Source organism: Phacochoerus africanus, chromosome 4, assembly GCF_016906955.1.
Source record: "Phacochoerus africanus isolate WHEZ1 chromosome 4, ROS_Pafr_v1, whole genome shotgun sequence".
NCBI classification, from domain to species: Eukaryota; Metazoa; Chordata; class Mammalia; order Artiodactyla; family Suidae; genus Phacochoerus; species Phacochoerus africanus.
In genome coordinates, this window is record NC_062547.1 from 38,793,163 (window position 1) to 38,865,251 (window position 72,089).

Here is a 72,089-nt window from a genome sequence, read left to right on the forward strand (position 1 = left end):
CCATGGCTCAGCGGAAACGAATCTGACCAGCATCCATGAGGATGCATGTTCAATCCCTGGCCTCGCTCCCTGGGTTAAGGATCCAGCATTGCTGTGAGCTGTGGTGTAGGTCTCAGATGCGGCTCAGGTCTGGCATGGCTGTGGCTGTGGCATAGGCCAGTTGCTATAGCTCCAATTCCATCCCTAGCCTGGGAACTTCCATATGCTGTGGATGTGGCCCTAAAAAGACAAAAACAAAAAACAAGATATTTCTGGTAAACAATGAATTCTCAGCTACTTTGCTAGATTTGGAAGGTCTGGTCATGCTGGTCCTGAGTTTTTATAGGGCTGACACTAGAATGGCAGCCCAGTTAAAATGAGTTACATGCTCTGAACTTTATCATAGCCTCCCGTGGCTCCACTTCTCAAAACTTGTTTAGATCATGTGAAGATTTGATTTTGTCACCCCTGCTTGAGGACTACCTTTGGCTTTGATGGTTGGAATAAGGATGGTGATGATGTTGAGGATATTGGTATAAGATATGAATGTTTATGAAAGGAGCTCATCTTTCTAAATGCTGTCTTTAGATTCTTCTTTCTCTCCTGCTACCATTTATAAGGGGATTTATAATGCTGATCTACTTTTTCAGATGACTCAAGAGAATAGGCAATATCTGCTTAAATCCATACTAATTTTATATGTATTTATCAGAACAGATTTGTATTTTTTAATCTCACTTGATCATAACAAATATTTCATGAAGTATTCCCCCCCTTTTCTAGACGATGACAGAGAATAAAAATTAGACTTGTTCAAGGCAAAATTTCAGCAGATCACCAAAACAGTAGGTCATAGTCCTGTCAGAAGATGTAATAGTTACTGAGAAATTATTTTAAATTTACTTATGAATGTATTTATTCAACATAAATTCACAGGATATTTTAAATGTGCCATGCACTGTGATAATGCTTATAAAACACTTAGGTTCTTAGTATGTGCCAGCAAACATTCTAACTATTATTATTGTATATTATATTTACCTGAGACTACTCAGAAATTAAGACAGTGATAATGGTGGGGGGAAGATGAAAAAAGGAATACAAAATGAGTGATTAAAATATTGAATGAGATAATGTATTTCAAGATTCTAACATTGTTTTGTATTTATAAGACAATTATTTTCAGTCCTGGTTGAGACATTTTCATCCTTTGGCCTATGTAGATATTATGTGGGGGAAATATAGAATCCTGTACTGAGTTGGGAGGCAGTTGGTGAAGGATGAGGAAGAATTATAGACACATTTTTTCATGTGATTGTCAGACTTGTGTTCTTTGAAAATCATAAAAAGTGATGTCAGGGAGTATTGATTTATATTTTTAATACCCATTTGATGGTATCAGACTTGAAATAATTGACTTTTTCAAGATCATATAGCTAATTAGTTGCATAACTGGGAATAGAGTCCAAGACTTGAATCACAAGCCATGGCTTATTCAGTTAATTCACACTTCTTAACAATGAACATATCAAATCCTAAATTCCTTGTCATGCTCTTAAAATTTTTTACCAAAGGAAAATAAGTGAAGGAACATTAAAATCTCTATTGCATATCATCTAGAAAATTCAGTCTTTATAACCTTAATCCTCTAAGGATCTGGCATTTTTTACCATCTGAAATGAGTGTAGCCTGGAATGTTAATCTGAGCACTGACTTTTGTGTTGATTATCAGGATAGTTCATTAATACCACTGTTCATAAAACATATTCTAGGAAAATTGTGAAGGACCACAATCTCTAGTACTTTGTTTTCATGGCTGAAATTAGCAAAGTTGGAAATTTCCAAACTTTTCTTCTATCTATTCTCATCATATGAAAATTTTAAAGAAACATTTAGGGAATAATCGCGTACTGCATTTGTTCTTTAGTGCCTGCCAAAGAAAAAAAGAAGAAAAAATGTTCTTTGACAGGACTATTGAACATAGCAAAAGAATTAGAACTATGCTGCATGTTTTTAGAGGGCAAAACTAGACCTAGTTAATTAAAGTTTCAAAGAGGCAGCTCCATAAGTAAAAACTGTCTTGTGAGCTCTCTATATCTATGCACAGTACTTAGGAGATGTTAGGTGTCAAGTAAATTTGCCGATTTTTGTTTCCAATATGCCTGAGCCTCTCTCTGTCTTGGTGCTTGCATCCCATGTCACCTTTTAACTTTACTGTGCTTCCATAGATACTGTAAGCTATTTGAAGTTAGGGACTTGATCTTGTCCATTATCATATCTGTAGACCTAACACAGAACTTGTCACATTTTTATTTAATAAGTATTGTGGAAAGAAGGAAGGAAAGAAAAAGGAAGGAGAGAGGAAGGAACAAATTACATCATAGTTATCCAGAAATAGAACGAAGTATTTTACAATAGAATTTTGTAATCCTGGTTCAATAACTACTTCCTGGGACTGTTGTAGAGCTGAACTGAAATGTCTTTGGGTGATAAAACCTGCCAGGGAGTATAATCATATATAGTGTTTGAAAAGCTATATATGTCTTTTAATATTTCAATTATTTAGAAATTCCATTCAAAATGTCATATTTACTTCTGTCCTAAATTGTAAAGCTGTTATTTAATTGTCATAACATAGCTAATGAAAGCCTTGGCATTGGATTTAGATGCATCTTTGACAAACATGGCACTTTAATTCTGAAACAGAAATGCTCCATTAGGCTTATAGTTGCATAACTACAGGAGAAAGACATTAAGTTTATCCTTGCTACAAAAAAGAACTCTGAATTGGGGAGAACTACTTTTAACTACGTTAAATTGAAACAAAACTTGATCCTGACAATCTGTAATTATGTCTACATTATATCTGCCATAGAAGACTTTTAGAGAAAGAATATTCTCTAACTTATAACCGTTTAGTACATATCTTAAGCGCCCTTCAAGCTCCTCTCAAGGTAATGCTACATTTTATCATAATTTCACATAAGAACTTCTTTTTCAGAAACTTGTGGAAAAGTAAAGGTGATAGTTGTCATTAGGAAAGGATTTTGATGTTACGATGTCAGCAGGAGTAGAGAAGAGTAAGAGTCTTTCTCAAATGAGCCTTGAGCACTGTCACTCTGTGTGGTTTCTTCCTCTGATCTGCTTACTCTACTCTGGCTTTGCCTAGAGTGACTCAAACTAATCTATAAGCAGAAGATTTTTGTTATTCCTCAACAGGAGATAAAAGTCAAAGTACATGATTCATGCTTGATATTACCTCTGAGAAAGATGAGCAGACACAGTAATTCATTTGTTGCCATTTTATTCAACAACCAGTTGAAAAGTGACCTTGTCACTCCAACTTCTTTGATTTAATGCATGCATCATGATGGTATCAGTTTTATCAAAGCTAACTCTTGTAGTTGTTTATGCAGATTCATGATTTTTTTCTGGTTGGAGGGAAGTGAAGGACTAAGGAAGAGACAGAGGAAGAGAGAGAAAGATAAAAGAAGAGAGAGGGGGAGAGAGAGAGAAAGAAGGAGTTTTCTCTTGTGGTGCAGTAGGTTAGAGATCTGTCTTTGTCCCTGGCCTGCAAACTTCCACATCTGGTGGGTGTGGCCAAAAAAAATAGAAAAAGAGAGGGGGAGAGAAAAGGAGGGATGAAATGAAATAAGCCAAGAAGAGAAGAAAAAAAAGAAAGAGCAAAAGAGACAGGCTAACGAGAGAAAGAAAAGTAAAAAGTGATATGATTTTTAAAAAACTTTTGCAAACAAATATACCAGAACAAAAATAAAGACGTTAAAATGGATAAAAAGTATGACTGATGCCAGGAGGTTCTAGATTAGAATGCTTCTGCTGCATATCCAATTAAAATGCCTAAAACAACAAAGAAAATGCATTATCTCATTAACAATAAACTTAGGGAAGTGGTTCAAAACCAGGGTAGTCTGGGGAACAGTTTTGACACATATTTAACAATGTCTGGGGACATTCTTGATTGTTAATCATTGGGGGAAGTGTGCTAATAATATCTGGTGAGTAGAGGCCAGGGATGTTGCTAACCATCTTATAATTACACAAAGCCCAAGTCAGCTCTCACAACAAAAAATAATCCAGTCCAAAGTGTCCATATTGATGAGATTGAGTAATCCAAGTTTAAAAGTAGGAGGTTTCTAGAGTTAAGTGGCTGCATGACATCATCAATGATGTGATTTCTTTGCATCTTTCTGCCTTTATGACTTGCCCTCTCAAGTTGACTAACCTCATGGTGTCAAGATAGCTGCTGTAGCTCCACGTGTCACTTCCAGATGACAATATTTCAGAGGGATAATGGAGAGTTTTGCTTGGCTTGTACTTTTCAAACAACCCTACTGATAATTAAGTCCATTATGATTTACCCCTAGAGCTTAGGACAGATTTAGTTTTTAAAGCACAAGTTTACCTGATAATAAAATCTACTTATTTTAACAAGAAAAGAGAGCAATGGTTGTTGCATAGGAGAACAGCTTTGTTTTCCTTGAGTTCTGCCATTCTAATGCTCTTGTGTGTACCCCAGGGATAGATAAGTCTTGAATATAAGAGGCTGCTTCAATCCTCTTGACAGGGCACTCTCCCTTGGCTAGTGCTGGAAGGATATGGGGAAATTATATCTTTTTTGGTCTTTTTAGGGCTGCACCTGTGGCATATGGAGGTTCCCAGGCTAGGGGTCTAATCAGAGCTGTTGCCGCCAGCGTATGCCAGGGCCACAGCGTATGCATCTGTGACCTACACCACAGCTCAGGGCAATGCCAGATCCTTAACCCACTGAGCCAGGCCAGGGGTGGAACCCACAACCTCATGGTTCCTAGTAGGATTTGTTTCCACTACGCCATGACGGGAACTCCGGAAATAATATCTTGACTTTTTTTTTCTGTTTTCGTCACTGCTTAATGCCTTTATGCTTGACATTTCTTCAGTTATGTTAATACTTTAAATTGAGTTACACGCTTGTCTTGGTATCATGAAAGCTGTATTTTTCTCTGTATATTGATAATGTGTACTGTTCTTAACCATATAATTATAGTTTTAACTCTCAGAAAGCAACATTATATTTCATTTACTTAAAGAAGGCCCTTCACTATTGCCTTCCTTTCCCATGCATTACCTATAGCTTAAACACTTTGGTTCTTAAGCCTATAGAACAAGATTAAGCTTTTGTTAGATACCCTAATATCAGTGTTTCTCAACCTTAGAGCCATGACACATTTTTTTTTTTAAAGTGGGCTATTATGTTTCAGGTGATAAGGATGAAATCTTGAAACAGACAAGTGAAAAACTTTGTGATCTATTAGCTTATTTCTAGGTAAGTAGGATTATTTCTTTAAAACTTAGAGCATATTTAAATTAACTGAGCATCAATTATGTTTCCATAAAATTGTGACAATGATGATAAGAAAAGATTTATTGCAAAAGAATGACATGCAAAATGACAAGAAAGGTGTCAAAGTTGAATAGCAACATTATTATTTCAATATCTACCTCTCCAGACTTGCTTTCTTAGCTTGACAAAGATAGTAGCCTATCCTTTTGCATGGCCTAGAAATTCTGCTGTTTTGCCATGACTGGATCTGAATATACCAGGCAATTGGAATCCTGAGAGACGTCACATAAAGGACACAAGAATTTCCTTTTCCTCTCTCATATCCAGAGCAGATAGCATATTTGATCATAACACTTGACTTCATTAACTTTGTAAATAATTCTGAATATTTTGACATAAGATTTGCACTGTCCAATGCTGTACCCACTTGCCAATGTGGTTATTTAAAATTAAAATGTTAACTTTTTGATGTTTTTGACATACAATAAACTGCATATATTTTAAGTTTACAATTTGATAAATTGTGAGATGTGTATATACATATAATAAAACAGTACAATGAATAACATATATCTTTCACCAAAGTTTCTTTGAGCTCATTATACTCATTAATTCAAACTAAATCACAAGGCTATAGAGATCAAAACAGTATGGTATTGGCCATTAAAAAATATATGTATCAATGAAACAGAATAGAAAGACCAGAAATAATAAACCCCTTATATGGTCAATTAATTTACAATGAAGGAGCCAAGAATATAAATTGGGTAAAGAATAACTTCTTTAATAAACAGTGCTGGGAAAACTGGACAGCCATATGCAAAAGTACAAAACTTAAACCTTACCTTACATCACACACAAAAACTAAGTCAAAAATGGACTAAAGACTTGAAACCATTAAACTCCTAGAAGAAAATGCAGAGGTAAACTCTTTGACATCAGTCTTAGGGATGATTTTTTTATTTGATTTTTTTGTTGTTGTTGTTGAAAAACAAATGCAACAAAAACAAAAATAAATGTGACTACATCAAACTAAACCTTCTGCACAGCAAAGGAAACTACTAACAAAATGAATAGGCAAGCTACAGAATGGGAGAAAATATTTTTAAGTTAATTTGTCTGACAAGGGAGTAATATCCAAAAATGTCCAAGAATTCCTACCATTGAATAGCCAAAAAACCCAAAAAATTCCCCAAACCCACTTCTCTTCCAAATTACCCAGTTAAAAATTGAGCAGAGGAACTGAATAAATCTTTTTCCAAAGAAAACATACAAATGGCCAACAGGTATATAGAAAGGTTTTCAACATAACTAATCATCAGGGAAATGAAAATCAAAACCATAGTGAGATACACCTCATACCTGTAAGAATGGCTGCCCTCAAAAAAAAAAAAAAAAAGATAACAAGTGCTGGGGAAGATGTGGAGAAAAGGAAACCTTTGTGCACTGTTGGTGGAAATGTAAACTGGCACAGCCACTATAAACAACAGTGAAGGTTCCTCAAAAAATTAAAAATAGAATTACCATATGACCTGGAAATTCCTCTTCTGGGAATATATCTAAAGGAAGCCAAATCATTATCCTGAAGTAATACCTGCACTTTCATTTTTTTGAAATTTATTTTTATTTTTGAAAACTTGATTGGAGTATAGGTGATTTACAATGTTGTCTTAGTTTCAGGTATACCACAAAGTGATTCTGTAATACATATACATATATCCATTCTTTTTCACATTCTTTTCTTGTACTAGTTATTATAGAATACTGAGTAGAATTCCCTGTGCTATACAGTTGGTCCTTGTTGGTTATCTACTTTATATATAATAGTGTGTATGTATTAATCCTAAACTCCTAATTTATCCTTCCCCACCATGTTTCCCCTTTGGTAACCATAAGATTTTTTTTTCCCCCAGATCTGTGAGTCTGTTTCCATTTTGTAAATTAAGTTTATTTACATCATTTTTATTAGCATCCACATATAAGTCATATGATATTTGTTTTTCTATGTCTGACTTCACTTAATATGGTAATCTCTAGGATCATCCATGTTGGTACAAGTGGTATTACTTCATTTTTTCATGGCTGAGTAATAGTCCATTGAATATACCACATCTACTTTATACATTGCTCTGTTGATGAACATTTAGGTTGCTTCCATATCTTGATTATAGTAGAGTGTTGCCATGAACATTGGGGTACATGTATCTTTTCAAATCATGGTATCCTTTGGATATATATCCTCCCAAACCATGGAATCCCAGGTGTGGGATTGCTAGATCATATGGTAGTTCTATATTTAGTATTTTGTTTTCTATTTTTTTAATTTTTTAATTATTATTATTTTGTCTTTTTGCCTTTTCTGGGGCCGCTCCTGCAGCATATGGAGGTTCCCGGGCTAGGGGTCTAATTGGAGCTATAGCCGCTGGCATGTGCCAGAGCCACAGCGATGCAGGATCCAAGCTTCGTCTGTGATCTACACCACAGCTCATGGCAATGACAGATCCTTAACCCAGTGAGTGAGGCCAGAGATTGAACCCACAACCTCATGGTTCCTAGTCGGATTTGTTAACCACTGAGCCACAACAGGAACTCCTATATTTAGTTTTTAAAAGAAACTCCATATTGTTCTCTGTAATGGAGAGCTTACATTCCTACCAGTGTAGGAGGGATCCCTTTTCTCCACACCTTCTCCAGCTGTTATTGTTTGTAGACTTTTCAATGATGGCCATTCTGACTGGTGTGAGATGATACCTCCTTATAGATTTGATTTATATTTCTAATAATTAGTGATGGTGAGGAGCTTTTCATGTGCTTTTTTGATATCTGTCATCTTTGGAGAAATAGCTGTTGAGATGTTCTGCTCATTTTTTGTTTGGGTTATTTTTTTTGATATAAGGCTGCATGAGCTCTTTGTATGTTTTGGAGGTTAATCCCTTGTCAGTTGCTTCATTTGCAAAGATTTTCTCCCATTATTTGAATTTTCTTTTCATTTTGTTTATGGTTTCCTTTGCTGTACAAGGTTTAATTAGGTCCCATTTGTTTATTTTTGTTTTTATTTTCATTACTCTAGGAGATCAAAAAAGATTCTGTTGGAATCTATGTCAAAGAATGTTCTGCTCATGTTTTCCTATAAAAGTTTATAGCATCAGTCTTACATTTAGGTTTTTAATCCATTTAGAAGGTTTTTTTGTTTTTTTGGTATGGGGTTAGAGAATGTTCTAATTTCATTTTTTTCCATATGCCTGTCCAGTTTTCACAGCGCCATTTATTGAAGAGAGTCTTTTCTCCATTGTATATTCTTATCTCCTTTGTCATAGAATAGTTGACGATAGGTTCTTGGGTTTATTTCTGACTTGCTGTCTTATTCCACTGTTCTATATTTCTGTTTTTGTTCTAGTACCATACTGTTTCGATGACTGTAGTTTTTGTAAATACAGTGTTAAGTAACAGAACTTGATTCCTCCAGTTCCATTTTTCAAGATTGCTTCCCTTATGCCTGATCTTAGTGGCAAAGCATCTGTCTTTCACTATTAAGAATGAAATTAACTGTAGACAGTTCATAGATGTCCTTCATCAGGTTGAGGAAGATTCTGTACTTACTTTTCTGAGAATTTATCAGGGGCGAATTTTGAGTTTTTACAAAATTTTTTTTTTTGCAACTATGGTTATAATTGTACACTTTCGGGGCAATTTGTTTGTTAATATGGTGAATTATGTTGATTTTTTTTTTTGGTATTAAACCAATCTTACATTCCTGGCATAAATCTCACTTGGTCATGAGCTATTGTCCCCTCTATACGTTGTTGCATTACATTTGCTGAAAAACGTATTCAGAATTTTTTCATCCATGTTCGTGAGGGATATTGGTATGTGATTTTTTTCTTATAGTATTTTTGCCTGGTTTTATCAGGGTAATGCTGTTTTTATGCAATGAGTTATAAATATTCCCTCCTATTTAATTTCCTGGAAAATTTGTGTGCAACTTTTTTTTTTTCTTAAAGGTTTAATAGACTAGTGAAGCCACTTAAGCTTAGAATTTTCTTTGTGGGAAGGATTTTAACTATAAATTTCATTAATAGATTAATAGGGATACTCCTGTTTTCTGTTTCTTCTTGAATGAGCTTTTGATAGTTTGAGCCTTTCAAGGAATTTGTCAACTTTATTCATGTTGTCAAATTTAGTGGTGTAAAATAAGTAAAGATGAGTACAATTTAATATTTAGTTTCCCAATCTCACCAACAAATACTGAAGACAAATCCTTAATAAGTGCTGTGGCTAGTTGGGACTGTGTTGGTCAGCATAGATACAGGACATTTCTGTCATTGCAGAAAGTTATATTGGAAACACTGGAGATAGCTGTTATCAATTATAAGTTGCACTTATGATGAAACTCTTTCCTATATGTTACTTGTATGTTACTTTTTTCCCATTTTTTTAATGATTTCTACTTTTTTCCATTATAGCTGGTTTACAGTGTTCTCTCAATTTTCTACTACACAGCAAGGTGACCCAGTTGTAATACATGTATGCATTATTTTTTCTCATATTACCATGCTCCATCACAAGTGACCAGACATAGTTCCCAGTGCTGTACAGCAGGATCCCATTGCTTATATGGTGCAAGATTAGGAATAGGCCAGCTCTACATAGGAAGTGAGGAGTCCCCCCAAAACCAACTCACTTCTCAGAACGTTTTTATTTTTAATTATATTTTAAATCTGGAGAATACATATTAAATTTGCTTATTTCTTGGCTTATCCATGTTTGGGGTAGAGTTATTGAAGAACGCAGTATTTTCAGCATTCAAAAGAGCAGTTCTAAAGTAAAACTGGCCTTGCCTAATTGACTTGATAAAGCCTGGGGGAGAGGGGAAAGTAAATTAAAAGCAAGTGAATAAAAGAAAAAGAAAAAAATAAACCATTAAACTTCTAAATCTGTAAATTCTATGCTTTAACAAAACCTCTGGCTCTCTGTGAGTATGTTATATCTCTGTAAAATTCTTTTCACAGAGAATTTTCCTGACAAATTGAAAAGAGTCTGGCATGTATTTGTACTGCGATGTGCTCTAGCTATCCTAAAATCTGCAAATCAGAATTTTCATAGTGGAACCATCCCTTGTTACAGGGATTGATATTTCAGGGGACACTGCTCAGGGCAGAATTTCCTCATTATTTCATGGCATTTCCAAATTTGTTTCAAGTGGCTTGGCCTGTTGATGACTGTGTGTTCTAATTATTCACGGTGAAGCAGAGATTAATCAATTATATTTAATATCCTGACATAAAGAGTAAGTATTTTTTTCAGGACTGGTTTTTTGGAAGGAAAAAACTGTTTATAATTTAAAATTATTAAGGTCCTTTGCTTTTCTTACCTAGAAGAGTAATCAGAGGCTTCTTTTCTCTTTGTTTAATTAACGTTGTTTGGTAGCTTTTTTTTTTAAACATCCATATTTTCAGATCCAAGAAATTTGTTTTTAACAAATATTTATTTCCCTGAAGGTGGGGTAATTTAGAGCTTTAGTGCAAAACGTATCTGGAATTGAATGTCCTTGTCCATGTTCCTTAATGGATCTGACTCTTGAATTTCCAAGCTCTAAAATTACTGATTAAATATAGCTCACAAGGAGATAGTAAGGCATAGTAACTAAATGCATGTATCTTAGATTTGTATATATAATTATAGGTCTACCACCTAGCGATCTGATCTTGAAAATTTATAAATCTAAGTCTACTCATTTGTAAATGGACACCCTAATATATAATAGGATTCCAATTAGGATTTCTATATGGATGAAATGTAATAGCCATTGTAAAGTACCTCGCACAGTGCCTGGCTTAAAAAACTAAGACTCTCCTTATTTTCCTCACTAGCTTATTGTCACATAGATAATACACAATGCCTAGCACTTAGTAGGTGTTCAACAAATTTTATTTTCATTCATTCTACATTTAATTAATGTTTCATATTTTGAAAGACTAAATAGATTCAGCTCTTCATATATTTTTCTTAAATATATTTTTTCCTTCCTTTTCCTCTTTCCAAGTCATACTTGAATAATCATTTCTAAAAATATCCACAAATATTATCTTAGGGGTAACCAGATTTTCAACTTTTGGCTTTGTCTATATATTAAATATTAAATACTAGAAAATACACCAAAATACTAATAGCAGTTTTCATATGTTGGAGGCATTATGGAAAACTGCTATTTTTCCTTTATGAATGCTTAATTTTCTATAAGAAAAATAAATCAATTTAAAATAAACTAGCAAACATTTTTGAAGAAGAGAGGCATCAAGAACAGTTCTAGTGGTCCAAGTGGGCATAACAGGTGTTCAGTGTCTATTTCAGAATACAGTCTTACCTAAGTTGATTTCTGAGTTTTTTATACCTTGCACATGTTTACCTTTGAGGATAAGCAGACATTTAGAGTCTCCCTGAAGTCATGGCTTTTTCTCATCTTCTACCTGGCCAGGTCCTAAAAACTTTGGCTGGTTTAGCAGCCCAACAATATCCTTGGTTAAGTACATCACTTCTGCTGCTCTCAATCTGTTTTTAAATTCAGAGTGCTATGGTAGAGTGCCTGATATTTGAGGCTTTTACCATTCCAGGTCACCTTTACAAAATTCCTTATGTAGGATGTGAAAATTCTAGTTTGAACTGCCATCCATTGCTGTACTAGATATACTGTGGCTGCTGTCCGTTAATGATCCCTGAGCTGTGCTATTAAAGGCAAGGTATTACTCTGTGAAGTTTATGATAGTTATCTTGCTGAAACAAGCAAATACCTTCTATTACATTAATGTTCTATTTAAATAACAAATAGTTGGCCTCTGGCTCTACCTCATCCTCTACTGCGTGTCTGGGCAGTAGGGTTTGCATGTTGGTGAGTATTTTTAGGCTCTTGCAAGCAGCCAGAACACCATTTAATGCAAGATCATCTTGACAGCCCTTTTTAGATCTTGACACCTGATGCTTTTTCTGAGTGCTTTGTAAAAGCAACATTTATAATTTCCACCCCTAATACAGTTATAAAAGCCTGATGCATCTGTTCAGAAGAGAACTCTGCAATAAAAAGGGAAAATTGAAGTAAATTAAGTCAGGGAGCTTTTTGAGCCATCAAGGAAGATGTTGTATACTATCATTACATTTCAACACATAACTTGGTGCTGAAGCTTCAGATGAGCTGATGAGCTGTGGGCAAATAAAAGTAAGGGTTCAAGCTAGTCAAATACCTTTCTAAGCAGCTTGCCTTAGCACAGTCTATTTATCCAAGCATCTAATCAAGGGCATTTATTCCTGAGGTTGCAGTAAAATGGAAATATCAATGGAGAGCAATTGGTTATTAAAATTTGCTCAGTGTTGAGCAGGGAATCTTGCATAAATCTTAAGCTTCACCCATTCATAAGAGCTTCATTCTTTAGCTCTATCATAATTGGAAGCTTTATACAAAAAATAAAACAAAACAAAAATAGGTTCTCTCTTCATATGGTTGTGGGAGAAAAGGATTAAAGTGGATAGGTGAAAAAGAGTATAATGCTTGAATTAATTGTTAATATAATTGCTACATTGTAAGGATGATTAGCAACTTTTTGTCTCTAAATGCCATTTCCAGCTGTATTCACTAGGGGGAGTATTTCTATGACCTTGACTGAAACTTGCATATTTCCTATGACTTTACTCCTTATACTCAGATAAAAATTTAAATTTATCACTCCTTAAAGTTGTAAATGTGTCTTTGATTGAGAGATTAGATGGTCCTAGCCTAAGATATTAATTAAGCATTTCAATATTCATTCAGAGGTAAGACTCCCTCCTTACCTATCATGCCCCTAAAGTAAAGATTAGCAAAGACTTCAGGAATGGAGGGGTAGTCAGCTTTTGCTGCTTTATTCCACTCAATTTTTTGGTCTTTTACACAACAGTGGGAAGGGGTAGGAAGCTGTGTTCAGGGCATAAGCACACTGATACCTTTGAAATCACTTTTATGATAATAAATCCTACATTTATATGACTGGCTTGGATTTCTCCCTGAATTTCTAAATTTACATTTTCAATTGTCTAATTCAGCATGACCATTTGGTTATCTAATATTCATCTTAAACTTAAGATGTCCAATCTGAACTACATTTTCTTCTCATATACCTTTTTCCATTTGCAGCCTATCCCACCTCAGGAAACCATTCTTCGAATTGTTAAGGCCAAAATCTGTGGTGTCATTTTTTTTTTTTTTTTAATTTTTTTATTTTCCCACTGTACAGCAAGGGGGTCAGGTTATCCTTACATGTATACATTTCAATTACATTTTTCCCCCAGTGTGGTGTCATTTTTGATTCTTTCTTTTCATAAGTCTGATGCATCAGAAAAGAATCCTATTGTTGCTACTTTCAGTATACATCCAGAATTCTCCACTCTCTGATAACTGGTGAAGTCCAAGCCATCTTTTCTCACCTGGGTTATTGCCTCCTACTGATCTCCTTGCCTCCATCCTTATCCTTTTAATCTTAATGCGTAGTCTGGTGATCCTAGTTAAACCCTGAAATGGTTCTCTGTTTTATAGCAAAAGCCAAAGTTGTTATACTGTCCTATAAGGCCTACCATAATCCAGTCCCTGTTATCCCTTTGATTTAATTTATGATTAATTTTCTTTATTACCTTGGCAACCACCTCATTGACCTTTCTCTTACTTCGTAAACATACCGGAGAATTTCCACCTTTGGAATCTTTGTACTGTTTCCTATGCTTGGAATGTTCTGTCTCTTCCTTGCTCATATCTCTGTGACTTCATTACCTCCTTCATATCTTTGCTCAGATTGTTTCTCAACGATGTCTGCTTTACTTACCTTGGCATTCCTGATCCTCCTTGTTCTGACTTTTATTTTTGTTTGTTTACGTCCCCACCCCTTGCTAGCATGACGGTTCTATAGGGGCAATGGCTTATGTCTATGGTTAAGCAAAACAGTGCTTAACACTTTCCAGTAACTCAGTGAATATTTATAGATAAATTTGGTGACGTGCTTTCTCATATTTGTTGGATGTTTCCAATACCAGGAACATTTATTAACAGTTCTTTTGACCTGGGCAATTTCCTGGTGGGTACCGTTCATATCTTTTCACACTCTTAAGAAACCACTGTCCACTCCAGCTTCTTGATGCTGAAATGCCTCCATTAGGACCAAGATGACCACAAGTAACCCACATCAATTCATAGGAAGCATTCATTTCTCATCCCAATAAATTGGAAATGCATGTAAGAGCAATTTTATCCTGCTAATATAGCCTGCTTTATATTCCCAGGTATGAGTCAGACTGAATTAGAGCTCTCCAGAGAAAGGAAACCAATAGAATAGTGGCACTAATTTCTCCATCCCTGTAGTAATGTGGCATGGCTTTTGGTTTGCTGTTTTCCCAGGTAGAGACAATTTTACCTAAGCAAAGGATCCCATTTGGCCTTTCCTATCATAATAGCATAAACCATGCAAGTCAACAAATCTATGTGAATATTCTGATTCTGTCAGTTACTCAATATATCTTCCAATTATGCATTCCCAAATTGGGGGAATAACCAGAGGATGGGTTTAGAGACCGTATTATTAGGGTCATCCAGAAAAATAGTACCCCTAGGAGACACACACAGACACATCATGAGGACGAGACTTCGGTAAGAGTGATACTCAAGTTCAAAGGCAGTTTCCTGGCAAACCAGGAAGAGCTGATACTGAAAATGAGGTCTAAAGGCAGTCTGCTGGCAGAATTCTCTCTTGCTTGGAGGTGGTCAGCCTTTTGTTCTTTCCAGGCCTTCAACTGATTTATGAGGACCGCACAAATTACAGAGGGTTATCTGCTTTACTCAAAGTCCACTAATTTAAATGTAAATCTCATCCAAAAATACTCTCACAGAAACATCTGGAATAATATTTGGCCAGGTATGTGGGCACCATGGTCCAACCAAATTGATGCATAAAATTAACCATTACAGTGACCCATTGGACATGCTCTGAGATGGACCTGAGCTAAAACTCCACTGATCACTTGAACTCTGTTAAGTCCCCACTCTGACTGATGGATCACAGCATCTTTTCAGGTCTCCTTGAATTGGTGTCAGTTCAGAGCCAAAGATCAGTAATCCCTGAAACTTGTGATAATTTGCTTTCTTCTAGTGTGTAGTCACCTTGGTAAAAGACCTTCCCTTTGAAAAAAGCTGGGTGAAAGATAAATAGTATAAATTTTTAGCAGAGTACCTGGGTCCTTTCTCAAGGGCCCCTGGTCTCCCTTTCATTAAAGGTAATCTTGATTTGTAAACTGACTCAAGTTTGGGAAATGTCCAAATCTGTTTATGTAATTCAAGTTAGACTTTGTTCACTTGACCTTAAATTCTCCTTACAGAGACCAAGTAAGACTTTAGTAGACTGCTTATATATTTCTCTTCAATGGAAACCATGATCAAATAACTAATATCATAGATCTGTGTAAGTCAAACTATTTTAATTACAGGTTTGACTCCGCTGTCTATTAAAGTAACTATACCCATTTTGCCTTTGGCAACTAAATGCCTCTACTCGGCCCCTGACACACTGGTACACACCTATGTTTTTTTCACTTAGATTTCCCAATTCAAATCCCATCCTTAAAATTCTAGCTCTCCAGAAGGACTCTGGGCACTAAAGTCTATATTGGGGTTCTCCACCAAAACAGAACCAATAGAATATAGATACAGGTATAGGTGTGTATAGCTATATGGAGAAAGAGAGACAGATTTTAAGGAATTGGTTTACCTAATTGTGGTGTCTGGAAGAGCTAAATCCATAGGGCAGGCCGATAAGCTAGAAATTCAGGTAAGAGTTAGTGTTCTGATTGTGAGTCTGAAGCTTCTGAAAACTCAGGCAGAATTTCTATGGTTCAGTCTGGAGGCAGAATTCTTTTATTCAGGAAACGTTACTCATTGCTCTTAATGGCCTTCAACTGATTGGATGAGACACACCCACATTATAGAGGGTAATCTGCTTCACTCAAAGTCTACTGATGTAAATATTAGTCACATCTTAAAAAAAATACTTTGATAGCAAAATCTGGACTAAGTCTGATCAAAAAAACTAACTGGGCCCCAAAGCCTAGCCAAATCGACAAATACACCATTATACAGACCTAATCATCTAGGGAAACTTAAGGAAAACATTTCTGGTTGTGTAAGTGGTACCACTGAGGCTCCTTTAAGTAAACTTTATGTAAAGAAAGTACCATTTTACTTTATTTCTTGTTTGCGAGTTGAGAACTCACAGCAGCGTGTAAGGGCCTTTTTATTTATTTATTTTTTTGTCTTTTTGCTATTTCTTGGGCCACTCCTGCGGCATATGGAGGTTCCCAGGCTGGGGGTCGAATCGGAGCTGCAGCTGCTGGCCTACGCCAGAGCCACAGCAACTCGGGATCGGAGCCGTGTCTGTAACCTACACCACAGCTCACAGCAACGCCGGATCGTTAACCCACTGAGCAAGGGCAGGGACCGAACCGGCAACCTCATGGTTCCTAGTCGGATTCGTTAACCACTGCGCCACGACAGGAACTCCGTAAGGGCCTTTTTAAAAAACTTATTTCCACAGATCTTTTCTTTGGCTTTGTGACATGATTTCCTTTAATCACCTTTGTTGAGGTGTAACTTATGTATGATATAATTGCTTAGAGTGCTTTTCTCCTTTAAAAATACTTCTCTTTGAAGGGCAAGATAAAATCTAAATGCCTGATAGAGTTAGGGAAATTCAAAGAGATAGGGTCATAAATCACTTTGTATAAGGAATGGCCCATACTAAAACCTTGATTAATGTTGGTTCCCCATTTGTCTTCCTACTGATGACAGAGGCTAAGTTTCACATATTTTAATATGCCTAAACAATTCATATGGGGCAAGGCCACATAGAAGATGCTGAGTAAATATTTGTGCAATAAACAAATAAGTTAAATGTTACAACCATACGGAAAAGACAGCAATTAATTATAAATTCATGAAGATCATCATATTTTCATTCCTTCATCTCTGCACTTACCAAGCAACTTTCTCATATTCAGTTCCCAAGAAATCTTGCCTACTAGAAAAAAAAAAATACACTATCCACTTGACTTGAAGCTTTTGGTCCATGAGGCAATAATTTTTCTCATTATAAATGAAGAAATTAGATTTCAAGTTGCTAATCAATATCTAGTCAGTTTGATTCCCATTAATTAGTCCCCTAGAATCTAATCAACCTTGAATAAATGAATAGGAGAGAACTTTGACATTGAGAAGATAAGGATCAGGTCTTTGGCCCATGGAGATTTTGCAAGGAATTTTATAAGATACCAACAACCTTCTTATTGAGTAGGTGGTAAGTCTGAGTTTAGCAAAGTGTGTACAGAGATAGCAGGGTTGGATCAACCCTTTTACTTTCTATTTACCTTAATAGTTTTATTTTTTAGGAAAGTTGATATCAAATTAAATAAAAGCTCTTTAAATAACATACAGGGCCCCAGCATAAGCTGTTTCTATCCAATACTGACTACATTATTTTCCACTAGGATTCCTCTGTTGACTTCAGTTATAACAGACTAATGACTTCTTCCTGCCTTTACCTTTTCTGAACCTTGAAATGCTCTCTTTTTAATCTTTACCTAAACAAATAAGTTAAAAATGTTAAAAATAGTATGTTCAAGGCCTGATTCAAATATGCTTCCTCTCTGGAGCCTACCTTATGAGGCTGGTTTGATTTAATCTGTTTCCTTCCTTCCTTCCAATTAAAGTCTAGTTTATTTACAATGTTGGGCCAATTTATGCTGTGCAGCAGAGTGACCCAGTCATATATGTATTCAAAATATAGAATTCTTCACGGATTTGCATGTCATCCTTGTGCAGGGGCCATGCTAACCTCTGTATCATTCCAATTATAGTATATGAACGCTGAAGTGAGCACTGTACTGTTTTCTTTAATAGGTCTTTGAATCTTACATCAGGTACATGTGACACTTTATATTCAGATAACTTGTGATTTCAGACTGGACTCTATAATGAAATGACAGAAACCCAGTTGTGGTAACTAGTCTTCTAAATGATGGCTGAATTTATCTTCTGATATTCATCTCTTTGAATGTTTTTTTTTTTTTTCTCCACTGAATATAGGCTGACCGTGTGTGACCTATAGAATATGGCATAATTAATGGTGTGACTTCCCAGGTTAGCTATTTAGGTTGTAAAATGTATTGCAGCCTTGGCCATTCTGAGGGAAGCCTGCTATCACGCCATGAGGACACTCAAACAGCCTTACAGAAAGGCCCTTGTTGAAAGAAACTGAGATCTCCCTATCCTCCCACCCCAAGCCTATGGTCAGTAGATCCTGTCACTCAAGCGAGAACCACCTTAGGGATTCTCCATTTCCGTCAACCCATTGGATGACTGTATCACCAGAAAACATGTAAGGGGAACAATATGAGAGACTTTGCATTCAAAAATTCCACCTGAGCCACCCTATATTCTTGACCATTGGCAGCTGTGAGACATAATGTGATTTTCGTTGGTTTAAGCCATGTATGTGTTGGGATTATTTATTGTGAGCATTTTTTTTTGTCTTTTTGCCTTTTCTAGGGCTACTCCCGTGGCATATGGAGGTTCCCAGGCTAGGGGTATAATTGGAGCTGCAGCTGCTGGCCTATGCCAGAGCCACAGCAATGTGGGATCCAAGCCACGTCTGCAACCTACGCCACAGCTCATGGCAATGCCAGGTCCTTAACCCACTGAGGAAGGCCAGGGATCGAACCTACAACCTCATGGTTCCTAGTCGGATTCATTAACCACTGCGCCATGATGGGAACTCCAATATTGTGAGCATTGTAAGCAAGAGTTAACTAATTTACCAGTTCAGGTTGGTTGTAGGAAAATTATCTATTGCTCATGTAGCAGAAAAGTCTAGGGACATGGCTTTATGGATGGATGTGTTTAGGGTCACGCAGTTATTATTAGAAATGTTTCTTCCCATATCTTTCATAGAAGATAAAAATACCTTCTTTTCTCGTCTTTGGGCTTCTTTCCTCAGATTCTTATGAGTTTGCACAGATGAGTAGAAGTAGCTTCAGATACCCATCCTAACATTAACAACTCAGGGAAGTAAAGTCTCCTTCCCAAAAGTTTAAGCAAAGGTGTAGGATTGAGTCCTGTTGGCCTGCTTTGGGTTGGGTAAACTTGAGGGCAGGGGATAGATCTGTGGGTATTAGAAATGAGTCATTTAATCATCCTTAGAGCCAGGTGATGGGGTAGATACTTTCAAAAGGAGCTCATGAGAGAAGGAAAGGGAGAGGGGGTGAAGAGAGAGAGATGATACTCCTAAGAACGGTTGGAGGGCTATCTCTGAAGAATGGATGATGGACAAGCAAAATTTTACGTATCAACTACAAATACATAAAAATAATCTTCCAAAAGCCCTACTTTGACCATGTTTCTCAGAATTTTAAGATCATTTGTCTCTAAATTTTCTTTATTTATTTGAAATCTAGGAAGAGTAACACGTTATTATTGAAACCTGTAAAATATTACAAAAAATTGTGATTGTATATGTTCCATTGATTAATTCAGTGGTGAACAAGAGAAGCTCAATTGGCCCCTGCCCTCCTGCTATGTGTAGGGTAGCATGAAAAGACCCCTAAAATATTTAAGTAATTGTATGAATAATACCTTATGTTCAACGTAAATGCTCTTAAGGAAAAATAAAAGACTCTGAGAGCATAGAATTGTCTGGTGCTCAATAAATGAACATGAAGTCCTGCTAATAGACTTGGTGTCTAAGCCCCCAGGTCAAATCCTGGTTTTTCTGAGTAACTGAGTGACTTTGTGTTAAATACCTAGCTTCTGCAAGTGTTACTCTTTTCATAAAATCATTTTTGATGAGGATTAAGTAAGATACTACAAAGAACATACTTACTGAAGTGCCCAGCCCATAATAAACACTCAGTACTTGTTTGCTACTTTTATTATTTTGCATAAAGGACTTGGCACAATGTCATGGATTAGCAAATGTTCAAAGATGTTTGCTAAATGATTAGGAATCCCCCAAGCATATGTCTACATGATGCTCCCTTACTTCTTTAGGTGTTGAGTGCAATGTCACCATCTCATTGTTAAAATTTAAATCTCCACCTTGACCTTATGCTTTTTATTGCCTTATCTTTTAAAAATTATTTTCCATTCACTTATCACCATCTGATATACTTACATTTTGTTTATTTATGATCTGGTTCCCCATTAAAATGTAAGCTTGATGCAATTATAGATTTTTATTTTTTCCTTGGTATTTCTACAGAAGCTCAAATAATAGTGATTGAATTTATTGATCACTTTTTGTATGTCCGGCACTGTTTTAGTGCTTTATATGTATTCTTAACATTAAAACGGGTATCAAGACATTAAAACTGTCTTAGCACACAAGTAGGCTTAACACGAGCTTTGCTTTTGGACATGGGCAATTTACATGCTCAGTGGTCCTGCCAATCTTCCCATCTCCTGTTGGATCTCTCTGAGGTTCTGTGGCTTCTCCAGTCCTACCCCTAGAATGTAGTCTCTAATCCATATAAGTAATATTTTTCTTATATATAAGATGGTGTTCCATGTTTACTGAGCTATTTCTTAGTGTGCTTGGGAGAAGACTGCCAGAAAGATGAAGTTTCTAAGGTTGCATATACCCTGACATGTACTTGTCAGCTTAGCCCACTTAACACCAAATTTGTGGCAGTAACAGAGTATTTATCTTTCTATTTCCTTTAGCTTCCTTATGGGCACAAATATCTTTAACTTTTAAATAAATATGTCATCCACATAAACCTCCTCAACTTGCACATATTATTACCCCTTCTTTTCAAACATGCTATGAATGTGAAATAAATGTTTATCCAATTGGATCTTCAAAGTTTTACGTGAAGTGCAACGCTCTGTCATTATTTCCAAATTATCTTGGGCTTCAAGTCCTTCTAGCTTACTATTTTTTTAAAAAAACTTATACCTATATTAACTCTTCCTAGATAAAAAATAATCAGAAGTTTATCTATGTATAAACTTTTACCTCCCAGCTCTCTAGCCATATATTTGCACAAAATAACCTGTTAATATTGTCAGGAATTTTCAGAACATAAGCAAGCATAAATATGAATGCATACATGAGTATTTATATTTATACAAATGGGATCAAACTACTGTGCATATACTTTATTTACTTTATAACTTAGACATTTTTCCATGTCCATTTATATGCATCTATCTTAAAATGTTTTAGGTTTGAGGGATCTAAAATGTACTGAGATGATTCAGTCATAGTCCTCAGTTTGTGGCAGATAATTAACATCCATCTTTTCTTGTTTTACCTTGTTCTGACCTTCATACTTGAGTCACACTTCCACTTCTTACTTCCATCTTTGCATCTACCCTACCTGTTTTGCATAAGTGCATTTGGATATGTATATCTCACTGAAAATTCATACAATATTGTTAAATATATCCACATATAAGCATACATACAATATGTTATGTATGCATGTGTTAATTTGCATAAATAATATGATTTTAATTTATTTAAATCAATCCTATGCTTTTAAAAAAATCACTGTTGTTGCTTTATGTAACTCTAATGCATTTTTTCTGGTAACTGCTCAGCATTCTAAAAACTACATTTTATTTAAGGAAGGAAAAAGCTGCCTGATACTTAATTCTCACTTAATGACATTTATTTTTTCTTTTGGATTGAATAGTATTAAGGAAACAAGAAAAATACAGGAGAGAGTGAAGTTAGCTCAGAGGACACAGATACTAAGATGTCTTTAGGTGGCAGAATCTTTGGAGTTGACATTCTATAATAAGTTCTCTTCTAGGTCCAAAATAAAGACAATAAAATTTGGAGTTCCCATCGTGGCTCAGTGGAAACCAATCCGACTAGCATCCATGAGGTCACAGATTAGATCCCTGGCCTTGGTCATTGGGTTAAGGATCCAGTGTTGCCATAGGTTGTAGTGTAAGCATTGCCATGAGCCATGGTGTGGGTTGCAGACATGGCTTGAATCCTGCAATGTTGTGGCTGTGGCATAGGCCTGTGACTGCAGCTTCAGTTCAACCCCTAGCCTGGGAACCTCCATGTGCCGCTGCAGTGGCCCTAAAAAGACACGCGCACACAAAAGACAATAAAATTGAACAAATAAAAAATTGCTACTACTCTTACATCCTTTTGCAATGTGACTTTTCTGCTTTTCCCACTAAGAAGTAGATTTGTATCTGGACTGGCTTCGTGATTACTTTGAAGTGATGTTATGTAATTTCTGAAGCAAGGCTTTAAGAGAACTTCAAGATGATGCTCTTTTCCTCTTGCAATACTGAGACCAAAAGAGGAGCTGCTTAGCTGAGTGCAGCTCAAATTGCTGACCCATACATTTATAAAAAAGAAAATGGGTATTTGTTGACAGCTGTAATTTGGGAGTGGTTTGTAATGCAGCAATAGATAAGCAATTCAGTATTATGTCTTTTTTTTCTGTTACCATGACAATTCACATTCCTTTGGTGAATACCAGAGAGAAAATTTTGTGTGTTTACCTCATATATAGGGCTCACAAGCTATATGTTTGAACCATATTTTAGATCCTAGATGTCCCTTGGGTTACTTAAATGTTACATATGTGGAATATGTGTAGTGGTAGAAGTGCTAGGCCATCGAGCACTATATTCATAAGTAACTCAAATATAAGTTACTTGAGATGATCATGTGTTTCCTTCCTTTTATTATGGTGATATAGTGTATAAACTGATAAATTTTTCCATATTGTACCAACCTTGCATTCTGGAATAAATCTTACATGTTCATGATGTATAATTCTCTTTAAATCCTATTGAATTCAGTTTGCTAGTGTTTTCTTTAGGGGTTTTATTACATTCATGAGGGATATTATTCTACACTCTTCTTTTTTTGTGATATCTTTGTCCGATTTGCTACCAGGATAATAATCCTGACTTCCTAGAAAAGAGTTTGAAAAGGGTGTCCTCCTCTTCTACTTTTTGGAAGATTTTGTGGAGTGTTGGTGTTAAGTCTTTTAAAAATACTTGGTAGAATTCACCAGTGAAGCCATTCGATTCTGGGCTTTTTTTTTTTTTTTTTTGCCCCACCCATGGATGTGGAAGTTCCTGGGCTAGGGATGAAACCTGTACCACAGGCCCACCTGAGCCACTGCAGTGACAAGGCTGGATCCTTACCCAGCAGTGCATCAAGGGAACTCCTGGTTGTAGGCATCTTTTGTGTGACTTTGAAAAATTACTACTTCCCTCTTTTTTTTTTTTTTTTGTCTTTTTTGTTGTTGTTGCTATTGTTGTTGTTGCTATTTCTTGGGCCGCTCCCTCGGCATATGGAGGTTCCCAGGCTAGGGGTTGAATCGGAGCTGTAGCCACCGGCCTACGCCAGAGCCACAGCAACGCGGGATCCGAGCCGCGTCTGCAACCTACACCACAGCTCACGGCAACGCTGGATTGTTAACCCACTGAGCAAGGGCAGGGACCGAACCCGCAACCTCATGGTTCCTAGTCGGATTCGTTAACCACTGCGCCATGACGGGAACTCCTACTTTCCTCTTTTTACTTCTTATAGGTATATATAGATTTTTCTACTTCCTCTTGAGTCAGGTTTCGTCTTTTTTTTATTTTTAGGAATTTTTCCAATTCATCTAGGTCATCTAATTACATACCATATAATTGGTTATAGTATTTCCTTATTATTCTTTTTGTTTCCATAAATTGATAGCAATATCCTGTCTTTCATTTATGATCTTAGCAATGTGAGTCTTGTGTAAATTTTTCATGGTCAATGTACCTAACCAATTGTTGATTTTTTTTTTTTCCCCCCCAAAAAACAAAATTTGTGGTTTCATTGACTTTTCTCTATTACTCTTTTAGTCTTTAATTTATTACTTTCCTAAATTTTATTATTTCCTTTCTTCTGCTTTCTTTAGGTTTGTTTTTGAATTTAATCTCTTCTAGACAGCATATAAATAAATGGATGCTTTTTTATCCACTTAGCTAATACTTGTCCTTTTTTTGTTTTGTTTTTTTTGTTTTGGTGTTTTGTCTTTTTAGGGCCACACCCATGGCATATGGAGGCTCCTAGGCTAGGGGTTGAATCAGAGCTGTAGCTGTTGGCCTATACCACAGCCACAGCAACACAGGATCTGAGCCGCTTCTATGGCCTACATCAGAGCTCATGGCAATGCCAGATCCTTAACTCACTGAGCAGGAGCAGGTCTAGGGATTGAACCTGCATCCTCGTGAATACTAGTCTGGTTTGTTAATCACTAAGCTACCATAGGAACTCCCATATCTGTCTTTTAATTGAACAGTTTAACCCATTTATGTTTAATGTAATTCTCGACAGCTTAAGATTTATTTCTGCCATTTTGCTATTTGTTTTCTATATGTCATAGCATTTGTGTTCTTCAATTCCCCCAATACTTCCTTCTTTTGTGTTAGAGATCTTTTCTATTGGACTACTTTAATACTTAAAATATTTTTACTATTTTACAGTACCTTTTATTATATATTTTGAGTTCTCTAGAGATTGCCATTAATATTTTAATTTATAATGACTTATTTCAAACTGAAGTCAATTTAATCTCAATTTTACTTTTGCTTACAGGTAGCAAGGTTGCCCCTATTCCCCTTTACATTATTTTTTTCACAAATTACATCTTTATACATTGTTTATTCATTAAAATAGAATTATAATTACCACTTTATTCATTTTTTAAATAAGAGAAAAAAGCAGCTACGAACAAAAATACTGCATTTATACTGTATTCTATATATACCTATATAATTAACTTAAATGTTTTTTTTCCTTTGTGCAGTTTACAGCTTAAGTCCTTTATTTTAATCCTGAGACTCACTTTAGTATTTTTTTGTGTGTGTGTAGTTCAGGCCTGCTAGAAGAAAATGGGCTCACTTTTTATTTATCTAGGAGTGTCTTAATTTCTCCTTCATTTTGGAAGTTGTTTTGTCATATATAGAATTCTCATTTGAGTGATTTTTCTTTTTAGCATTTTGAATATTTCATCTCACCACCTTCTGGCCTCAGTGGTTTCAGCTGAAAATTCAGCTCTTACTGTTATTGCGGATTCCTTGTGCTTGACAAGTTACTTCTCTCTTAGAGCTTTCAAGACTCTTTTTCTTTGACTTTAAACAGTTTGTTTGTAAGGTGTCTAGGTGTAGATCTCTTTAATTTTATGCTACTCGAAGTTCATGGAGTTTCTTGAATGTGTAGATAGATGCTTTTCATCAAATCTAGAAAGCCTTTAGCCTTTATTCTTCCAAGTATTCTTCCTTTCCTTTCTCTATTTTCTCTTATTATACATACATTATTTGAATTTTGTCACACAGGTCTTAGTGGTTTATTTTTATTCATCTTTTTAAATTGTTTTTCATTCTTTTCTTGTTACTTAGAGTGGACAATATTTATTGACTTTTCTTCAAGGCCTCTGATTTTTTCTTCTGTCTGCTTAAATTGCTATTGATACCTGCTATGAACTTTCAAATTATTATACTTTGTAACTTCCAAGTTTTATGTTTTATTCCTTTATATGACTTCTATTTAAGTATATCCTCTATTTAATGAGACATCATTTCACACTTTGCTTTAGTTCATACATGTATAGCTTGCTATATGTAAACCTCATGGTGACCACATATACTATCAACTTATATAGCTTAATATTAAAAAAATTAAAAATTAGCAGAAGACCTACATAGAAATTTCTCCAAAGAAGACATACAAATGGCCAAAAGGCACATGAAAAGATGCTCAAACATCACTAATTGCTGAAGAAATGCAGATCAATACGACAATGGCATATTCCTTCACACCAGTCAGAAGGGCCATCACTAATAAGTCTACACATAACAAATGCTGGAGAGGGTGTGGAGAAAAGAGAACCCTCTTACTCTGTTGGTGGGTGTGTAAAATGGTGCAGCCATAATGGAGGACAGTATGGCAGTTCCTTAGAAAACTAAAAATAGAGTTATCATATAATCTAGTGTTCCCATTCCTGGGCATATATCTAGAAAAGATGAATACTCTTAATTTGAAAAGATACATACATCGCCATGTTCATTGCAGCATTATTAGCAATAGCCAAGACATGGAAGCAACCTAAATGTCTACTGGGAGATGCATGTATAAAGATGTGGTACATATATACAATGTAATATTATCACTCAACCATAAAAAAATGAAATAATGTCATTTACAAGAATATGGATGGACCTAGAGATTATCACAGTAAGTGAAGTAAGTCACGCAGAGAAAGACAAATATCGTATGGTATCACTTAGGAGAAATCTAAAAAATGATACAAATGAACTAGTTTATGAAACAGAAATAGACTTGCAGACATAGAAAACAACTTTATGGTTACCAAAGAGAAAAGGGGGGAAGGAATAATTTAGGAGTTTGGGATTAACATATATATACTCCTGTATATAAAATAATTAATAAGGACCTACTGAATGGGACAGGAAACAGTATTCAGTATTTTATAATAACCTGTAATAGAAAAGAATTTTAACAGGAATATATATATATATGTATAATATATAACGAAATCACTATGTTGTACATCTGAACTTAACACATTATAAATCAACATACTTCAATAAAAAAGAAAACTCGGTCATGTTAACTAAGTTTAAATTTTTTTCTTGATCTGGTTTCAACTAGCTAAGTAGGAAGAAAGTGTTCCCTCCTGCCTTCCTTCCTTTCCATATGTATATAAAATGTTTTCAATGCCAGGCACTGTTCTAGGTACTTTGTAAATAGGCAGATATATTTGTGTACATGAAACATACAGTCTAGTCAAAGGAGAGAAAAAACTAGTAAAAAAATTGTTAAATCTGTCTTAGGATTGGGTCAAAGAGGAAATGTATTGGCTCAGAAAATTAAAGAATGGTTCAACATAAAACTCGACGAAAGGGAAGGAACAGAGCTAAGTCTCAGTTACTCCCAGGATTAACTTTTTTTTTTTTTAACCCTACTTTCCACTCTGTTAGCTTCACTTTTCCTACTGTAGATGGATTTCTCCTGATTGATAGTTGGCATGGACATTGACAGCTTTTCAGTTTTATATTTTTAAGGTTCTGCCTCCAGTAGCTACCATTCTGAGTCTCATACACCCCTAGATAAAGGCTCTGGCTCAGCATATGGAACAAGAAGTTGAGCAATGTAGAAGCATGGTAGTTGTGTTGGTGCAGTTCATAGAACAAGGAGTGGAGACGTGTGGGTTGGGACATGGTGTGTAGGTAGGATATTTGATACTCAGTACACTGCTATTTACCAATATCCGTTTGAAAACAGACAGAAAACACAAAATCAATCCCAATATGATTCTATTCTTGTTTGTAACAACAATAACAACAACCAAAGATAGATAACAAAAAGGTCAGTAAACTCTTCTCATTGTTTACGTTTAATCACAAGACTCAGATTGTTTAGAAACAAAGTTAACATGAATAGAGGGAAAACTCTTAACATTCTAAAACCACCCAAGTGTAATTTTTAAGATTGAAAGCACTTGTTCCAGATATGAAAGATAATAGAATTAGGTAGCTCTGTATACATGTGAAGGGAGACATGGCTGTTTTGAATGTCTACATGGGTTACTGTGCCAGAGTCATCACAAAAACTCCCCTTTATCCTGATTGCCTTCATAAGAGAGAATTCATTTTATCTATTCAGAACATTTAGACCTATACCTCTTATTATTTTATGCTAAAATATGTGTGTGTTTCTCTTTTAAATTTAAGGAATCGACTCAGTTTTATGTTTTACATTGCTTCTGATGGTTTATTTTATGTATCCACTTGGCTGGGCTAAAGGGTGCCCAGATGGCTGGTAAAGCATCATTTCTAGGTTTGTCTGTGAGAGTGTTCCCAGAACAGATTAGCATTTAAATAAGTAGACTGAGTAAAGAAGATCACTCTCATCAGTTCATTCATCGAGAGCCTGACTAAGTCAGGAAAACAGAAGCAAGGCAAATCTGCTCTTTGCTTGGCCTGGGACATCCAGCTTCTGTTTTCAGACATCAGTGTTCCTGGATCTCAGGCCTTCAGACTCCCATTGGATTACACCACTGGCTTTCTTGATTCTCCAGGTTGCAAATGGCAGGTTGTGGAAATTCTTGACCTCCATAATTGCATAAGCCAATTCCTATAACAAATCTCCTCATAGAAATATATATTTCCTATTGGTTCTATTTCTCTAGAGAACCCTGACTGCTTCAAGGCTAAGCCAAGATTTAGTGATTACATAGTTTATATGAGCATTGTAGATAAATGTGATAATTCAGTTCCTAGAATGGAATTCTTTTATTTGACACTCTCCGATGACTATACCAATAATGAATGGCCAACTATGCTCTTTGTGTGTGCAGCGTGCTTTTATTTAGGATATTTTTACTGTTTGCACGCTGTTTAACTTAAATCTCAGAAATGATTTGTTTGTTTTTTTTTTGTTTTGTTTTGTTTTTGTCTTTTTGCCATTTCTTAGGCTGCTCCCGTGGCATATGGAGGTTCCCAGGCTCAGCGTCAAATCAGAGCTGTAGCTGCCAGCCTGTGCCAGAGCCACAGCAACGCGGGATCTGAGCCGTGTCTGCAACCTACACCACAGCTCACGGCAACGCCAGATCCTTAACCCACTGAGCAAGGGCAGGGACCGAACCCGCAACCTCATGGTTCCTAGTCGGATTCGTTAACCACTGAGCCACGGCAGGAACTCCATAGATGATGTTTATGGTAACTCTAACCTTCAAACATCAATTTTTTATTCTTTACTGATTATCAAAATATCTAAAGATGTTTACTGCCATTAGGATAATTTAGCATTTTATGGAATTCACTGTTTATTTTTGAATTTGTTAAACTCTTTTCATATTTTAATGAAGCAGCAGCAATAAAGAATAAGAAAATTAGGCAGCACACAATTTCCTACTAAGTAATAATCATACACCAATTACCTTAAGGGAGAAAACTCATTCTCCTCTTGCTTGCCCTTAACTCCTCTAATTACATCATTTTGGAAGCAGATAAACTTGATAAAGATATAAGGTACTTCAAAATACCATTCTATTTATTTATTTTTCCTATTAAGCTCCACTAATAGAGCATAGGCAATTGGGAGAACAAATAACATTTGTTCTAAAGAAAATTTTAACCAAAAATATACTTCTCTGAGATTCTGTATTTAAATAAAATGGTTCATCCTTATTTTAATAAAACTTTTCAGGGGTTATTTCTTTGTGCATTCATTTCTTAAAGTACAAATAATGAGGCATTTACATTACATTTTCTAGTATGATAATTGGGATATGTCTAATCTAGATTATGTTACTTCCATTGTACTCTAGATCCTGTCCAAGGGAGTTGGTCCCTCAGGATTGTCTCAGGTGATTTGCACTTTATAAATGATTTATTCCTCTATGTGATTTTAAAATGATAGCTAAAACTATAGAGCATTTTGTAAATTAGGGGAGGGGGTTATTCATCGTAGCTCTATGGCCCCAGATTTATGATTCAAAGTAGATTAAAGAAAGACAGTGGACCCTAGTGGAGGCTTATTGTTAAACTGATCTAAGTCTGCAAGGCTGTTGCAGAAGCCTCTGCAGAAGCCTCTGCAATTAGAGGCAGTAGCCTTTTAAAAAAATTTTTAAATTATAGTTTACTTACAATGTTATGTCAATTTCTGCTGTACATCAAGGTGACCCAGTCATAAAATACATACAAATTCTTTTTCTCATATTCTCTTCCATCACAAGAGGTTGGGTATAATTCCCTGTGCTGTACAGAAGGACCTCATTTCGTATCCATTCTAAATGAAAAAGTGTGCATCTACTAACCCCAACTCCCAGTCAATACCACTCCCTCCCCCCTTTGTCTTGACAAACATAGTCTGTTTTCCATGTCTTTGAGTTTGTTTCTGTTCCATAGACAGGTTCATTTGTGCCACATTTTAGATTTTTAGATTGCACATGTAAGTGATATCATATGGTATTTATCTTTCTCTTATTTCACTTAATATGAGAATCTCTAGTTGCATCCATGTTCCTGCAAAGGGCATTAATTTTCTTTTTTAATGGCTGAGTAGTATTCCATTGTGTATATGCACCACATCATCTTAATCCACTCATCTGTCAGTGGACATTAAAGTGGTTTCTACACCTTGGTTATTGTGAACAGTGCTGCAGTGAACATAGGGGTTCATGTATCTTTTTGAATTAATAGTTTTCTTTGGATATATGCTTAGGAGTGGGATTGTTGGATAATATTGTGGTTCTATTTTAGTTATCTGAGGAACCTCCCTACTGCTTTCCAGTGGTTGTACCAATTTACATTGCCACCAACAGTGTAGGAGAGTTCCCTTTTCTCCATACCCTCTCCAGGACTTGTTATATGTAGACTTGTTAGTGATGGCCATTCTGATTGGTGGGGTAGTAGTTCAATGTACCTCATTGTAGTTTTGATTTGCATTTCTCTCATAATTAGGCAGTAGGCTTTGTATATTTCCTAGCTCACAGTCTCACAGTAGTGAGATGTTATAAGGTGTACTACAAAATTATTTTTTTTATCACATCCGTAGTTGTATAGTGATCATCACAATCCAATTTCACAGGATTTCCATCCCATAACCCAAGCACATCCCCCCACCCTACAAACTGTCTGCTCCAGAGACCTTAAGTTTTTCAATGTCCGTGAGTCAGCATCTGTTCTTCAAAGAAGATCAGGCTGTCCTTTTTTCAGATTCCACATGTCAGTGAAAGCATTTGATGTTGGTGTCTCATTCTATGGCTGACTTCACTTAGCATGATAATTTCTAGGTCCATCCATGTTGCTAAAAATACTGGTATTTAGTTCCTTTTAATGGATGAGTAATATTCCATTGTGTATGTGCTATATCTTCTTGATCCACTCCTCTGTTGATGGACATTGAGGTTGTTTCCATGTCTTGGTTATTGCAAATAGTGCTGCAAGGAACATCGGAGTACATGTGTCTTTGTGAGTCATGGTTTTCTCTGGATAGGTGCCCAGGAGTGGGTTGCTGGATCAAATGGTAGTTCTATGTTTAGTTTTCTGAGGCATCTCCATACTGTTTCCTGGAGTGGTTGCACCAATTTACAATCCCACCAACAGTGTACTAGGGTTCCTTTTTCTCCACACCCTCTCCAGCACTGATTGTTTGTAGACTTTTGGATGATGGCCATTCTGGCTGGTATAAGGTGGTACCTCATAGTGGTTTTGATTTGCATTTCTCTAATAATGAGTGATGTTGAACATCTTTTCATGTGTTTTTTTGTCATCTGTGTGTCTTCTTTTGAGAACTGTCTATTTAGATCTTCTGCCCATTTTTTGATGGGGTTGTTTGTTTTTTTGGTATGGAGCTGCAGAAGGTGTTTATAAATTTTGGAGATGAATCCCTTGTCAGTTGATTCACTTGCAAAGGTTTTCTCCCATTCTGTGGGTTGTCTTTTAGTTTTGTTTAGGGTTTCCTTTGCTGTGCAGGAACTTTTAAGTTTAATTAGGTCCCATTTGTTTATTTTTGTTTTTACTGTCATTGCTCTAAGAGGTGGATCTGAGAAGATGTCGCTGTCATTTTTGTTGGAGAGTGTTTGGCCTATGTTTTCCTCTAAGAATTTTATAGTGTCTGGTCTTATACCTAGGTCTTTAATCCATTTGGAGTTTATTTTTGTGTATGGTGTTAGGAAGTGTTCTAATTTCATTCTTTTCCATGTGGCTGTCCAGTTTTCCCAGCACCACTTACTGAACAAGCTGTCTTTTCTCCATTGCATATTCTTGCCTCCTTGGTCATAGATTAGTTGGCTGTAGGTGTGTGGGTTTAATGCTGGGCTCTATATCCTGTCCTACTTATCTATATTTCTGTCTTTGTGCCAGTACCATATGGTTTTGATGATTGTTGCTTTGTAATATAGTCTGAAGTCAGGAAGCTTGATTCTTCCCAGCTCCATTTTTCTTTTTTAGGGTGTCTTTGGCTATTCTGGGTCTTTTTTCTTTCAAACAAATTTAAAAATATTTTGTTCAAGTTCTGTGAAGAATGTCCTTGGTAATTTGATAGGGATTGCATTGAATCTGCAGATTGCCTTAGGTAGTATAGTCATTTTGATAATATTGACTCTTCCAATCCAACAGCATAGTATGTCTTTCCATCTATTTGTGTCATCTTTGATTTCTTTCATCAGTGTCTTACAGTTTTCAGAGTACAGGATTTTGTCTCTTTAGGTAGGTTTATTCCTAGGCGTTTTATTCTTTTGGATGCGATGGTAAACGGGATTGCCTCCCTAATTTCTCTTTCTGATCTTTCATTGTTGGTGTATAGAAATGCCTCAATTTCTGTGTATTAATTTTGTATCCTGCAACTTTGCCAAATTCCTGGATGAGCTCTAACAGTTTTCTGGTAGAATCTTTAGGATTCTCTAGGTATGGTATCATGTCATCTGCAAATGGTGATAGTTTTACTTCTTCCTTTCCAATTGGGATTCCTTTTATCTCTCTGATTGCTGTGGCTAGGACTTCCAAAACTATGTTGACAAGTAGTGGTGAGAAGGGACATCCTTGTCTTGTTCCTGATCTCAGTGGGAATTCTTTCAGCTTTTCACCATTGAGAATGATGTTAGCTGTGGATTTGTCATATATGGCCTTTATCATGTTGAGGTAGGTTCCTGATATGCCCACTTTCTAAAGGGTTTTTATCAGAAATAGGTGTTGGATTTTGTCAAAGGCTTTTTCCGCATCTATTGAGAGGATAATGTGGTTTTTATTCTTCAGTTTGTTAATGTGGTGTATCACACTGATTGATTTGAAGATGTTGAAGAACCCTTGCATCCCTGGGATAAATCCCACTTGATGATGATGTACAATCCTTTTAATGTATTGTTGGATGTGGTTTGCTAGGATTTTGTTGAGGATTTTTGCATCTATGTTCATCATTGAAATTGGCTTGTAGTTTTCTTTTTTTGTGGTGTCTTTGTCTGGTTTTGGTATCAGGGTGATGGTGGCCTCATAGAATGACTTTCAGAGTATCCCTTTCTCTGCAATGTTTTGAAACAGTTTCAGAAGGAGAGGTGTCAGCTCTTCTCTAAATGTTTGATAGAAGTTACCTGTGAAGCCATCTGGTCCTGGACTTTTGTTTGTTGGAAGTTTTTTAATCAGTTTCAATTTCAGTTCTCGTGATGGGTCCATTCATCTTTTCTATTTCATCTTGGTTTAGTTTTGGAAGATTGTACTTTTCTAAGAATTTGTCCATTTTGTCTAGTTTTCCATTTTATTGGCGTATAGCTGCATATACAAAATTCTTATATCACTTGTACATTTACTACTGAGTAGTTATGAAAAACAGTGATTCCTGTAATGGGACACCCTTTCTGTGACTGTAAGCACTCCAAATGTACCATATTTGAATGATTCCTTCTAAAGAGGACTCCAGGTCAGCCACTTACTAGTTGGATAAGGTGATAGGAGCATTTGTTAGACCAAGGAGACCCAGGTCACTTAAATGTTCTATGCTTTGAAGGTGTTGAGCAACAGCATTTGGTAGGTTTTGATATATCTGGTTCATGAAGAGGCCCTGGAGCTTATAAAATTACAAGAGGTCTTGAACACTGCTTATTTTTACCAATGGGAAAAATCAACATTCTTTTTGTAAATGAACACCTGTGTTATTAGAATATATTTAGAATAAATATTTGAAATGCTGCCACAGTCACTTGGGAATGTGGATTCTTGATTGCAGTACTTCAAGTACTAAGTAGCTGTCCCTAGGGTGTAAATTAAAGTTAATTCACCCACATAAACATGCACAGTGCACATACCACAAACACACATCTACATAATATGCTATTATTTATATGGATGTATTTTAATATAAATCGCCACAAAGGAATCATAACAAGGCAATGAAACCATATTTTACAACCTCCGTAATCTAGAATTCTTTACAGTTATTACCTTCTCTACCCAATAGAACCAAATGCTATCCCTTGTATGCATCCATAACCCTGTGCACTCAGGAATAAACTGGGCTTCTACATAAACTTTACTTGCAGTGCTCCACTGATACTGGATGCAATTGTTTGGTCACAAATGAGTTATATTTGAAAAGTATATGCTACTGATTCCTGTGCTTCATATTTTTTCCTTCTATTGTCCCTTCATTCTTCCTACTCAAGAGGAATTGTTGGGAGTGGGTGGAAGGTGGGACCAGGAATCTGCAGAAGTGATTTACCATTTAGCTACACAGTATCATAAATAAATAACAAATCTGGCTCTTGCCTTCTACTCTTTGCCTTGGATGTCCTCAGAGTTATCAATTATGTAACAGTTTGGGAAAGCACTGAACACTGAATTAAGAAAATAAGTATGGGGCCATAATCAAACCTCTTTTCTGTTATGGATACACTTATAAATACAAAAAATACCATTGTGTATAAACATAAAATTTCATCCATGCAATATGTCTCTTATTACACTAGCCTTCTGCAAATGAGATTTTTATTTTGGTAGTATTCAGAATGAGTTTATGGAATATTTAAATGGAGAATGCCCCCATGGAAACAGCAGGTTGCACATGTCACAGTGTCCTTTCTAATAGTTTCTAGGAGTGTCTCTCTCTTGATTTTGTGAGGTATTCGAGAACTGGAACTGGATCTTACTTTTGTATCTCCACTGTTGACTACTTAGTAGGTATCAAGACTATGCATTGGATAAAAAGTGAAGAATAAATATATGAACCAATGAATGAAATAAATAGATGTGAAAGAAAAGCAGAAGGATAAAGAAGCCAAGTGAAGTCATTTAAACATTTGGCCAGTAGGAGGTGGATTAAATCTATTTTTTTTCCCTAGCAAGGTGAGCAAAGTTTTACTTCCTCTTTTAGAAGCTTGTATCCTGAAGTTCAGTAGAATCAAATAATCAGCTACATGAGGATGCCTGTAAAATAACTGGTTAAATAAAAAGAGTGAAAATTTATTATGTTACTCTAATATTATAAGCAAACAGGTATAATGAGCTATATGACGTGAGGGAAGTGAGAAAGAGGGGAGTGAGGGCATCGAGGCAACTACTATTCCAGGCAGATGAATTACAAGGGCCCAGACACTGCAGGGTGTTCAAGAACAGCGATTGGGGCACAGTGTGTTGGAGAGAGTAGAGGGAGAGGCTCTCTGAGACCACTGAGTAAGGGCTTGGTATTTCACTCTGAGTGAGGTAGGAAGACATTAAGGAGTTTGAGTAGAGGAATATAAATACTGACTTAATTTTAAAAGGTTCGTTCTTGCTACCGTGATATCAAGATAGAGACACAAGAATGGACATCAGAAACCTGCTAAAAGGAACATAGGGAACTTCTTGTTGGAGAAGATGAAATATAAGTGGAAAAGATCATTTCAAGAAGTGACAAAAACAGAACAACAATGCTGATGTGATAGGAACTGGGGACAGGTGGGTACTTTTGCACTTCAGATGAGGTCATTAGGGTCAGTCTTTCAAAGGAAGTAGCAGTTTAGTTTAGATGTGAAGATGAAAAGACCCAGTTTTTATGAATATATAGGGGTAGAGGATGCATGGGCAAAGAATAGCAAGGGGTGAATATTGCTCAAACATCACATAGGGCTTAATGAATTTTCGAGTAACATTAAGCCATCAAGTCAAAATTTGAAACTTTTAATGGTGTTACGTAGTATAGTTGAAGTGCACAGGTTTCAAGGCCAGGCTAATTTTACTTCAATTCATGATATCCCCTTATCAGTTATATGACCTAAAGTCAGTCACTAAACATCTCTGAGCTTCACTGGCCTCATCTGAAAGGGGGAATAACAAAACCTACTAGACAGTGCTATTGTAAGGATTAAAGGAAACAATGCACATGAAGTAGTATAATTCCTGATGTATATTTTGTGTTCAATAAATATTATTCCCCTTTTAAAATGAAGAAAAGGCTAATGTGTCATCACAGCTAAATAAGACAAAGATGGAGTTCCCATTGTGGCTCAGTGTTTAATGAACCCAGCTAGCATCAATGAGGAAGTGTGTTTGATCCCTGGCCTTGCTCAGTGGGTTAAGGATCCACCATTGTCATGAGCTGTGGTGTAGGTCACAGAGGCAGCTTCGATCCCCCATTGCTGTGGCTGAGGCATAGGCTGGTGGCTACAGCTCTTATTAGACCCCTAGCCTGGGAACCTTCACATGCCTAGGGTGAGTCCCCCAAAAGACAAAAAGATCCCTCCCCCAAGAAAAAGACAAAGATGTTTCTTTGTAGTAGACAGTTCCAACCTGGGGCATAAGGAATTGCTTTCCCCTTCTCAGTGCTTTGCTTCATATACAGCTGGGTTCTGTTGATCCTCTATTAGAGGATGGGGATGGCTTTGGTGTTGACCTTCGTATAGCAGGAATGCTGAGTGGGCTGCCTTCTTGAGCTTAGCCTTCCTTATGCTTAACTGTTCATCTTTATGCTATACTGGCCTAGGGTAGAAGATTTTTTGATAACTTGAAGAGGCAATATCCCCAGGCACAAGTTCAGGAGATGGAGGGGCATGGAGGCCATGGGTGATTGAGTGTGATGTTTCAACTGTCTGCAACAAAATTTAATTTTGTATTTAAAGAACTTAAAATTTAGTGATGCATAATTTCAAATGCAAATATTAGAGGACTTAAATTTTTTTTGTTGATTATTTTACTCTTAAAATTATTTTTAACATTTCAGTAGTGAGAAGGAATCTCTGTCTACCCATAAACTCTAGTGCTCCAGAAATGCAAACTTTGATTTTCTGTAACTCCATACAATTCTGTTTTAAGAGCTTATTTGCTGATGACAGGAGCTAAAATCTCAACTAATTCAAGGTCCTACCCCTTTCCCCCAGGATGGTGGCTGCATTCCATAGCTCATGCTGCAGGGTACAGTGATGTCTGGTTCCTGATTATCATCTGTCAATGTGGACATTTTCTCTGATATCAGTCATCTTGTCTCTTGCATGAGTCATCAATTCCTGAAGATTTTGGTTGTGCTCTCCTTTGTTCTAGGTCTGGCTCCCTCAGAGCCTCTCCGGGGAACATGGAAAACTATTAACTACTCCCCCTGTCTATTCTAAAGCTATGGGAAACTGGGAGATGGGGTGAGGCAAAGGCATGTGCAGTCATCATCAAAGAATATCACTCAGTTCTCAGCTCTCTTAATTCCCTCTGACTTTTTTTCTGTCTAGACTTTGATAGAGCAAAAGCTACTGAATTAAGCATTCTGCCAAGTCATCCAATCCCTGGAACAGTAAAGACACGATATGTTGTAGCTTTAATTTGCAGAAGGGGTTGGGTAATGAAAAATATCTTGGGGGAAAAACATTAATTGATATCTAAAAATATTACTCTGCTTCCCTTCTATAGCAAAATAATTTTGGCATTTAGATCACTTATACGGAAAAGTATAGTTGATGAAATAATCTTTTATTAGCTTTAATCAAAGCGAGTCACAAGTCCAGAGTGAGGATAGTAATTTCTTAAGCACTGAAGGGGGTAAATACTCATTTGCTATGTCTCTGGTGCATCTCCTGAGTTTGGTTCATCAATGTTCTTTTAATTGGGATGGACTGGGAGTTTAGGGATTGTAGATGTAAACTATTGGATTTAGAGTGACTAAGCAATGAGATCCTGCTGTATGGCACAGGAAACTATATTGGGTCACTTGTGGTGGAACATTATGGAGGATAATGTGAGAAAAAGAATGTATAAATATACATAGATGTATGACTGAGTCACTTTGCTGTACAGCAGAAAAGGACAGAACATTATAAATCAACTATAATAGAAAAAATAAAAATCTTTAAAAAAGTAAAAAATAAAAAAGCATTCCTGGAAAAAAATAAACTTTTTTGAGTGACTCAAATCGACAACATTTAAAGACTGCCCCCATTTCATGTTTTCAGTATTGTCTACATCATGGCCCCGAGTTGAAAGGGGTATGGCAGGTACATTGGTTTGTATTTGTTGTGCACTGCTAAAACATAATCCTAATCTTTTTATTTTTTAAATTTTCCCACTGTACAGCAAGGGGATCATGTTATCCTTACGTGTATATATATATTTTTCCTTACCCTTTGTTCTGTTGCAACATGAGTATCTAGACATAGTTCTCAATGCTACTCAGCAGGATCTTCTTATAAATCTATTCTAAATTGTGTCTGATAAGCCCAAGCTCCCAATCCCTCCCACTCCCTCCCCCTCCCATCAGGCAGCCACAAGTCTCTTCTCCAAGTCCATGATTTTCTTTTCCGAGGAGATGTTCATTTGTGCTGGATATTAGAGTCCAGTTATAAGTGATATCATATGGTATTTGTCTTTGTCTTTCTGACTCATCTCACTCAGTATGAGATTCTCTAGTTCCATCCATGTTGCTGCAAATGGCATTATGTCATTCTTTTTTTATGGCTGAGTAGTATTCCATTGTGTATATTTTCCACATCTTCTGAATCCAATCATCTGTCGATGGACATTTGGGTTGTTTCCATGTCCTGGCTATTGTGAATAGTGCTGCAATGAACATGCGGGTGCATGTGTCTCTTTTAAGTAGAGTTTTGTCTGGATAGATGCCCAAGAGTGGGATTGTGGGGTCCCACATATTTAAGTTCTATGTATAGCTTTCTAAGGTATCTCCAAACTGTTCTCCATAGTGGCTGTACCAGTTTACATTCCCACCAACAGTGCAGGAGGGTTCCCTTTTCTCCACAGCCCCTCCAGCACTTATTTGTGGACTTATTAATGATGGCCATTCTGACTGGTGTGAGGTGGTATCTCATGGTAGTTTTTTGTTTGTTTGTTTTTTGAGTTATATATTTATGTACACATTCTTTTTTTATAATTTTTTTTATTTTCCCACTGTACAGCAAGGGGGTCAGGTTATCCTTACATGTATACATTACAATTACATTTTTTCCCCCACCCTTTCTTCTGTTGCAACATGATAGTTTTGATTAGCATTTCTCTTATGATCAGCGATGTTGAGCATTTTTTCATGTGTTTGCTGGCTATCTGTATATTTTCATTGGAGAAATATCTAGTCAGGTCTTTTGCCCATATTTCCATTGATTGATTGGCTTTTTTGCTGTTGGGTTGTATAAGTTGCTTATATATTTTAGAGATTAAGCCCTTGTCCATTGCATCATTTGAAACTATTTTCTCTCATTCTGTAAGTTGTCTTTTTGGTTTCCTTTTGGTTTCCTTTGCTGTGCCAAAGCTCGTCAGTTTTATTAGGTCCCATTGGTTTATCTTGCTCTAAATTCGATTGCTTTGGGAGACTGACCTGAGAAATTATTCATGATGTTGATGTCAGAGTGTTTTTGCCTATGTTTTCTTCTAGGAGTTTGATGGTGTCCTGTCGTATATTGAAGTCTTTCAGCCATTTGGAGTTTATTTTTGTGCATGGTGTGAGGGTGTGTTCTAGTTTCATTGCTTTGCATGCAGCTGTCCAGGTTTCCCAGCAATGCTTGCTGAATAGACTTTCTTTTTCCCATTTGATGTTCTTGCCTCCCTTGTCAAAGATGAATTGACCATAGGTGTCAGGGTTTATTTCCGGATTCTCTCTTCTGTTCCATTGGTCTGTCTGTCTGTTTTGATGCCAGTACCACACTGGTCTTGATGACTGTGGCTATGTGATATTTCTTGAAGTCTGGGAGAGTTATGCCTCCTGCTTGGTTTTTGTTTCTCAGGATTGCTTTGGCGATTCTGGGTCTTTTGTGGTTCCATATAAATGTTTGGATTGTTTGTTCTAGTTCTGTGAAAAATGTCCTGGGTAATTTGATAGGGGTTGCTTTGAATCTGTAGATTGCTTTGGGTGGTATGGCCATTTTTACAACACTGATTTTCCCAATCCATGAACATGGAATATCTTTCTATTTCTTTACATCTTCTTTAATTTCTTTGATTAAAGTTTTATAGTTCTCGGCATATAAGTCCTTTACCTCTTTGGTCAGGTGTATTCCCAGGTATTTGATTTTTTGGGGTGCAATTTTAAAAGGTATCATATTTTTGTATTCCTTTTCTAATATTTCATTGTTGGTATACAGAAATGCGACTGACTTCTGAATGTTAATCTTATAGCCTGCTACTTTGCTGAATTTATTAATCAGTTCAAGGAGTTTTGGGGTTGAGTCCTTAGGGTTTTCTATGTATAGTATCATGTCATCTGCATACAGTGACAGTTTGATCTCTTCTCTTCCTATATGGATGCCTTTTATTTCTTTGGTTTGTCTAATTGCTGTGGCTAGGACTTCGAAATCTATGTTGAAGAGCAGTGGTGAGAGTGGGCATCCCTGTCTTGTTCCAGATTTTAGTGGGAAGGTTTTCAGTTTTTCCCCATTAAGGATTATATTTGCTGTGGGTTTCTCATAAATGGCTTTGATTATATTCAGGAATATTCCCTCCATACCCACTTTGGCGAGGGTCTTGATCATGAATGGATGTTGGACTTTGTCAAATGCTTTTTCTGCGTCTATTGAGATGATCATATGATTTTTGACTTTTCTTTTGTTAATGTGGTGTATGACCTTGATTGATTTGCAGTATGTCGAACCATCCTTGTGAAGCTGGGATGAACCCTACCTGGTCGTGTTGTATAATTTTTTTGGTATGTTGTTGGATTCGGTTGGCTAAGATTTTGTTGAGAATTTTAGCATCAATATTCATCAAAGATATTGGCCGATAGTTTTCTTTTTTGTTGTTATCTCTGTCTGGTTTTGGAATGAGGGTGATGGTGGCATCATAGAATATCTTTGGGAGTATTCCTTCTTCAACCTTTTGAAAGAGTTTAAGGAGGATGGGCACCAGATCCTCTTTGTATGTTTGGTAGAATTCGCCTGTGAAACCATCTGGTCCTGGACTTTTATTTGTAGGGAGTGTTTTTACGACATCTTCAATTTCATTTCTAGTGATCAGTCTGTTCAGGTTGGTCTGTTTCTTCTTGATTCAGTTTTGGCAGGCTGTAAGATTCTAGAAAATTGTCCATTTCTTCCAGATTGTCAAACTTGTTGGCATATAGTTGCTCATAGTATTCTCTTATGGTTTTTTTGTATTTCTGCAGTATCCATTGTGATTTCTCTCTTTTCATTTATAATTTTGTTTATTTGAGTTCTTTCTCTCCTCTTTTTAGTGAGTCTGGCCAGGAGTTTGTCAATTTTGTTTACCTTTTCAAAGAACCAGCTCTGAGTTTTTTTAAAATTTTCTGTATTGTTTTTTGAATCTCTATTTTATTGATTTCTTTGATCTCTATAATTTCCTTCCTTCTGCTGACTTTGGGTCTTTTTTGTTCCTCATTTTCTAATTCATTTAGGTGGAGGCTTAAGTTGTCAATTTGGGATCTTTCTTCTTTTTTGAGAAAGGCCTGTATTGCTATAAATTTCCCTCTGAGCACTGCTTTCGCAGCATCCCATAGATTTTGAGCGGTTGTGTCTTCATTATCATTTGTGTCAAGGTAGTTTTTTAATTTCCTTCTTGATTTCCTCATTGACCCATTGGTTTTTTAGTAGCATGTTGTTTAGTCTCCATGTAGTAGGTTTTTTCTCATTTCTTTTCCCATGGTTGATTTCTAATTTCATGGTGTTGTGGTCAGAGAAGATACTTGAGATAATTTCTATGCCCCAAATTTGTTGAGTTTAGTTGTGCCCCAATATGTGATCAATTCTTGAGAATGTTTGATGTGCACTTGAGAAGAATGTGTATTCTGATTTTTTTTTTTGGATGTAGTGTCCTGAAGATATCAATTAAGTCTAACTTTTCTATTGTTTCCTTCAGGATCTCTGTTGCTTTATTGGTTTTCTGTCTAGAGGATCTGTCCATTAATGTGAGGGGTGTATTAAAGTCTACTATGATTGTATTCTCATCAGTTTTTCCCTTTATGTCTGTTAGTATTTGTTGTATGTATCTGGGTGCTCCTGTATTTGGGGCATATATGTTGATGATAGTAAAATCATCTCCTTGGGTGGATCCCTTAATCATTAAATAGTGTCCTTCTTTGTCTTTCTCTGTGTCTTTTATTTTAAAGTCTATTTTGTCTGATATGAGTGTTGCGACTCCTGCTTTTGTCATGTCTATTGGCGTGAAATATTTTTCCTCACCCTTTCCCTTTCGATCTCTATGTATCTTTTGTCCAAAGGTGAGTTTCTTGTAGGCAGCATATTGAAGGTTTTTGCCTTTTTATCCACTCAGGCACTCTGTGTCCTTTGATTGGGGCATTCAGTCCATTGATATTTAAGGTGATAATTGATAGATGATTATTTATTGCCATTTTGAACCTCGTGTTCCAGTTGATTCTATGGTTCTCAATTCCTCCTTTTTTTTTTTTGGTTGAATGGTCTATGGTTATTATCTGCTTGAGTGTTTTTTTGTTTTTTTCATTTTTTGCGAATGCAATATTTGGTTTTGGCTTGTGGTTGCCCTGTTTTTTAAGTATGCCATATATATATGTATACATACATATATATATATATATACACATATACATACACATACATATACACGCTATGTGCTACGTATGTGTGCTATGTGCTACGTATGTGTGCTATGTGCTACGAATGTGTGCTATGTGCTACGAATGTGTGCTATGTGCTATGAATGTGTGCTATGTGCTACGAATGTGTGCTATGTGCTACGAATGTGTGCTATGTGCTATTATATATATACATATATATATATATATACACACACACATGTATTTCCAAGTTTTTTAAGTATGCTAACCCCTTCCTATAAATGTGTGTTTTAGCCTGATGGTCCTGTAGGTTCAATCACTTCATTACTATATTAAAATTAAGAAGAGAAATGAACAAAAAGGGTCTATTTATTTCCTAATATCCCTTGCCCACATTTTATGATTTTAATGACTTTCTTTTTTTTTTCTTTTTAATTTTATTTTGTTTGAAGCATGTTCATGATTAAGTCTATATGCTGGCTTATTTGAATGACTGTTCTCTGATTGTGGTTTCCTCAGTCCTAGTTCTTCCTCCTCTTCTTTTTTTTTTTCCTTTTCCTCCCTTTCTTTCCCTCCTTTCTTTTTGGTTTAGAGAAGCTCTTTCAGTATTTCTTTTAGCCTGGGTTTTGTATTGATGTATTCTTTTAGCTTTATCTCTCCTATTTTAAATGATATTCTTGCTGGATAGAGTATTCTAGGTTGCATATTTTTTCCTTTTAGCACTTTAAATATCTCTTGCCATTCCCTCCTGGCCTGTAGTGTTTCTGTAGAGAAATCAGCTGATAATCTTATAGAGGTTCCCTTGTAGGTAACATTATGCTTTTCTCTTGCTGCCTTTAGGATCCTCTCTTTATCACCAACTTTTGCCATTTTTATTATGATGTGTCTTGCTGTGGATCTATTTGAGTTCAACTTGTTTGGGGCCCTGTGTGCTTCCTGTATCTTGAACTCAGTACATAATCCTAATCTTGAAGGACTCCAGTATATATTGTATTAGCACCATTTTAGCCGGAAGCCACAGAAACTCCTGATACTAAAGGAAGAATGTATTGGCTTACATATCTGGAACTAGCTTGATTCTGCATATCAAAATTCAGTGTCATAAATAAAATTATTGGTGATTTCTTTGTTGTCTCTTTTTTCTGTCTCCATCTATCAGCTTTTCCTCCTTCTACATGTAGTTTCAATTCTCAGACAGACCTTCTGTGGTGGGAGAGGTAACTAAGCTTAGATCCTTACAGCTTGTGATTGAAAAAAAAATTCCTTTTTCCCCTTCAGCCTCCAAATATCAAATATCTGGAAGGCTTATATTTCCTTGGGCCATGTGTCCATTCTTAACCCAATCACTGTAATCAGAGAGATGGAGTACTCTGATTGGCAGGCCTTAATCACATGCTCACAGCTATAATTGACAGGTCCGCCAGTCATGGGATGTGGAAGCTTTGATTCTTGATAGAAAAAGAAGTTTTGTGTTACTAGAAGAATGGAGAAGGGCTACAACAGTAAAACTGATCTCCACTACAAATTAGAAGAGTGCAAAAACTGAGGCTCTTTTTTTTTAATCTATTTTTGAGCCATGTTCATATTCATAATTTGTTTGTGCATTGTGAACAGAGTCATAATACCCAAAGAAAGAAGCTTGTGAGGAAAGATAATGGCTGCATCCATATCTTTCAACTAGATTTTCACCTTGTTTTTAGATATACTCTGGAAATTCTAACACATAGTTTTAAGTTTTTCCCTTCCCAACTCCTCTTCCATCCTGTGTCACCTTGTACACCTGTGTTTTTGTGACTAAGTTTGCACAGTTGGTTGAACAAGCTATTAGTAAGCCAGATAAGGTGGTGATAAAAAACTGCTTATGTGGGATTTGATCCAGTATGTTTATATATATTTCCAAGTTCCTTTTGAGGTATGCTCTCATTCTATATGAAATAAAAACAGAAGCCAAACTGCATCATATATCTCACTGGTATCTCAGGTCTAGTTCCCCTTCTTCTTTGTTTCTCTGGCATGATACATGCTCCTGCCAGAGTCAGAATTATCAGTGTTAAGGAGAGTGAGGCTAAATCAAATTTATTGTAGCTTGTAGACAATACACCTCCAGATCAGGCAGAAAATGTCAATATCACTGACCTCAAGGGAGATATGTGGTTTTTGTTCAGTGTGGCTTTGGACCCTTCAGCCAGCAGCAAAGCATCAAAACAGCAGCAGAGAGGGATTTTCTCATGACCAGAATGTAAAGTGTCATCACTGATCCAGACATAGGAAGAACTTTAACAGTTCCAAGTCTGCAGGGGGAACTGAACATGAGGCAAAAACATTTGGAATTCTAGTCCTGGTTCTTTCTCTGCATCTCTGGGAGTTCTTATTTAACCACTGAACCTCTTTCAGCATCACTTTATACTTCATTGTACTATAAATATGGTGATAATAGTTCTCATGGAGTCTGGACTAGACATTGCTGCTCTTTTTATTTATGGCTATAAGGTTTCCTTTAGTTATATTTTGATGGTTGGTTTTATATGTCAACTTGATTGGTTAAGGAATACCAAGATAGCTGTAAAACATTATTTTTGAGTGTGTCTGTGAAGGTATCTCCAAAACAGATTAGCACTTGAATCAGTATACTGAGTAAAGCTCACCCTCACCAGTGTAGAAGGGAGTCACCCAATCCATTGAGGACCTACATGGGACAGAAAGGTGCAGGAAGAGCCATTTTTGTTTTCTCTGCTTAAGCTGAGACATCACTGTCTCCTGCCATCTGATATCAGGCCTTTGGACTCATTCCAGGACTTAGACACCATCCATCCTTTGATTGTCAGGCCTTCAGACATGGACTGAATTATATCACCTGCTTTCCTTGTTCTCCAGCTTGAAGACAGTAGTAGATCACATGCGCTGATTCCTGTAACTTATTAAATATCCTATTGATGCCATTTTTCTGGAGAGCCCTAATTCAAATAGTATCATCTAATATTTCTTACGTGATATGTGTTTCTTTACAAAGACTTTTTGCCTCTGTGATGGCATTTAATCTTTGAACACCTCAGGCAGGAGAGTATTTTTTTTTCTTTCAAAATTTAGAAGAAGCTACTAAGAAATAACAGAAGTGAGCTGACTTCTCTACAAGCCATAGAATAACACAAAAATTCCAGGACTTATGTCACTAAATTTTAACACCTTGTTATTCTGATATTTCTTTTTAGTTTTGAAATTATATACCCCACTCTTTGCAGTAAAAGCTTCTTCACTCTAAAGCCATCAATTTCTTTCTTCTGTGTCTTCAGCATTTCTTGGTAAAAAATAAATAGGAGCTGATATTTAATGAGCATTCACTATATGACAAAATCTGTGCATAGTGTTTTACATTCATTGCTTCATTTATGCAATAGTTCTATAATTTAGGGACCATTATTATTTCCATTTTACAGATGAAGATATTGGGCCTTAAAGAGTTTGAGAAACTTGCTTATAGACACATTAAGAATCCGAGCTGTAGAATACTGCCTCCCTGATCTATAGCTGCTACTTTCTGGTATCTATATCTAGCTACTTCAGAAAAGATGAATTAGGTATGTATGTGTCTAGGAAGTAATTTTCTTTGTTATGCCAAGTTTTTCCCCTGTATTTCCACATTGCTTTCCTCACCTTCCTTTAGGTAGGGTATGCCAGTTGAACATATCTTTCCTACTCCATTCATTCTCAATTTAATAGAGCAAAAATGTAGGAAAATATTTTAAATTCGATCTTACTACCCCACGTGTCATAATATCCCTGGGAAATATTGCCCATGTCTATGCTTTACCTTTTACCTGAAGTTGATGACTCCCAAATGTAATAATTGAGGGATATAAAGAGGACTGCTTATTTAAAAAGTTTTTATTCTAATAAATTTGGAAGACAATGTATTTTTTTTGTCTTTTTTTTTTGTTGTTGTTGTTGTTGCTATTTCTTGGGCCGCTCCCGTGGCATATGGAGGTTCCCAGGCTAGGGGTTGAATCGGAGCTGTAGCCACCAGCCTACGCCAGAGCCACAGCAACGCGGGATCTGAGCCGCGTCTGCAACCTACACCACAGCTCACGGCAACACCGGATCGCTAACCCACTGAGCAAGGGCAGGGGCCGAACCCGCAACCTCATGGTTCCTAGTCGGATTCGTTAACCACTGCGCCACGAGGGGAACTCCCAATAATGTATTTTTAACAATAGATGTTTTCATGGCCTTTGATAAGATGATGTGTATTGTGACTCACTAAAAAATCCAGTATGAAGCCTTACTCAAATTTACTTCTTGCAGAACTAATATTCCTTAGAACCTAACTTAGGATATTCTAAATTACTAATTCCTCATTAGACCTGTACTGGGCTCCAGGTGTGTATTTCTATGTTCATTCTTGATATCTAAATTTGTGACACAGAGCTATCTCAAAATCAGCATCATTTTTTTCTTCTATTTTTCCGTGTAACCACATACATTTATTTGCAGTACATGAAAAAAAAAAAAAGAGGTGAGGAGAGAAAAATATTTGAATACATAATGGCTGAAAATTTTCCAAGTATGATGATCAAAAGTATAAATTCAGGGTGTTTCCTTCATAGCTCAGTGGTTAACGAACCTGCCTAGGATCCATGAGTATGCAGGTTCGATTTCTGGTCCACTCAGTGGGTTAAGAATCTGGCATTGCTATAAGCTGTGCTGTAGGTTTCAGACACAGCTCACCATGGCTGTGGTGTGCTGTACCTCAGATCTGACCCCTAGCTTGAGAACTTTCATATACCACAGGTGCGGCCCTAAAAAGTATAAATTCACATCCAAGAAGCCTAGCAATTTCTAAGCTCACTATATGTAGAGAAAATTACATTAAGATATCCCCTAATCAACTTGCTGAAAACCGATGATAAAAAGATCTTAAGACCGCCTGAGAAAAAAAATACATTAAGTTCAGAGGAATAAAAATGAGTCACAACCACAAGACAATACAGAATGACATTTTTAATAAACTGAAAGAAAAGAACTATCAACTTGGAATTCTACAACCTGCAAAGTAACCTTTGAAAAATGAAAGGGATATAAAGATTTTTTTTTTTCAGACAAAGGTGAGATGATTTTTTAACAGCAGATCTACAGAAGTTTTAAGGGAATCTCTTTAGTCCAAGGAAAATAACACCAAGTGAAAATCTGAATCTGCATCAAGGAATGAAATGCACAGGAAATGATAAATATGTGGGAGGCAATAAAATAAAATTTGTCGAATTTTTAATTTCTCTGAAAATAGTTGGCTTTTTCAAGCAAAAATAATGAGATTTATGACAACGTTGATGTGAGATGTATGATATCACAAAAGAGATGTGGGAGCAAGTGGAGGTCTATTGCTGTAAGATTGTTATACTGTACATGAAATGCTATGATCTTATGTGAAGAAAAATTATGATAAGTTAGAGATATATGTTGTCAACCCTAGAGCAATGCTTGGAAAAAAAAAATACAGGGGTAGAGCCAATAAAGGAGATAAAATGGAAGCATAAAAATAATAATTTTTCATAAGAGAAGAGAGGAAGGGAAAAGTCTATGCTACTAATCTATGAGGGAGATGAAAATTTCTTGGATTGAGGCAGTTGTACTGGGTATTGCAATATGTGCCATTATTTTGTGCACATCTTGGCCTATTAAATAACTCATTTATAACCAGGATGGACCCTTGTACTTCTTTTATTATTGAAAGTCAACCCCAGCAATAACCATCAGGAAACTGTGAAATAGACACATTTTTTAAATTTATATAGCTTGGAAATTACACAGCACATATGGGGTCACACAGCATGGTCGTGGTGTAGAGAGAGAATGTGTGTGCAGGCCTGGGGTTCTGCTTTTATTGGATGAAGGGTGGGGGCCTAAGGTTTTGAGGGCTTCCACTTTATTGGTGAATTTAAAACATTCACATACTTGATCTGGAATTTAAAAAACTAGAAAGAGAAAAAGCAAGTGGCCTAAATGGCTAGTTATGAAAATCAACGAAGATCTCTAACAAAAGGGGTGAGAGCAATTCAGAGGTTTTAGAAACTTGACCACAGTTACAAAGCTATTAAGTAGGGCGCTGGTGTCAGATGGTCTCACTTCTGAGTCTAAGCCTCACGACCTCTAGGGTAATAATCCTGCAGGTCTTTAATGTACTGATTCAAAGTCCAATTTTCTCTCGTTTATCTATTTTTTCTAGCCCTGACTCAGGCCAGCATAATCTGGATTGCTGTTATAGGAAGGATTTATTCATGACCATTTTGTGCCTCTTTTGATTTTCCTGCTCACTCAGGGAAATCGGGGGTAAGAACACAAAACATGCAGGGACCCATCTTTATGCCTTCTCATCTCTCACCAATTGCATTTTCTAACCTAGCTCAGGAGTGGCAATTTTCAACCCAAGTGCAGATTTCATTATGGGCTCTGTTGGTTTCAAAGATCCAGCTGGCCTCCTGCTACCCAATACTTATCCATGACAGTCACATATTCTGGCTCTTAGGATGGGAATGTCCCCAGGTCAAAGCATAATTAGAAAGGACATTGCTTCTGAACCCGAGGTTTCAAAGCAACACATAAAGAGCCAGTTGAATGTATTGGCTGCACATCCTGTCCTGCTGCTATGTCCACAGTGTTTGTTATAGAGCCTCTTGGCTACTTTTCTACATGCCCATCTGCTAATGGGGCAGCATGCCCACTTGTTCTGTATTTGGATTGTTGCCCATGGCCATGGCTGCCAGGGCATGACAGATGCCTGCAGTTAACAGAAGTGTTAGGCCTTTTCTACCTATGCCTCTTCTGGTAGCCACAGACCTTGTCAGACATGATACACAACTGTTGAATGTCATCTACCAAACAACATGACTATTTGGGAATGAGATTAGGGAAAGGGAGCTGCCGTAAAGACAGTTTTCACCACATATGAAACTTGGAGTGTCGGTATCCCCCATATCTTGATGGGAGAACAGGTATATGCTAGAAGGTCTGAGGAAAGTTCAGGATAGCAAGGGTGCCAAGTGATTATGAAACCTCAGACTAACACAGACCATGGAATAGCAGGTATTACTGTGAGCCTTCTCTAAGATGGGGAACTTGACAAAAGCAGAATCTGTCAAGGTTCAGAGAAGTCTGTAACGAACTCAATGGGCTTTATAACAGAAGAGGAGCTAAAATCTCACCCTTATGTTTGAAACCTATAAGAAATACTTTCCAGAAGCCTTAGTTTAGGCATTTGAATCTCAGATAAGTACACAAATGTATATTGTTTGTGAGCTTCCTTATTTTATTATAGATGTGATCTGAATGGAGTGCAGAGGATACAGCATCCTGAAATCATTTTTACTCTTAGGGACCAATAATAGGGTGAAAATTATTTGATTTTTAATTAAAAGTTTGATAATTCTGTAACAATTTTGATATCAAAAGCTTTAAATTTTGATCAGGTAATATGGCTATAGGTAGACATATTTAAAGAGCATTAATTTGGTAAAACAATGTAGAGTTACATTGATTTGTGATATTTAATACTTTTTTGGATGAGTTTTAACAAGAAAAAATGTATTGTCACATAGTCTGTTATTAAATGTATTAATATTACTACATTAAAGTATTAATGTAGTGATATTAATAGCCTAAAGTAATTTTTTGTGAGGTTATTTAACACTTCAACCCCTAGATACATATAAATCTAAGGCTAGGAATAATCAAGGGATTTATGAGGTATAAGTGGAATGTCAGGCAGATTTAGAGTGAATTTGTTTTACAGTTCTGTTCTAGTAAAGACAAATATATTTTAAAGGTTTCTGAGTGAAAAGAGTTTTAGATGTTACATATTTACACATATAGGTTAGAGTCTAAGTTATATGTTGGCAAGTCTTGCTTTCATCCTGCTCATTATCATGGCCCTTGCACAAAGCATAGGAAATAAGACCTTGAGTTTGTTGAAGGAGCAAATGAATGGTGGGGTCATAAATAATTGACAATCCCCTCCAAGTTTACTTGTGTAAAATTATGCTCTAAAATCACACTCATATATTCTCCTAGGGGGAGGTGCTAAGAACAGATCCATTCAGAGGATAAGATCATAGCCATCTAGGTCAGAGAGAACAAAAGCACAATCTCAGGCTGTGGCAGTGAGGACAGAGAGCAAGAACTGATGGAATTGCCTCTTCCAAGAAGGTTGGAACGGATCTGTTTATCCAGGAATTGGGTGCTGTAAGGGCATATGTGAAAGAGGAGGAGCAGATTAGGGTGACTCTGGGGTATCTAGTAGATGCCCTAGGAGACAGGATAATGCCTCCACAATAGCATGAAATACTTTGAAATGTCTAGAAAAAGGAACACTAAGCTCAAAACTCTGTCTCAGTCCTGGAGGGCTCTCAGACAACAGTCAAGAATGTGAACAACTGAGTCCCACTTGATCTTGGCACTGTTGCGATTTCCCTCAGCCCCCACAGAGACCTGCAGTGCTCAGAACATGCTAAGTGCTCAGTGAATGCAAACTGATTAAGGAATGAATATTTTACCAGGGTTTCTCTGGAGGCTATGACTTCTCAGAAATACTAAGAGCACCTGCTGTGTAGTAGGTAATTACTGAAGACAGTGGCTTCCTCAAAAGACTTAGATATTGTGACAAGGGTCTTTTCATTTACTAAAGGCTAGGATCAAAGCCAACCAAATTAAATGATAGATGTCAGAGAGATCTTATTCTCTGCATTCTGGTGACATTTATTTCCCTGACGTTTTGGTGCTGCATTAAAGTTTCTGTTAGTTTTTGTTTTCATTACTGAGGTTTAAATGACAACATTCCAGATGACATTTTCCTATGTGAAAATTTCTTGCTATTAGAAAGGGTAATTAATGACTCCACGTCTCCCAATTTAGCAGGTAATGCTGTCCTATGTTACTTACTTTTTCCTCAACAATTAAAGAGTTTTTAATGAAATAGCTTTATTTCCTAATAAATAAGACTTTTAATTAAACTGTAATAAAAGTGGGGATTTAAATCAACAGAAGACAAAAATGTAAAGGATCCAAATGGTCAGTTACCTAAATCAACAAATGTCTCTAAATAATGGAGCCAGGGGCAGGGTAAGGGTGGGGGCATCTCTGGCTCTTTAATTAGATCTGTTGCTGGCAATAGGTTTATTCAAGATAGCCATCTTTGAAGGAGATGCCTCTTTGAAGTGGGTGCCTCTGCAATCAAAGTTTGTCAGGCACTTACAAAAAGGAAAGAAAACTCTCACGGTCCATGCACAGAAGTAAGGATGGTTTTAGAATCTTTCTGCAATAGAATTAATTTATACAGTCTTTTCCACTTTTATTTTCCCTCCTTAATAAAGAAGTATCAGATTCCTACTTTTATGTTTTAAATTCGGCAATAAAGATCAAGCCCATGAAACCCTAGGCCCCCCATCCTTGATCCCAATAAAAGTAGAACACTAGGGTCCTTCTTTTTTAGAAAGAAAAAAACCCCAGGCTCTCTCTCTTTCTCTATCCACAACTTCTCCATGTGCCCCCAAGTATGACTTTTATGCTCCAGAACTGGTAGCTAAGAAACTTTTCTCCAAAGCTTCCTGATGGTTATTGCTAATGGCTTCTTGTGGTCAAAATAAGAACGCAGTGACATGTCCAGCTGTAACACTGGTTGTAAACAGACTGAGATCATCACATATTACTGTCCCATGAGTGAGTCCAGTTCATTCCCTCTTCATGTGGCTTTCTACATCTAAATTATCCAATTCCTAGTAATTCTTCATCACTAAATTCAGTTGCTCATGCTGCTGTAAAACTTCCCAGGCTCAGGATCCATGTTAAATCATTTTTTCATTCATGATCAAACACTGGTGGGCAAGCTATTGGATTATATTTACAATTCAGTATAGTAAGTGTTGGAATAGAGGGTTGGAAAAGTGCTATGGAAATAAAGCAGAGGCCTATCTTCTTCCCTCCTGTTTATCATTTTGGTCACTTGCATCTGGCTTGTCATATCTCTTCCATCATAGTTAACTGTGGTAAAAAAGAGGCCTTGTTTTCATCTCAGAAAACAAGTGTAGGAGGGATAATAAGAGTGGGGAGTAATGGAGCATATGCATGTAAGGTTAATTATTGCTTAGGAAATTCAGTTAATCTGCTAGTCTAGTCTGGATGGGATTTAGGAATACAAGATGGCTTCTGCAGTTTTTTTTTTTTCTTTTTAAGAAGAAAAGATGAAATTCTAATTCTATTGTACTTAATTGAATTGTACTTAATACAATTGAATTCTAACAAGTTTGTGCACATCCACTACTACCTTCCCCACCCCTCGTGGACACACACATTTTGAATGACGAAGAATCACCATGTGGGTCTGGGTCTTATAAAGTGACAAAAAATCCATATAGATTCCCCAGGCATTGCTAAAATATTTTATCATATTAGCTGAATCTTGATGTTTCACTTCATTTTCTCTAAAGGAAAGAAAATTGTCCATCATGATATATGGAAAGGACTTACAAAAAAAGGATCCGGATGGAGTTCCCTTGTGGGTGGCTTGGCAAGTTAAAGATCCAGCATTGTCACTGCTGTGCTCTGGTTACAGCTGTGGTGCAGGTTTGATCCCTGGTCTGGGAACTTCCTCATGGCATGGGCGTGGCAAAAAAAGGGGGAGGGCAGAGAGAGGATCAGGATGATTGTTCTTGAGACTTCCACACAACTAGCTGTCTTTCTGTAGTCCTTTCTTAAACATCTTCTTTCACAAGACAAACTGAGAAGCTGACAAAATAATGCTAGCATGAATGGGAACATTTACGACAAGAGTGCTGTTATGGAACAGTTTGCTGGGACAGGAAATCAAGAATTCCCTGTTCTGAGACACTTGTGGTTGTGTTATTACAACTATCTTTAAGGAAGGGGACAGCTTCTGAGTTCAAAAGAACTGTGGTGAAATGATTTTCATTGGTGGTCAGAGATGTGCAAGTGGGAAAATTCCCCTTAGGAATGTGGTTTTCAGTAGATTTGCTGTGGTACGCAGATGTCAGGCAAGCTCTTCGGGATTGGTCCTGTTGTAAAATTTTAAATGATGCATAAAATTTGCTTTGGAAGCAACTGAATATACATATTATTACTTTGATTTATAGCAGATGGCATGTTGAGCTGAGAGCTTTGTGCAAGCTTTCATATAGGCGAGTCCTTGTTCCTGGATGGCAAAAAGAGTAGTATAACAGGGGAATGACTCATTTACGGAAATACAAGGGATCTCTTTCAGGTGAAGAAACAATATAGTTACATGCTCAATTGAATAATGATAGAGTGCTGAAAGTGGGCTAAGGAAATAGTGAAATACCTGTGGATAAAATGTAATCTTCAAGTGAGAATGCAATTCTAGAATTTAAAGTGCAGCCAACAATATAAAAGATTGGAATTACTATCTTAGCATTCATGGAGAGTTTTTGTGAGGGGAGAAGTTAACTTTGGGAAGGAGTGTGGACTTAGAAGACTATGATGATGGATTATGTTTCTTTAGAATATACAGTAATATATAATAAGATAAGGCCTCTGATTGTTGCTCCATTCCATATTCACCTGAACTCTTGCCAAGGAGTAATGCAGGTCATCAAGGAGGGTACAGCTGGTCAGGGTTTGGCTGATGCAAACTCAAGATGCTTATTCACTTATTCATTCAAGAAATACATTGTGACCTAAGTATGGGAGCATAGGAAACAGTGTAACTATACCTATGTGTGCCCCAGAACACTTAAATATTTAATCACTAGGTGCTCTGTTATAAATACTGTACCAGGAGTTAAGTTTATGACTCTATGGCATTACACAAGTGGTTGCCAAACCATACTAATGGTATGATTGGTGTCAGAGAAGGTCTCCCAAAGGGAGAAGGTTACTGAAATGAAGGAGAAGAAATTAGCAGGGAAGAATGGAAGGTTTGGATGTAATGTAGAAGTCGTGCTGAGGATTGGAATATTCCAGAGAAGAAAATTAAAATATATACCTTATAAATGGGCAACAGTTTCATTTAACTCTCCAGGGAATAGCAATTTTAAAAAAATGTTTACAACATGACTAAGTGCATAGTTTACCTTATGACATGTATAAGTAAGACTAACATATTTTCCCTCCTTGATTGGCTATGAAAATTGTTATTCTAATTGTCCTAGGATGATTTTTTTTTTAAGCTTGGCTTTCCAGAAATAAGAGTAGAGGGAGTGGGTAGATCCGGGAGTTTTGCCTTTATGAAATGGTCCAGTGATCAAAAGCACCTGAGAGTCATGCTATAGCAAAATAAAGGAAGGATACACTGTTCAAAGGTTGGTACATTTGATTTTGTGTGATGGTGTGAAATGGGCAGTGGAATCAGGAAATCTGTGTTCAAATCCCAGATAATGTCCATGATTTGGGACAAATTTGTTATCTCTGGATCATTTTATTATATTTGGAAAAAAAGGAGCTAGACCTGATAATTAATAATACAATTTTAATTTTTTTTTCCTGGGTCCCACTTGTGGCGTGTGGACATTCCCTGGCCAGGGATGGAACCTGTGCCTCAGCGAGGACTGTAGCTGCTACAGTAATAATGCTGGGTCCTAACTCACTGTGCCACAAGGGAGATCCCACAAATTTCAGTTTTAGTATCTAATATGGCATTTAATTCAACTAACTTGTGATTAAATCATCTACCAATGTTCAAAAAAATCCTTTCTTTTAATCAGTAATAATGGACTAAATGTAGAATGGTATCTATGTGATGGTTAATTTCTTAGGTTTTGAAAATGGATTGTCTGAGCTCAGACCTTAAGAATATTGGGAACCTATCCTTTAATATCCTTATCAGTAAAGTGGTGATAATGGAAGTACTTATATCATCAGGCTGTTGTAAGGAATAAATGTATTAACACATGAAAAGCTTTTGTACAAGTGGCTAGCATACAGCACACACTCAATTGTGCCCTTTACAAGTATTATCCATTTTATTGTGGCACTTAATATTTGGTATTGGGATTAAAAATTATTTTAATAAAATTGGCAAAAGTTCTAAAGATGGAAACCAATGAAATGGACATATTTTATAGTTGTTTAGGTTTTTAATTCAATATTTATCTAATGAATACAGGAAAAGACACAGACGCAGTCCCTATTTTCCAAAATGAGGATAATAGTTTAGGAAAAAAAATGTGGAACCAAAATAATTGAGAAATGAATGGGAAAATAATTCTGGAAATACACAGACACACATACATGTATATTATTTTTAAAAAATAGAGTATAATTGACTTACAATGTTGTATTAGTTTCAGGTATAAAGGAAAGAGAATCAGTTATACATACAAATACATCCATTCTTTTTTCCAAATAGGTTATTACAAACAACTGAGTAGATTTCCATGTCCTGTACAGTCGGCTTTGTTAATTATTTTATACAGTAATGGGCATATGTTACTCCCATTCTCCTAATTCCCCCCTCCCCAACCCCTGACAAGATTTCCCCTGGTAACTGTAAGATTTGTTTTGAAATCTGTGTGTTTCTTTCTGTTTTATAAGTACTTTTGTATCATTTTTAAATTAGATTGTACATATAACTGATATCACATGATCGTCTTTCTCTGACTTCACTTGTTATGACAAACTAGGTCTATTGATGTTGCTGCAAATGACATTATTTCTTGCATTTTATGGCCAATATTCCATTGTATATATGTATGACATCTTTATCCATTTCTCTGTCAGTGCTTCCATATCTTGGCTTTTGTCAGTAGTGCTGCAGTGTACATTGGGTGCATGTATTTTTTGAGTTACAGTTTGCTCCAGATAGATGCCCAGGAGTGGGATTGCTGGATCATGTTTAGTTTTTTTTTTTTTTGGTAGTTATATTTTTTATTTTTTAGGGACCTCTATACTGTTTTCCATAGTGGCTGCACCAATTTACGTTTCCCAAAACAGAGCATGAACATCCTTTTCTACACATCCTCACCAACAGTTGCTATTCACTGTCTTTTTAATAGTACCACCATTCTGACAGGTGTGAGATGATAGCTCATTATGGTTTGTTTCTTTTTTCCTTCCTTCCTTTTTTCTTTTCTCCCTCTTTTTTGCTTCTTAGGGCCGTACCCGCAGCATATAGAAGTTCCCAGGCTAGGGGTTGAATTGGAGCTACAGCTGCTGGCCATAGCTGTAGTTTTTATTTTATTTTATTTTATTTTCCCACTGTACAGCAAGGGGATCAAGTTATCCTTACATGTATACATTACATTTTTTTCCCCACCCTTTGTTCTGTTGAAGCATGAGTATCTAGACATAGTTCTCAATGCTACTCAGCAGGATCTCCTTGTAAATCTATTCTAAGTTGTGTCTGATAACCCCAAGCTCCTGATCCCTCCCACTCCCTATATTTAGTTTTTTAAGGAGCCTCCATTACTGTTTCCCATGATGGTTGTCCCAATTTACCTTCCTACCAACAGTGTAAGAGGGTTTCCTTTTCTTTACATCCTTTCCAGCATTTATTGTTTGTAGATTTTTTTTGATGATGGCCGTTTTGACTGATATGAAGTGATAACCTCATTGCAGGTTTGATTTGCATTTCTCTAATAATTAGTGACAGGATCTTTTCATGTGCTTTTTGGCCCTCTGTATCTTCTATGGAGAAATAATTAGATCTCTTGCCTCCTATTTTTTGATTGGGTTATTTGTTTTTTCATATAGAACCACATGAGCTATTTGTATATTTTGGAGGTTAATCCTTTATCAGTTGCTTCATTTGCAAAGATTTTCTTCTCTTCCGTGGGTTTTCATTTTATTTTCTTAAAAACGATTTCCTTTGCTGTACAAAAGCTTTTAAGTTTAATTAGGTCTGATTTATTTATTTTTATCTTCATTACTTTAGGAGGTGGATTTAAAAAGATATTGCTGAGATTTATGTTAGAGAGAGTTCTGTTTTTCCTCTAGGAGTTTTATGGCATCTGGCCTTACATTTAGGTCCTTAATCCATTTTTATCTTATTTTTGTGTATGGTGTTAGAGAATGTTTTAATTTCATTTTTTTTACGTGTAGCTGTACAGTTTTCCCAGTGTACAGAGACTATCTGCTTATTGAAGAGACTGTCTTGTTTCCACTCTATATTCCTTTGTCATAGATTGGTTGACTGTGGGTGCTTGGGTTTATTTCTGGGATTTCTATGCTATGCCAATGATCTTGTTTATGGTTTTGGGCCAGTACCATACTATTTTAATGACTGTAGCTTTTTAGCATAGTCTGAAGTCAGAGAGCCTGATTCCTCCAGTTCCATTTTTCAAGATTGATTTGGCTATTCAGGTCTTTCGTGTTTCCATACAAATTTTAAAATATTTTGTTCTAGTTCTGTAAAGAATGTCCTTGGTAATTATAGACATTGCATTGAATGCATAGATTGTCTTAGGTAGTATAGTCATTTTGACAATATTGATTCTTCCAACCTGAGAGTGTGGTATATCTTTCAATCTGTTTGTGACATCTTTGATTTCTTTTCATTAATGTCTTATAGTTTTCAAAGTACAGGTCTTTTGCCTCCTTGGGTAGGTTTATTTCTAGGTATTTTATTCTCTTTAGCACAATTATAAATGGTATTATTTCCTTAATTTCTCATTCTGATCTTTCATCAATAGCATATAGAAATGCAATCAATTTCTTTGTATTAATTTTGTACCAAATTCATTGCTGAGCTCTGAAGAGTTTTCTGGTAGTGTCTTTAGGATTTCCTATGCATAGTACTATGACATCTGAAATAGTGACAGTTTTACTTCCACTTTTCCAATTTGGCATTCTTTTCATTTCTTTTTCTTCTCTAGTTGCCATGGCTAGGACTTCCAAAAACTATGTTGAATAACAGTGGTGGGAGTAGACATCCTTCTTTGTTCCTGATCTTAGTGGAAATGCTTTCAGCTTTTCACTGTTGAGAAATATGATAGCTGTAGGTTTGTCCCAATATGTCTTTTATTATATTGAGGTAGATTCCCTCTATGTACACTTTCTGGAGAGTTTGTATCTGAAACGGGTGTTGAATTTTGTCAAAAGCTTTTCTGCATCTATTGAGATGTTCATAAAGTTTTTATTCTTCAGTTTGTTAATGTGGTCTATCACACTGCTTGATTTGCCGATGTTAAAGAATCCTTGCATCCCTGGGATAAATACCACTTGATTGTGGTGTATGATCCTTATGACATATAATTGGATAAGTTTGCTAATATTTTCTTGAGGATTTTGCATCTATGTTCATCAGTGACATTGGTCTATGATTTTTTTTTATGGTGTATTTTTCTGGTTTTGGTTTCAGGGTGATGGTGGCCTCATAGCCAAGTGTGGGAGTGTTCCTTCCTCTGCAATTTTTGGAAGCATTTGAAAATAATAGATGTGAACTCTTCTCTGAATGTTTGATAGACTTTGCCTATAAAGCCATCTGGTCCTGGACTTCTGTTCTTTGAAAGTTTTTAAGTTACATTTTCAATTTCAGAATTTGTGGTTGGTCTATTCGTATTTTGTATTCCATTCTGGTTCAGTCTTGGAATGCTGTGTCTCTGTAAGAATTTGTTCATTTCTTCTAGGTTGTCAAATTTTATTTTTTTTGGCATATAGTTGCTTGTGGTTGTCTCTTTTGATCCTTTGTATTTCTGTGGTGTCATTTAAAACGTCTCCTTTTTCATTTCTAATTTTATTGATTTGAGCCCCCTCCCTTTTTTTCTTGATGAGTTGATCTCTTCAAAGAACCAACTTTTGGCTTTATTAATCTTCTCCATTTTCTTCATCTCTGTTTCATTTGTTTCTGCTCTCATTTTTGTGGTTCCTTTCCTTCTACTAACTATGGTTTTTGTTTGTTCTTCGCTAGTTACTTTAGGTGTAAGGTTAAGTTATTTATTTGAGACATTTCTTATTTCCTGAGATAAGATTGTATTGTCATAAATTTCCTTCTGAGAACTGCTTTTGCTGCATCCCATAACTTTTGGATCATCACATTTTCATTGTCATTTTTCTCTGGGTGTTTTTTGATTTCCTCTTTAATTTCTCTGGTAATCCATTGGTTGTTTAATAGCATATTGTTTAGATTCCAGGTGTTTGTGTTTTATGCTGTTTTTTTTTTTCTTTTAATTGACTTCTGTGCTCACAGCATTTTGATCAGAAAAGATGCTCTGTATAATTTCACTTTTCTTAAATTTACCAGGCTTGTTTTGTGGCTAGAGAAGTGATATATCCTGAAGAATGGAGGCATATTTTTCTACTAAAAAAGTTAGTGATTAGAACATCCTATAAAGAGGGGGAAATCCTTGGAATTTTATAGAAATTGAATATGCCTAATGACAGAAAGATCCCCAGGTAGCATATAAAATCCAAGGGCCAACTCTTCTTTCTCTGCTTTTACTTAATATTATTTAATAGGAATCTCTTTAAAACTTTATTTGGTTTTCCTAAGAAGGTCTAAAGAAATCTGGATTATTTTACATTAGAAAGTGGGGGGATGTGAAGTCTGTTTTTAGGGAGTCAGCTAGCCTTGGAGATCAAGATCTCTGCTTTTTTTGATTGAGGTGCCTCGGGGTGCAGGTCCCTGGACCAAATGGAATCAGGTGTGTTTCCAGAGGAAGAAACCAGAATTATAATCACAAGATGGTTAAGATCATGTAGAAACATGGTGCCAAGAAAAGGCAAAGATAAAAAAAAATAGGAGAAACAACAAAGTTGGAAACAGGAGAGTAGGGAAAAGGAAGATAAAGGTACAATTAAACACAATTAAGAAAGGGCTTTGTTGTTCCACTGACCAGGATTCAAATTTGTGATGTTGCAAATGTGAGGCATTTGTGTGAGCTTAGACCACTTTAAGCCTAGTTTCTAATACATAAAGTAACAGTGCAGACTGACTCTTTGTCCTTTCCACTCAATAGCAACTGAGGAAATGCCAGCTCTTACCCTTCACCCATTCCCTTGCCTCTCCTGATCTCAAGGCTGATGAAAATATTCGGTGGCTGTTCCTTTGGGTAAAATCTGGGTTATACATAGGTATTGGAAGGATCAGTGCAAGACATGACACAGAATATGGCAATGTGGACAATGTGGGTTATTATTCATTTACTAATATTTGAAAGAATACATAAAAGGACTTTGAAGCATGTAGATGGTAGGCATACACTGAGGAGAAGATTTGGAAAAAAGCATTCTATGAAAAGACTGGGGAATTGCATTTTTAATGATAATGCAGGAAGAGTAAATTATTTGAACCTTGGCCTTCTATGAAAGGTAGAGGTGCTGTGCATGGTTCCCTGGCCACTAGGGAGCTTTGGAGGGAATTAGGGGGAGTTAATAAAGCTGAGATGTGGCATTTGTTTAGAGTAAGTTAGGGAGACACTTGAGAGGCTGTTGTAAAGGCCTGTTTGATAGGTAAGAAGAGGTGAAGTAAGGTAATAGCAGAATGTATAAAAGGATGGAGGGAGAACAAGATGGAGGGCTTGAAAGGATAAGCAAATGATACTTATATATATACTTCTGCCCAATTTAGTTCTTCATAATAAAGGACTTGATTATGTCTCTCAGAAAAATTGAGACAGGCTATTTCATTTTTTCTAAACATTCTCTCTGAGGCCTCATTTTTACCAACCCATTTTTCTCATTTCTTTCAAAGCTTTCTGTGAGAAAGAACTGACAGACTCATTTATGCTAATTAGTAAAGGGCCAGTAAGGTATAATTTGTTAATAAAAGCCTATTTTACTACATAAATTACTATATCTAAAGTGCTTATCACAATATTAGCTATCACTATTAGTTATGGTAAGAACAATAATAATAATACCTTATAGTATAATCATTACTGTCTTTTATGTGAGAATGATTTTAGCCTGATAGGACAAGGGATTATTCCCCAAGGTAGCATCATTCTGTGGGACTCTGATAGGTGACTAATTAATGGCATATCAGACCATTAATGGCATAGCTATAAAGACAAGTTAACCACCAGCTGTAAGAGAACATAATTTTTAAATACATATATTCTGATGCCATGATATGAAACCAAAAATTCCTGAGAAGTAAAGCTAGGCAGAATTATAATTCTCAGAAAGTATGTTAAGGGTAGTAGAATTGCCTTTTTCTTTCCTTGATGTCTAAATTTTTCTTTGTTTTTTTTTGTAATTAAGTTCTGATTATCACTTACTAACTCTAATATCCTCAGTAAGTTATTTTTTCTAAACCTGAATTTGTTAATTAAAAAAGTGAAAATCGTAGTAACTCTCATAAAATTGTTTTGAGCAGTAGATGGATACCTATTAAACCTTGATCATTGTAGCTGGCACATAGTAAGTACTCAAGGTGGGTTATCATGAATTTTAATAGGAGAGGATAAGAATATGCGGTAAAATAACAAATTACACAGTACAATTAAATTATTCATTCTTAATTTATAAATTTATTCAACAAGTATTTATCAGACATCTATCATTTTCTAGCACTGTTTTAGGTTCTAAGTATATGGAAGTTAAAAAAAAGCAGAAACCCTTCTGTTGCTGAAGGTTAGGTTCTTGTCTCATTGCAGAAGGAATTCAGAAAGAAGATGGAAATTGAGAAAAGTGCAGATTTATTTGAGTAATACACCTCTTAGGGAGAGGTGGGAAGAGAGGCAAGCAGCTGCCCTAGGTTTTTTGGCACACTGGTTATATGGGGCATCCAATTGCGTGGGCAGGATATTCACTGGGAAGGTGGGGCTGGGGTTGGATTCCTTAATTTTCATCCTAGCTTCACCTTCCTCAAGGGCGGAGGGATTTTTTTCCTTATTCGCTTTTATCAGAAATGTAATGGCATCAGTATTTGTTGGGTACTTCTTATCTGCATAGCTAATTTCATTATGATTTTATTATAATGAGGGCATAATGAGCAACAGGTTACGTTTGGATATTGGAGATTTGTGCCCTCTTCCACCTTTCTTTGTCTGCCTCCAAGGGTCTTAGCTCCACAAAAGGTGTAGTTTCCTATCAGTCTGGAGGTTTTGGCTTTTCTTTGTCTGCCCATGGACCCTGCTGTTTGCATGATGCATGGTTTCCTGCCATCTGCCTCCATGCCCCTCTTGTCTAACTCTCTGCCTGCTGTCACTCTTGTCCACATAAAACTTAGATTTCTAACAAATTTATTTTGATATACATAAGTACAATAAAATAGAAATCATTTAAAAATAGAATTCATAAAACCAGGCATCAGTGAACATGGGCCACTATGGGAAACATATTTGAGTGTGAGGGGTTTTCCTTGGCACTTTTCAGAACACATGATTTACAAGCAGCTTCAGCAGGTCAGAGAAGTCATCATTTGTGATATACAGACATATGATATACAGTCTGGAAAGTGTTTAAAATACATCTCTGAGATGCTGACATATTTCAACTGGGCTTGAAGTCTTTCAACAATACTTAATTCTCCCAGGAGTGAAATAGTCTCTAGATAATTTAAAATCTTTTGGATCTTCTTCTAAATTCTATTTAAGCAACATGTTATCACTATAGGGAGAAAGGGGGGGGAGACAATCGATAAACAAGAAAAAAGAATAATGAATCAGAAGTGGCACAAATGGATGAGAGGAGCTCAAATTAAAAGGAGCAAGACAGCTGCCAAGCCTGAAAAAGGGAGGCCAAAGATTTACATTTATGAGGTTTGTAAAAAACCTATCAGACAAACTAATTACAAACTACAAATTTTAATTGGAGTTAATTGGATTGGGTAGTTGATTGAAAGAAGTGGAGGAGAGGAAAAATCCTTTGCTTTTTTTCTCACCTATCAAACACACTAATGGATGATGAAGCATGAGCAGTTAATCAAAGCAAAACCTCCAATTCCCTCACCAAATCCTGGAATGTCAGAGCCAAAGGGCTTTTACATCAACCATCTAACACTATCACTTGTTAAATGGGGACATTAAGAATAAGGATTGATAAGTGACATGCCCAAGGCCATCCACAGTGCCAATCAGGGGAAGGACTTGTGTCTAGTTTCCCAAATTAGAACTTTTTCCAGCATATACCATTGCACTAAAGGATGCATCACCCCAGGAGCAAGAAGTGATTTTCAAGATAAGACTGTTCTGAAACCATGTATATTTGGTGATAAATGTTTTGACCAAGGAATCATATAATTGAAATATCAATTGGAAAAAGATAGCAGTTGGATGTTCCTTGTAGCTGGTGTGATTGAGAAATGGTTACAAAGAAATGAGGGGGAAAGCAGTGAGGCTGGCTTTTGCTTGCAAAAGCTAATGAGAGTTCCAACTTGCTTGTATTCCTAAGGTGACCTTAGATTTCTCTTTGTTCTCTGTCAAGGATGATTTGGGCTAAATTGCATAATGAGTGTTTTAACAAAGTGATTTGCCTTTGTTTTGGTGTAAAGAAAAAAATAATTACTCTGACAAAGATGTTAATGAAGTTCAATTGAAGCAAGGAAAGTTTTTTTAATAAGTAGTATTAAAATAACTATGTATGCAGTGCAAAAAGAAAGCTTGACACCTACCTCACACCATATATAAAAATTAATTTGAGATAGATCATAGGTATAAATGTGAGGGCTGGAGGAAAACACAGGAGGAGGTCTTTGTGATCTTAGCATAGGTAAAAATATTAAGCTCTAAGCAAAAAAAAAAAAAAAGAAAAAATGACTTCATCACAATTAAAAACTACTACTCATCAAACAACCTGGTAAAAAGAAAAGTCAAACATAGACTAAGGGAAAATATTCATAATATAGTTTGTAATACATGTATCTAACAAAGGGACTCATCCAGAAAATATGTAGAACTCCTATGAATCATTAAGAAAAAGCTCTCCTCCCTACCCTCTGTAGCAGAAGACTTAATGACACTTCAAAAAGAGTATATTCAAATGAACCAGACTCACAAAGAAACTGTTTGATACTGTTACTCACAAGGGAATTGCCAATTAAAATCTCAATATCATCACATTTCCATCAGAGTGGCTAAAAATTAAAAACAAAACAGAAAACTCCCCCCAATACTAATGTTACCAAATGTTGGAGTAACGGAAACTCTTACACGTTCCTCTCAAAACTGTAAAATAGCTCTAATATTTTGGGAAATTTTCTTGTGTCAAATAAAGTTAGTACACATTCACCATCCTATGATCTGGCCATTTGGCCATTCTATGCCAGATAGAGCATATCTGGATACATAGACTACATAGATACATTGCATAGCTATGTATCTAAGAGAAAAAAGCTGATATGTCAATCAAAAGACTTGTACAAAATGTTCATAGTAGCTTTAGTTGTAATAACAATAAAATGAAAACAACCTAAATTTAACAGTAAGAGAACGAATAATGACAATGGGATACTACACAGTAAAAAAAAAAAAAAAAAAGTAACCACACATGGATGCATATCAAAAATATTATTTTGAACTAAAAGGTCAGACACAAAAAGAGTGGATACTGTATGATTATGTTTACTTGCATTTCAAGGACAAAGGCAAAAATTAATCTATGGTGGTAGAAATAAGACCAGCAACTTCTCTGGCTGGTTTGGTCGCAGTCATGTTGACTGGGATGGGCAGGAGGGAGATTTTTGGGAGATGGACAGGGTATAAATCTTGATCTGGGTAGTGGCCACATCATGCATACAAAGATAAAAATTTGAAAAGAAATACTTTCAACAGTACATAGAACATATTTTTGCATTAGACTATAAGTAAATTATACCTCAATTTAAAAAAATTACAAAGAAATAATCAGAAGGAAAATTTGAAATGGTATTATTAGAAACCATAGTTACCTTTTGGCCCTTATCCACCCTCCCAGGAGTTGAAGATATTTCCATCTCCCTTCCTTCTTCACCTTCCACTTCCTGTCTCCATTCCTCTCCTTTACTTCCCACTCTGTTTTTATTTATAAGGTGAGCTTATATAGGTGAGTTTTTTGGTCCATTGGCTGAATCAAGTTTATGAGAAGGTGACTTAGATTCATCCTTGGCAGATTAACCATATGATTTATTGTTCAAAAGCAGGACACTTCTGAGACTTTAAAGACACTCTAAAAATAACTATGTGTGTGTATATGTATATATATATATATATATATACATACACACACATGTATATACACATATAGACACATGAGTATTTTAAAAATACTTTCATTACTCTCTGAATTACTCTTGCTCTTATGCTTAAAACTTTTAAAAATCAATTAAAATAAGATATTCCTTTTTTATTGAAATATAGTTGATTTATAATGCTGTGTTAGTTTCTATTGTACAGCAAAGTACACACACATATATATATATTCTTTTTAATTTATTTTCCACTATGGTTTATTAAAGGATATTGACTGTAGTTCCCTGTGCAACATGATAGGATCTTGTTTATCCATTCTATCTATAATAGTTTGCATCTGCTAGTTCCAAACTCCCAGTTCAATACTCCCCACATCCCATCTGCCCTGGTAACCACAAGTCTGTTCTCTAGGTCTATGAGTCTGTTTAGGAAAAAAAAAAAGGTATACTCTAATGTTAAAGCAAGTAAGTAAATATCACTCAACCCTTCATTATGTTGACTGAGCGTTAAAAAATAAGACAAGCATTATAATTATTCTTAGTGTATTTTCATATACTTTAGTTTCTTGGCTATATCTATCTTTAATACTCTATCACTGATACTTTTCTGAAAAATTTATTTTAATATGGTCTTAATAAAGTTTTGATTAAAATTGCCTACTGCCTTCTGGTTAGCACTTGAAATACCAGATGTTTTTAACTGACTCTTCTTTGGTGGATCATATTTTTGATAGAAAAAATAATCTCTCGACTGTGTACAGAGGTACTTGGTAGTCTCAGAGCAAATTGCTCTAAATAAGTATATTCTCAGTTCACATTTTTGTGTTGAAATGTATAAATAGTTCGGCCCTTTTTTTCTCTACTTTGCTTCTGTCTTTATTGATAGTATTTCTCCTCACATTTTTTTTTTTAACAAGATAGTCATCCAGTTAGTTGTCTCTATGATTGTTTTTCCAAGCTTCATCAAAATTAGATGTTTAACAAGATAGGGCTTCTCAGTTTCATTTCAACATGGTACAGAACATAATATATATATTTCATAGCTATATTTGCATGCTATTTTGTGTTCTTATTGTTTAATTTGTTCTTTTATTTCCTTATTATGCAACATTATTTTTCATTGGTTTGTACTCCATTTATTGAATATATTCTTTAAAAAATTCAAGCTGATTTTCAAAATTAAAAGGTACCAATATTTAGAAGTTTTTTTAATAGAAAAGTTAAATAATACTAAAGATCTAATGTTTATTTAAAAATTATTTTTAAAAGTTTTATGCTTTTCTAAAATCCAATTGATGAAGACAGTATAGAGATCTGCCATCCTAAAGCATTTTTTTTGTATTTACTATTGCGTTTGTCTTAAAATTGTTGTAGTTTGTGTGTGTGTTACTGTTTCTCTTTCTTTGTGTGAATGTGTGTAAACACACACACACTTGAATTTGTAAATCTTGACAATTGTGACTTTTATTTGAATCAGTAGAATAAACACAGTTTAATACAAATGTGAATTACATTTTTAGTACAACTAAATTCAAGTATATCTCTGTTTCATAGATCTCTAAGAACATTGTTTTCAATCATAACATTGTGATCCACCAAAGTATCTATTCATGTTATCATGATAAATATTTTTCTTAAATATCTTATTTTTCACTTGAGTTTGTAATACTGAAAGTTAGGTCAGATATTTCATCTTTGATAGAATGATCTCCAAATAGCTTCACTATGATTCTGTGAACTGGTTGAAATAATTGAAATATTATTGGACTTGAGTGATTTTTCTAATTTAAATATTTGACACACATAAACCTGCCATTGTTTAAAATTCTTTGCAAATTTCTTCTAATGGAGTCAACATACTAGCTATCCCTTATATTTTGCCCAAGAAAACTTGGAATTGAAAATGAGAAAATTTAACTTTGAATAATAGCCATCTTATCTAATCTAACAGTCAACCTTCACACAATGATATGTAAACATGTGGTTTCCAGTATTAAATTGATGTTTGGGGGCACTTTCTTTTCTTTTCTTTTCTTTTTTTTTTTTTTGCCTTTCTCTAAGGCCGCACCTGCGTCTTATGGAGGTTCCCAGGCTCTGGGTCAATGGGAGCTGTAGCCACGGGCCTACTCCAGAGCCCCAGCAACACCAGATCCGAGCCGAGTTTGCGACCTACAACACAGCACACTGCAACGCCGGATCCTTAACCCGCTGAGCGAGGCAAGGGATCGAACCTGCAACCCCATGCTTCCTAGGTGGATTCCTTAACCACCAAGCCGTGACAGGAACTCCCAAGGGGGCAGATTCTTTTTTAATGACTAACTTTTGAAGTATACACCCTGATGTTTCTTCCATAGATTTGTCTTTATGTGGTCAGGGATGTTACTCTGGCCTCCACGTAATTTGTAAATATTAACAAATATCTTGTGCAAGTAACATAAGCATGAAGAATTTTAGTGAAAAAAGAAAATTCAGTACTTAGATTTTTTTATAAACACATTTGCATTTTTAACTCCTTGCTGCCAAAGGGCTTACTGTAAAATAAAGTATTACTTAAAAAATAGCATAAATAGTTTTAGCTTTATGCCATATGAAACTCCAGGAGCAAGAGCCTTCTGAGTACTCTCTATGTGGTCTATGGCAGGACTGCTCAGCTTTTATATCCCATACATATTGCACGAACAAGCCAACTATAATATCTCTAGCTTCCCACTAACCCCACCAACTGGTGGTCTGGTGGATTTATATCCTTTGCATGCCATGGTACAGTAAAACTGGTTCATGTGTCCAGTGGCAGCCAGGTATCACCGAATCAAATAATTTTCCACAACTGCCTCAAAACCTAAGGGCATTAGCTGTGCCTGGCCATGTGGGTCTGAGGTCACTTTATGAATGACTGTCCTTGATGCTGTTCTTGAAAGAGAGGTTCTGAAAATTATCATGAAACCAGGGAGAGATGATCAGTGGTCACACTTCAGATTTATCTTCCTATTGTAGTGAGTATTCTGTTAATTGCCTATGTGGCTCATGCACTGCTAGGAGAAACCACAGCAGACGCTGTGAGTGTGAAGTTGAGGGAGTTCTGCCAGATCCACTCCAGGGTGCTTTTATACAATTATTATAAAAGCTGAAAAATACAGAACACATGCTTAACTGGATAGGAAGTCAGACACATCAACGGGGACTTTCTGGTAAACTGCAACGTAAGTTTATTCTAGTTTGGGGGCGTAGATCAAGCTGGAAAGGTTATCACCTTTACAGCTGCCTGGGAATATATTGAGCCAGGGAGGAAAGATTAAAGCATAGTAAATGGGAAGAATGAATTGACTATCTGGGTGGGGGCGTAGGGGGGAGATCTAGAACTTGCATCAAGCTGTAGGAAGGCTGATAAAGTGTGGAAATAGGTTTTGTGATCAGTATCCAATTAAAGGAAAGGCGGAGGACATGTTGAAGGAGTATGTGGCAGGCATAAAGGACTGGAAATGCATGAACCTTAAGCATGAGGCGTGGGGTATAATAAGCTCTTAAAATAGCAAAATAACTTAGGTATTAAGATCCTCCATGGGCCAGGCATTAGCACTAATTGACACAGCTTGGTGAGATTTCATTAATTTTTCGATGACACAGATGAGAAACATGGAAATAAAGAAGAAACAATTAGAAGGAAAGACCTGAGTTGAAACTCAGATGCGTTTTGCTCCAAAACACACATGCTTTCTACCATGCCTCTCTAAAGTCTCCCCTCCCCTGCCCCCACATGCCCTTTATGTGGTACTAGAGTGGTTAAGCTTTATAGTTTAAAAGCAACCTTGAGGGAGTTCTCTGGTGGGGCAGCGAGTTAAGGTTCCGGCATTTTCACCACTGTGGCTCAGGCTGCTGTTGTAGTGCAGGTTTGATTCCTCGTCCAGGAGCTTCCACATGCCATGGGTATGGCAAAAAAGAATCTGAAATATCACTGGAACTCTAGTTTAAAAAATAAAAAATAAAAGCAACCTTGAGGAGTTCCCTGGTGGCTCAGGTGTTAAAGATGTGGCAATATCATGGCTGTGGCTGAGGTTGCTTCTATGGCATGGGTTTGATCCCTGGCCCAGAAACTTCCACATGTTGTGGGAGGGGCCAAAATTTTAAAGCAACCTTGAGCTTTGCATCCCAATATTTTTATCCTCCTTCCCTCTCAAATTCGACCTTTCTGTTTACCTAGGCTTAGATTCAAAGCAGTTGAGTCTAGGAATGTATAGGAATCATGATTGCTCAGGACTTTAGAATCTACCTTTGTTTCACACTAATTGCATCATGAGGCCACTCCATCTACCACAATCTCTACTTTCTGGTAGAGTCTGGGTTGTATTGTCAGGCCCTTATTCTACTGCTGAATTCCCTTCTCTTGGGCTCTGTGCTAAAGAAATACAAAACTCTTTGCCACACCTATGGCATATAGAATTTCCCAGGCCAGAGGTCACGTTGGAGCTGTAGTTGAAGCCTATGCCACACTGGATCCTTAACCCACTGAGTGAGGCCAGCGGTGGAACCCCCATCCTCACAGAGACAACATCAGGTCCTTAACCTGCTAAGCCATAATGGGAACTCCTCAAGGTTGCTTTTATTTTTTATTGTGTTTTTTAAAATGAGAGTTGCCACATTTATTTCAGGTCCTTTAACTTTGTCCTACTCTTGAAATTTCATATATCTTACTTCATTGTTGTATCTCCTATTTCTTGCTTTACCTTTGTTGGAACTTTGTATTGTTTTTCTGGATATTACTGAGGCTTCCCCTTGATTATATTAGTTTATTTTCTCCTGGAAGCTCCTATAGATCAGTATCTCCTTATGGATAAGCATATTCATACAGTTTGCTCATCTTCACAGATCCAAAGTCCCCTGACTAAAGGAAACATGATCAACATTGATAGTTCTAATTGAGAGACTATGTTTAATTCCTTGACTTTAACACCAAGAAAATTAAAATTCAAATACTACCCTTGCCCAAAATAGCTTCAACTTGGTTATGTCTTCCTGTATCTAATGGCCTAAGTAAAATGTGCTTATAAAGAAATAGAGGGTTGAGGCTTGAGCCTTGTCTATACCCACATAAAGAAAATTAATGAAACTATAAACTTTTAGGGCCAATGACCTGGCAGATGGCAGATGGAATTCATTTTCTTCAAAGACTGATGGTATTATTAAACAACATCTGACAGAGACTTTAAAAATCTGCACCCTTTTTTTTTAAGGTACTCATTAACTATGGAGGAAAAGCAGTCCTCCCATTCATAGATTTAAGCAACAAAAACCACCTTGCTGGACTTCTGGGGCCTATGTGGTGGGCTGGATGACAGATGGACACAGGAAAAACCAGCATCTGCCCAGCTGGGGGAATGCGTGGGCCCTTGCCCAAAGAAGAGAAGCAAATTGTCCATGTGAACTTTTCAGAGCCTCATCTTGACCATTTCTCTGCCTCAAGGGTAGAAACAATTATACTTTTATATAATCACTTCAGATTTTCTCTTCTCATCCTATGCTATCACCAGTTGCTTACTCTCCTTGTCACAGAATTGTTGTTCAACCTTGGACACAATTTACCATTTCATTCAGCTTGTGTTTAAATGTATATAAAATCAGAGGAGCGAGTTTAATCTGGGATAATTCTTTGTTGTGGGCTCTGTCCTGTTGAGTAGAGGATGCTTGGCATCATCTCTAGCCTCTGGCCACTAGATGCCAGTAACCCACTCCCTCCCCCATTGTAAAAACCAAAAAGGTCTTTAAACATTATCATAGGTCCTTGGGGTCAAAATCACTCCTGGTTTTGAACCATTTGTACGAAAACGTATATAAGTTCCCTTCCTCTTTGTGTATTCTGTCATAGTCTGTTGCCTGGAAAGACATTCTTGCTTTTTCAACAGTTAAAACCAATTTATAGAAATATAGTTCAGGAGCATAAATGAAGTTGAAGGGGATAATTGACCTGATCATATACTTAATAATTTATATTTCTCTGGGAAATCGAGGTTTGAACATTTGCTTCTTTTTATACAAAGTTTATTTAAAAAATAATATCATTTACTACTATATTAAGCTACATAAAAATATCATGGAGAAAAAAGTCAGGCTTATCCAAATAACCAAAGAAAGGTACACCAACATGCTGGCATATTTCTTTGTAAGATTTTTTCAAGAATGA

General features: G+C 36.2%; 1 pseudogene; it reads right to left on the bottom strand.

Moving 5' to 3' along the window:
- Positions 1 to 18,155: 18,155 nt before the first annotated feature.
- On the bottom strand, positions 18,156 to 18,256 carry LOC125126652 (uncharacterized; annotated as a pseudogene).
- Positions 18,257 to 72,089: the final 53,833 nt, after the last annotated feature.